The 59,191-nt window shown below is 51.8% G+C and overlaps 3 protein-coding genes and 1 pseudogene across 4 annotated transcripts in view; 2 read left to right on the top strand and 2 right to left on the bottom strand.

Annotated features, from left to right (window-relative positions):
- PLEKHG2 (pleckstrin homology and RhoGEF domain containing G2) overlaps nt 1–7,858 on the top strand; it is a 12,158-nt gene extending 4,300 nt beyond the window's left edge. The window contains exons 8-19 of the mRNA XM_012435695.2: nt 89–226; nt 390–590; nt 1,216–1,308; nt 1,400–1,486; nt 3,115–3,148; nt 3,240–3,341; nt 3,439–3,486; nt 3,565–3,603; nt 3,773–3,789; nt 4,728–4,901; nt 5,335–6,244; nt 6,324–7,858. Of these exons, the coding sequence (XP_012291118.2) occupies nt 89–226; nt 390–590; nt 1,216–1,308; nt 1,400–1,486; nt 3,115–3,148; nt 3,240–3,341; nt 3,439–3,486; nt 3,565–3,603; nt 3,773–3,789; nt 4,728–4,901; nt 5,335–6,244; nt 6,324–7,858 (3,378 nt within the window). The remainder of the gene's footprint in view (nt 1–88; nt 227–389; nt 591–1,215; nt 1,309–1,399; nt 1,487–3,114; nt 3,149–3,239; nt 3,342–3,438; nt 3,487–3,564; nt 3,604–3,772; nt 3,790–4,727; nt 4,902–5,334; nt 6,245–6,323) is intronic.
- Nucleotides 7,859–13,928: 6,070 nt separating this feature from the next.
- On the bottom strand, nt 13,929–15,748 carry RPS16 (ribosomal protein S16). The gene is made up of 5 exons (XM_012435737.3): nt 15,622–15,748; nt 15,381–15,482; nt 14,376–14,472; nt 14,233–14,280; nt 13,929–14,133 (listed from the first exon to the last, which is right to left on the bottom strand). Exons 1-5 carry the CDS (start codon nt 15,667–15,669, stop codon nt 13,988–13,990), a joined length of 441 nt encoding a protein of 146 aa, XP_012291160.1. The 5' UTR covers nt 15,670–15,748; the 3' UTR covers nt 13,929–13,987.
- Nucleotides 15,749–25,540: 9,792 nt separating this feature from the next.
- Nucleotides 25,541–56,535, top strand: SUPT5H (SPT5 homolog, DSIF elongation factor subunit). Of its 2 annotated transcripts, XM_012435719.2 has the most exons (30): nt 25,541–25,645; nt 25,822–25,982; nt 32,528–32,693; nt 34,261–34,326; nt 34,899–34,910; nt 35,425–35,494; nt 35,598–35,666; nt 35,764–35,829; nt 36,139–36,169; nt 36,469–36,537; nt 42,393–42,644; nt 44,064–44,153; nt 44,259–44,329; nt 46,072–46,177; nt 46,381–46,474; nt 46,566–46,702; nt 47,983–48,138; nt 48,240–48,386; nt 49,215–49,361; nt 49,463–49,588; nt 50,809–50,893; nt 51,208–51,327; nt 51,410–51,512; nt 51,601–51,728; nt 51,817–51,922; nt 52,350–52,508; nt 52,612–52,780; nt 52,892–53,095; nt 55,945–56,040; nt 56,121–56,535. In XM_012435719.2, exons 2-30 carry the CDS (start codon nt 25,908–25,910, stop codon nt 56,262–56,264), a joined length of 3,264 nt encoding a protein of 1,087 aa, XP_012291142.1. In that variant the 5' UTR covers nt 25,541–25,645; nt 25,822–25,907; the 3' UTR covers nt 56,265–56,535. The 2 variants fall into 2 exon arrangements, with proteins under 2 accessions (XP_012291142.1, XP_012291150.1); XM_012435727.2 differs by lacking the exon at nt 34,899–34,910.
- A 458-nt stretch (nt 56,536–56,993) lies between these two features.
- LOC135276905 (U4 spliceosomal RNA) lies at nt 56,994–57,124 on the bottom strand (annotated as a pseudogene).
- Nucleotides 57,125–59,191: the final 2,067 nt, after the last annotated feature.

Below are 59,191 nucleotides of genomic sequence, written 5' to 3'. Positions count from 1 at the left end.
ATAGTGCTCCATCCATGTCCCGTTACTCTCATTCTCTTTCTCCTTCTCTGTTTTTCTCATCCCTGCGTACCTGGTGGCTGCCTGGCAGGAACTAGGGAAGCACTGGGCGGAGGGCCCAGGGGCCGGGGGCCGGGAGATGGTGGAGGAAGCTATCGTGTCCATGACAGCGGTTGCCTGGTACATCAACGACATGAAGCGCAAACAGGAGCACGCGGCGCGCCTCCAGGTGGCCGTGGGGCGGGTGGGGGGGATCGGTGCCTCAAAGGTAGCCTTGGAGGGTTGGCTGGGACACAGCATGGCCCTGTTGCTAACCCCCCCTGTTTTGGTGTGTGCGTGGCACCTACCTATGCTCGTCTCTGTGCCCGGCGCACCTGGCGGGGTCCTGGCAGGAAGTGCAGCGGCGACTGGGTGGCTGGACCGGCCCGGAGCTCAGTGCTTTTGGGGAGCTGGTGCTGGAGGGCTCATTCCGAGGAGGTGGAGGGGGCGGCCCCCGGCTACGAGGGGGTGAGCGGCTGCTCTTCCTGTTCTCTCGGATGCTGCTGGTGGCCAAGCGCAGGGGGCTGGAGTACACCTACAAAGGCCACATCTTTGTGAGTTTCGGGATGGGGTGGGGCTAGAACACCACCTACAAAGTGTATCCCACATCCTTGTACCCGTGTGCCCAACAGAGTGGGCCAGGGGACCCTGCCACATTTTCTTGTGTTTGAGAATGGAATCCAAGGGAGGCTTACTTTCTAGTGTATAGAATGAAAGCTGCCCCACTTAAGAAAAAAAGAAGGCTGGGCGTGGTGGCTCACACCTGTAATCCCAGCACTTTGGGAGGCCAAGGCGGGTGGATCACTTGAGGTCAGGAGTTCAAGACCAACATAACCAACATGTTGAAACCCCATCTCTACTAAAAATACAAAAATTAGCCGAGTATGGTGGCCAGTGAGTGCCTGTAATCCCAGCTACTGGGGAGGCTGAGACAGAAGAATCGCTTGAACCTGGGAGGCGGAGGTTGCACTGAGCTGAGATCGCGCCACTGCACTCCAGCCTGGGCGACAGAGCGTGACTATGTCTCTAAAAAAAACACAAACAAACAAAAGGGAGAGGAAACCCACCACACAGCCTTACGGGACACATCTTCCCAGGGAGTATCCAAGGCCATCTCTGTACGAGGGGAATCGCTGAGCCCAAGGTCTCCGAGCTTGCTGCCCCTCTCTTTCCTTCCAGTGCTGCAATCTGAGCGTGAGCGAGAGTCCCCGAGACCCTCTGGGGTTCAAAGTGTCTGATCTGACCATTCCCAAGCACAGACACCTGCTCCAGGTGAGCACGTAGTGAGGCCGGGCTGGTAGGGATACCCCCAGCCTTAAGACCTCACACCTGGCCCCCTGACTCTACTCCAACCCGCCCCCAGGCCAAGAACCAAGAAGAGAAGAGGCTGTGGATTCACTGTCTCCAGCGCCTTTTCTTTGAGAACCACCCCGCCTCCATCCCTGCCAAGGTACAGCTCCTGCCACAGCTGGGAGCCCTCCAAGTTGCTGGAGATACCCTCCACCAATAGTGCTAGGAGACCCCCAACCCCGCCAATGCCAGAGCAGTCTCTTATAATGTGATCACTAAAAGTGCAGAATTCCAGCCAGGCACGGTGGCTCATGCCTGTAATCCAGCACTTTGGGAGGCCGAGATGGGAGGATCACCTGAGGTCAGGAGTTCGAGACCAGCCTGGTCAACATGGAGAAACCCCGTCTCTACTAAAAATGCAAAATTAGCTAGTTGTGGTGGCGCATGCCTGTAACCTTAACTACTCGGGAGGCTGAGGCAGGACAATCACTTGAACCTGGGAGGCAGAGGTTGTGGTGAACTGAGATCACGCTGCTGCACTCCAGCCTGGGCAGCAAGAGTGAAACTCCATCTCAAAAAAAAAAAAAAAGTGCAGAATTCCTGTTTCTTGGGTTTGAATCTAACCTCTACTGTGTCCCTTCTTTCTGACCGTGGGCAAGTAACTTAACCTCTCTGAGCCTTAACTTCTCACCTAGAGGAATGATAGCACGTTCCTTCTAGGGTTGTGGTGATGATTCACGGTCCCCAGCCACGTCATGGGCCTGACCAGTAGGAGCACCCATCAGTTTGGCTGTGGTGGCCCATGCCTATAATCCCAGTGCTTCGAGGGGGTGATGTGGGAGGATCACTTGAGCCCAGGAGTTCAAAACCAGCTTGGGCAACATACTGAGACCCTGTCTCTAAAAAACATTTTTAAATTAGCTGGGGCGGGGCATGGTGGCTCACACCTGTAATCTCAGCACTTCGGGAGCTGAGGCGGATGGATCACCTGAGGTCAGCAGTTCGAGACCAGCCTGGCCAACATGGTGAAACCCGACCTCTACTAAAAAACACAAAAAATTAGCCAGGGATGGTAGCCAGCACCTGTAATCCCAGCTATTCAGGAGGCTGAGGCAGGAGAATCACTTGAACCCGGGAGGCGGAGGTTCCAGTGAGCCAAGTCCCGCCTTTGCAGCCTTTGCACTCTAGCCTTGGCAACAAGAGCAAAAACTCCGTCTCAAAAAAAAAAATTAGCCGGGTGCATGCCTGTAATCCCAGCTGCTAAGGAGGCTGAGGTGGGAGGATCGCTTGAGTCCAGGAGTTCTGGGCTGTAGTGCGCTATGCCAGTCGGGTGTCCGCACTAAGTTCAGCATCAGTGTGGTGACCTCCGGGGAGCGGAGGACCACCAAGTTGCCTAAGGAGGGGTGAACTGGCCCAGGTCGGAAACAGAGCAGGTCAAAACTCTCGTGCTGATCAGTAGTGGGATCACGCCTGTGAATAGTCACTGCACTCCAGCCTGGACAGCATAGCGAGACCCCGTCTCTTAAAAAAAAAAATCAGTTGGATGTGGTGTTACACATCTGAAATCCCAGCTACTCAGGAGGGTGAGGTAGGAGGATCACTTGAACCCAGGAAGTGGAAGCTACATGAGCTATGATTGCACCACTGCACTCCAACCTGGCTGATAGAGTGAGATCTCCAAAAAAAAAAAAAAGATCTCCATTAATGGACATGATACGGTGCTTAAAGCCTCTTCCCTGTGGTGCTCCAAGACCAACCCACCTCAGCCCTCATCCTCCTGTCTTTCAGGCAAAGCAAGTTCTCCTTGAAAACAGCTTGCACTGTGAGTTGGGGCCTTGGGTTGGGAGGGTGTGGAAGTAGAGGAATTACTTGCAAGAAAAACTTGGCTGTTAGCCCCAAAACTCTCCCCACAGGTGCCCCCAAAAGTAAGCCTGCCCCAGAGCCCCTGACACCCCCACTTGGGTCTCCTCGACCTCGAGATGCTAGAAGTTTCACCCCTGGACGAAGGAATACAGGTAAAAGAGGTGGGTCCCCAAGTCCCAGCCCTCAGCCCCCACTTCCCTAGGACCTCAGAGCTGGGCTCACACAGGGCTCTGGCCCTCCCTCCCTCAGCTTCATCTCCCGGGCCCTCTGTGATTCGCCGAGGCCGCAGGCAGTCTGGTGAGCACTCACCCCTAAAGGTGATCCAGGCATCAGGGTGGGAGCTGGACTCCTGACATCACTGTGTCCTCCCCGCAGAGCCGGTGAAGGACCCTTATGTCATGTTCCCACAGAACGGTCAGTGACTGCCCCGGCTCATCCTGCTCCATCCCTGTCTGTCTCCTGGCGTGATGCCTAGGGTGGGTGGGGGAAGGGTGGTCGCTTCACCTTATCAGTTATGGGGAATCATTCTTTTTCCCTTACCGTCTCACTAATGCTTTTCTCTCTCTCATCTCTCCATCCTCAGCTAAGCCTGGATTCAAGGTAAGAGATATCTTGAAATAGGGTTTGGGCACCTTGACTTCAGGGTCTGATAGAGAAGGGAGCTTGAGTTCCAAAATCCTGGGTCTGAATGAGAAGGGGATTGGGGTCAGACAGAGTAGCTCATGCCTGTAATCTCATTACTTTGGGAGGTCAAGGCAGGAGGATTGCTTGAGCCCAGGACTTTGAGACCAGCCTGGGCAACATGGCAAAACCCCATCTCTATAAAAAGTACCAAAAAATGGCCAGGCGCAGTGGCTCACGCCTGTAATCCCAGCACTTTGGGAAGCCCCGAGGCAGGCGGATCACTTGAGGTCAGGAGTTTGCGACCAGCCTGGCCAACATGGAGAAACCCCATCTCTACTGAAAATATAAAAACTAGCTGCACACTGTAAGCAGGTGCCTGTAGTCCCAGCTACTCGGGAGGCTGAGGCAGGAGAATCGCTTGAACCCGGAAGGCAGAAGTTGCAGTGAGCAGAGATGGCGCCACTGCACTCCAGGCTGGGTGACAGAGCGAGACTTAGTCTCAACACACACACACACACACACACACACACACACACGAAGGGGATTGGGACCAGGGGTGTGGTGGGTCACCCCTGTAATCCCAGCAGTTTGGGGGTCCAAGGTGGGTGGATCACGAGGTCAGGAGTTGAAGACTAGCCTGACCAAGATGGTGAAACCCCATCTCTACTAAAAATTAGCCAGGCATGGTAGTGGGCACCTGTAATCCCAGCTACTCTGGAGGCTGAGGCAGAGAATTGCCTGAATCCAGGAGGTGGAAGTTGCAGTGAGCCGAGATTGCACCACGCACTCCAGCCTGGGCAACAGAGCGAGACTCCATCTCAAAATAAAAAAAAAAGAAGGGGATTGGGGCTTGGGTTCCTCCATGTGAGGGAGGAGTCTCGGCCCTTGCCTTCCATTGCTTTCCCCCCTCCCAGCATGCTGACAGCGAAGAGGAGCTCTACCCCCCAGAATCTAAGTCACCAGTTTCAGGCTCTGGACCCCCTGAGGACCTGGAGGATGCTGGGCCCCCAACACTGGACCCCTGTGGGACCTCAATCACTGAAGAAATCCTGGACCTGCTGAATCAGAGAGGCCTTCAAGATCCAGGGGTGAGCTGGCTGTCCCATCGTGGTGCCCTTGGGCCTCTGGGTGTGGGTGCACAGACCAGGGACCAGGTAGGCCAGCCCATGCTGATACCTATTTTTTTTTCCATTTTATTTGAGATGGAGTCTTGCTCTGTTGCCCAGGCTGGAGTGCAGTGGCATAATCTCGGCTCACTGCAACCTCCGCCTCCCAGGTTCAAGCGATTCTCTTGCCTCAGCCTCCCGAGTAGTTGGGACTACAGGCGTCCGCCACTACACCCAGATAATATTTGTATTTTTAGTAGAGACCAGGTTTCTCCCTGTTGGTCAGGCTGGTCTTGAACTCCTGACCTCAGGTGATCTGCCTGCTTCAGCCTCCCAAAGTGCTAAGATTATAGGCATGAGCCACCATGCTTGGCCACCATGCTGATATATTTGGCCTCTTCTGTGCCCACTATAGCCATCAGCCCATGATATTCCCAAGTTCCCTGGAGACTCCCAGGTGCCTGGTGACAGCGAAAGCCTCACATTCCAAGCCCTGCCCAGCCGGGACTCTTCAGAAGAGGAGGAGGAGGAAGGGCTGGAGATGGATGAACGGGGGACTTCCCCACTCCATGTCCTGGAGGGGCTCGAAAGTTCCAGTGCAGCCGAAATGCCCAACATTCCCAGCCTTACCAAAATTCCTGACGTGCCCAACCTCCCTGAAATCCCCAGCCGCTGTGAAATTCCCGAAGGTCCATGCCTTCCTAGTCTGTCTGACATTCCCAGTGTTTTTGAGATGCCCTGCCTTCCAGCCATACCTAGTGTCCCCGGCAGCCCCAGTCTTTCCAGCACTCCCGCCCCACCCTGTGACTCCTGGCTCCAGGGGCCTCTGCAGGAACCAACGGAGGCTCCAGCCACCCGAAGAGGACTGTTCCCTGGAAGCAGTCCTGGGAAACTGGGAGAGCCCCCCTCAGGATGCAAGGCAGGGCCGGAGGAGGATGAAGAAGGGGTATCATTCCCAGACTTCCAGCCCCAGGATGTCACCCAACATCAGGGATTCCCAGATGAGCTGGCATTCCGCTCTTGCTCAGAAATCCGGAGCGCCTGGCAGGCATTGGAGCAGGGGCAGCTGGCCCGGCCAGTCTTCCCAGAGCCACTGCTGATCCTGGAAGATTCGGATCTGGGTGGAGACAGCGGGAAGGCAGGAGCCCCGAGTTCGGAAAGGACGGCGTCGCGAGTGCGAGAGCTGGCCAGGCTTTACAGCGAACGGATCCAGCAGATGCAGCGGGCAGAGACGCGGGCATCAGCCAACGCCCCCCGCCGCCGGCCTCGGGTTCTGGCCCAACCCCAGCCATCCCCACGCCTGCCCCAGGAGCAGGTGGAGCCAGGTGAGGTTCGGGTACATGGTCGGCAGAGGTGGTCCCGGCTGGGGTAGTGGTCCTGACTCGATCCTCTTCTTGCATTCAGGGCCCCTGCCTGCCTTTGGACACGTGCTGGTGTGTGAGCTTGCCTTCCCGCTGACATGTGCCCAGGAGTCTGTCCCGCTGGGCCCTGCTGCCTGGGTTCAAGCTGCCACGCCTTTGTCGAAGCAGGGAGGCAGCCCGCATGGCCAGGTTCTACAGGCTTCCAGTTCACCTAAGCAAGACCATCTGGGCATCCGCATTTCAGCCGCTACCCTTTTGCCTGAGCAAGGAGGTTCCCGGCACGTCCAGGCTCCAGCTGCCACACCTTTACCCAAACACGAAGTCCCTCCACACCTCCAGGTGCCGGCTCTTACAGCTTTCCCTGATCAAGGCCACCCAGAAATCCAAGTTCCAGCCACCACTCCTTTTTCTGAGCATAGAAGCCACGTGGATATACCAGCTCCATCCACCGCCTTTTGTCCTGAGCAGGGACACCATGTGGACATCCATGTCCCCACTCCAGCTTTGCCCAAGGAGATTTGTTCTGATTTCACAGTTTCAGCCACCACTCCTGTGCCCAAGCAAGAAGGCCACCTAGACAGTGGGAACCCAACCAATATCCCACTAACGACGCAAGGAGGTTCCAGGGAAGTTCAGGGTCCAGACCCTGACTGCAGTCAAGACATCCAGACTTTGCATTTGTGTGGAAGCAGCCTGGACCACTGGGGCCAAGGGAACACCCCACCACCCTTGCCGTGTGACCCCCCAGACATTCAGACTCCAGGTACCTCACCTTTGCCTGCACGTGGAAGCCATCTGGACCATCAGATCCCAGCCAATGCCCCTTCATCTTTGTCCCAGGACCTCCCAGACACTCGGCTTCCAGCTTCCCCACCTTTGCCCCTGCCACAAGGCCTCACAGATAGCTGGGTTCCAGGTGTCCCGACTTTGCCCAAGCAGGGAGGCCTCCCAGACAGCCAGGCTCCAGCGGCTACACCTCCACCTGAGGAGCCAAGCCTTACAGACACACAGGTCCAAAAACTCACACCTTTGTTGGAGCAGAAGAGCCTCACAGATGCCCATGTTCCAGCTGCCACCCCTATACCTGAGAGAGGAGGCTCTCAAGACATTCAGGGGCTATTACCCACCCCAGTTCAGACCACCATGGTTTTGACCAAACCAGGAGGCCCCTCAGCCTCTCATGTTGCCAGGTTGGAGTCTTCAGACTTGACCCCACCTCATAGTCCCCCACCGTCCAACCGTCGGCTCCTGGGCCCCAGCGCAGCTGCCCTCTCCAGATACCTGGCAGCCTCATATATCAGTCAGAGCCTGGCTCGGCGGCAGGGACCTGGGGGAGAGGCCCCCGCAACCTCCCGGGGCTCCTGGTCCTCCTCTGCCCCCACGTCACGGGCATCTTCACCGCCTCCCCAGCCCCAGCCACCACCTCCCCCAGCCAGGCGGCTCAGCTATGCCACGACGGTCAGCATCCACGTGGGCGGGGGTGGGCGGCTGCGGCCAGCCAAGGCCCAGGTCCGTTTGAACCACCCCGCTCTCTTGACCTCCACACAGGAGGCTCCTGATGCCCCCTTCCACCTGTGAACCAGGATATGAGGCTTCCCCAAAAGCAAGGACTTCAGCCAAATGCCATAGACTCTCAGAACTTGACCCAGAAGTCCAGACGCTGAACGCAGACCTCAAAACTGCTGCGGCTTTTCAGCTCCTGGTATCTGTGTCAGAGAATGGCCCTTCTTGCCTTGATCCACAGGGATGGGAAGGGGATGTCATTAATGTTTTGTTAATTAATACTGATTATTTCATGCCACGATGTGTATTTTCCCGTTCTGGAGGTGGTGCGGGATGACAAGACAATGAATGGGAAGGTCTGACACAGAACAAATCTGATTCTGAACATTTGGGGAATCTCAGACTCCTTTGAGAATTATTAGAAAATTGTCCCAACATAATTTGGTGTGTGATTTCAGTGAGTGTATACACTGCTTGATACCCATCCAGGAAAGCCAAGTTATGAAGCTTTGCTCCGAGTAGACCCCTAGAAACCCACTCCCTTGGCAATTTATGCAGTTCACATGTCCCACCATCATCCATTCATCTCACCCACCCTGCCGTCTCCCCACCTGTCCATCCAGCCATCTTTCCACCTGTGCATCCAGCTATTTATCTAGCTTTCCTCCATCTACCCATCTTCCAATCCATCATCTCACCTGTCTGCCTTGCTTATCCTACCGTCTGCCCTATTCACCCAACCATCCCTTTATCATCCTTCCTCCATTTGGCATTTCATCCCTCCATCCATTCATCCATCATCCCACTTAACCATCTTCTCCGTCCAGCACTCTCCATTAATCCGTCCATCTCTCCCTCCATATTTCCATCTTTGCCCATTCATCCACTCATTTTGTCATCCATACATACCAGCCATCTCTCAGTCTATCAACGCACCCATCCCTCCCTCACTGGATTCTTCTGGGACTTGGTATCATGATACTTAAGAGACAATTCCATCCTGACAGGGGAGATCAATTTTGGGGCTCTGGGATAAGTCTGTCCCACATCTGTCTGATTTCCCTTGGCACCCTCCCCACCAATTCCTCATGAATATCCCAATTCTTGTGCCCACTCACATACATCAGATCCCTTCACTCCTCCTCCAAGTTTGCAGCCTCTACAATTCATCCACATGCTCCCTCCCCCAGCAAAATAATTCAGGTCATGGAGACAAAAGGCTTTTATGTGACACTCTGTCTGCCCCTTGTTCCAGCAGTGGTATGCCCAGTGAGTGGCACAATTTAAGCTGTTTCTTTGGTGATGATATTAGCTGCTTTCATCAAATATCAAATACTTAACCTCTTGTGCTTCTTTGTTTCTTTCTTTTTTTTGAAACAGAGTCTTACTCTGTCTCCCAGGCTGGAGTGCAGTGGCACAATCTCCGCTCACCAAAACTTGCACCTCCTGGGTTCAGGGTTCAAGTGATTCTCCTGTCTCAGCCCCCCGAGTAACTGGGATTACAGGTGCCTGCCACCATGCCCAGCTAATTTTTATACTTTTAGTAGAGATGGGGTTTCACCATGTTGGCCAGGCTGATCTCGAACTCCTGACCTCGGGATCCGCCTGCCTTGGCCTCCCAAAGTGTTGGGATTACAGGCGTGAGCCACCACACCCAGCCACCTCTTGTGCTTTAGCACATTATTTAAACTCCCTTGGGATTCTCTGAAGCACCCTGGTGTCCTGGCTATGAATTCAAGTCCCATCTTTACTTATTTGGTGTGCGCCCTCCCTCTGAGCCAGTTTTCTCATTTACGAAATGAAGACAACAGTACCTGCCTCCTGGGATCATTGAGAAGATTTAGGGAGCATATCCTCCCACTTTCCAAATAGATTTGAAACCCTGACTTGCTAAGGAGCATCAGTCAAAATGACAGGATCTAGTCCCAACCTATTAAATCTGGACCCCCAGGGCAGGAGGAGCCTGAGAATCTGATTTTTTTTTTTGAAACAAGAGTTTCACTCTTTTTTTTTTTTTTTTTTTTTTTTTAAGGAGATGGGGTCTCCCTATGTTGCCCAGGCTGGAGTGCAGTGGCTATTCACAGGCACAATCCCACTACTGATCAGCAAGGGAGTTTTGACCTGTTCCGTTTCCGACCTGGGCTACTTCACCCCTCCTGAGGCAACCTGGTGGTCCCCCAGTCTCGAGAGGTCACCATATTGATGCTGAACATAGTGCAGACACCCGGTTGGCATAGCGCACTACAGCCCAGAACTCCTGGGCTCAAGAGATCCTCCCACCTCAGCCTCCCGAGTGGCTGGGACTACAGGCACACGCCACCATGCCCGGCAACAGAGTTTCACTCTTTCGCCCAGGCTGAGTGCAGTGGTGTGATCTTGGCTCATTGTAACCTCCACCTCCTGGGTTCAAGCAATTCTCATGCCTCAGCCTCCAGACGTAGCTGGGATTACAGGCGTGCACCACCATGCCCAGCTAATTTTTGTGATTTTAGTAAAGATGAGATTTTGCCATGTGGGTCAGGCTAGTCTCAGACTCCTGACCTCAAGTGATCTGGCCACCTTGGCCTCCCGAAGTGCTGGGATTACAGGTGTGAGTCATCATTCCTGGCTGGGAATCTGAATTTTTTTTTTTTTTGGATACAGAGTTTAGCTCTTGTCACCCAGGCTGGAGTGCAATGGCGTGATCTTGGCTCACTACAACCTCCACCTCCCAGGTTCAAGCAATTCTCCTGCTCAGCTTCCTTACAGGTGCCCACCCCCACGCCCAGCTAATTTTTGTATTTTTAGTAAAGACGAGGTTTCACCATGTTAGCCAGGCTGGTCTTGAACTCCTGACCTCAGGCGATCCACCCACCTTGGCCTCCCAAAGTGCTGGGATTACAGATGTGAGCCACCGCGCCCGGCCGAACATGTTTTTTAATCCTCAGTCTAAAGGTGAGGAAACTGAGGCAGGCACAGAGAGGCTAAGGGATTTGCCTAGTCACACAGCTAGGAAGGTACAGCACTAAGACTCAAATCCACACAGCCTGGCTCAAGTCTACTATTAAATTTGCCTGTCCCGGTCAGGCACAGTGGCTCTACCTGTAATCCCAACAATCTGGGAGGCTGAGGCAGGTGGATCACTTGAGATGAGGAATTTGAGACCAGCCTGGCCAACATGGTGAAAACCTATCTCTACTAAAAATACAGAATATAAGCCAGGCATGGTGGCAGGCACCTGTAATCCCAGCTACTCAGGAGGCTGAGGCAGGAGAAGCACTTGAACCTGAAAGGTGGAGGTTGCAGTGAGTGGAGATCGCCCAGTGCATTCCAGCCTGGGAGATGAGCAAAACTCCATCTCAAAAAAATAAAATAAAATACATAAATAAAAGTGCTTGTCCTGTGCCAGGTGCTGTTCTTGCCAGTGGGGATACAAGAGAGAACAATGCCTTGCCCGCATGAGGTTTGTGGCCTGGTGCTGTGCACGCCCCAGGGATTCTGATAATTAGCTGAGTACAGTCGCCAGCACAGGACCTGGCTCAATAAATGCTAGCTGCTGGCTTCTGCTCACTTACTGTTTATTGACTGGCTACTGTCTTCCAGGGCCGGGGCTGCGTCCCGGGGGCCCCGTGGTGGCGGAAGTGAACTCCTCAGCCTAGAGTGATCCACTCCACTGCAGCCTCCCTAAGGTCAGGACCGCAGCCGGTGCTCCCCTCCTCCGCCCCAGCTGCACATTCCCGGCTGAAGGAAAGTTCTCAGCCTGGCCTGGGCTCCCAGCGGCGTCGGAATTCCCGGTATTCGAGGAGGCAGGAGGGAGAAGGGGCCTGTCTATTCCAAGGCCTGGAGCTGGGAAGGAGAGGTAAGCCCCCTTTCCAGTCCAATTGTGTCCCAGCTGTGCCTCTGGGAAAGAGCCAGGAGCCTCAATAAGGGGGTCTCTGGACCCCCTGAGAAAACCATGGGCTCCGGGCCTGCCTCCGCACCTCCTCCTGGTGTCTGTGAATTCCATTCCTCCCTCCCACCCAACTCTTACTGCTGCTTTGCTGCCCCAGCTCTGTCGCCCCCTCAGGAATACCTTTCCTGCCGGCCTACCTTGGTTCGGAGCCCAGTCCTCTTCAGAGCTGCAGCTAAATCGGGCTCCGAAAGGATAAGGGTGGTGCCCAGTGCCCTCTCCGGGACATTTAGGTTAATACCAGCTAAATCCAGTTAACCTGAGTTAACTCTGGCTGCAATGCAAAACTTGGCCAGCTGCAGAACATTATTTTGCCACTAGGGTAGCTTTCCTATTCTGTGTCACCAACTTCACAAGGATGTGGATACCCCCAACAACCACCCACTAGATGCTCAGTGAACCCCACTCTTTTTTTTTTTTTTGGAGGAGGAGTCTTGCTCTGTCACCCAGGCTGGAGTTCAGTGGTGCGATCTCAGCTCAGTGAAACCTCTGCCTCTGGGGTTTGAGCAATTCTGCTGTCTCAGCCTCCTGAGTAGCTGGCACTATAGGCACACACTGCCACACTCGGCTAATTTTTGTATTTTTGATAGAAATGGGGTTTCACCATATTGGTCAGGCTGGTCTCTCCTGATCTCAGGTGATCCACCCACCTTGGCCTCCCAAAGTGCTGGGATTACAAGTCTGAGCCACTGGGACCGGCCCCACCCTCAGCATTTAAGAGCAGGACTTCCCTACTGGCTGTAGAGAACTAGGAACTAGGAACTAGGAACTAGGAAGCAGAGATCACTGCATTCCCCAATTAAGTTCACTAGCTTCATATGAGTCATTAGCCACTCAACAAGCCCTCACTTAACGTCAATAGGTTCTTGGAAACCGTGACCTTAAGGGAAAGGACGCATAAGGAAACCAATTTTTAAACAATGTTAAGGACTGTTATTCCAGGATCTGCTTGTTTTGCTTAAGACCGTTTCCAAGCATCTATACAAGACGCTGAAGATGCACTGTGCTTGGAAGCCCGACTCCTCCTCTAGCATGGGCAGCAACCCTTGCCTCATCTGTTAACTCCTTGGGAGGGGGAAGAGGGCTGTGGTCACCCAGGGCCCCAAGATGAGCACATGGCCCAGCACAGGTGTTCAAGGGAAGCAAATGAGCCAGTTGAGGCAATAGGCACCCGAAAACTCACTACAGACGTGGCCTCCCTGGCTACTCTTCTACCAGCCAGCAGACTTTGGTTCCCATGGTGAAAGCCCATCTCTAAAAATACAATATTAGCCTGGCATGGTGGCGGGCACCTATAATCCCAGCTACTTAGGAGACTGAGGCAGGAGAATCATTTGAACCAGGAAGGTGGAGGTAGCAGTGAGCAGAGATCGCACCATTGCACTCCAGTGTGGGCCACAGTGCAAGACTGTCTCCAAAAAAACAAAAACCAAACCTGGAGTCACAGCTGAGGCAGGAAGATCCTTTGAGCCCAGGAATTCAAGGCCAGTTAGTGATTGTACCTCTGTACTGTAGCCTGGGGTAAAGAATGAGACCCTGTTTCATCATAAAGATTGATCTTGGGCTGGGCGCGGTGGCTCACGCCTGTAATCCCAGCACTTTGGGAGGCCGAGGCGGGTGGATCACAAGGTCAAGAGATCGAGACCATCCTGGTCAACATGGTGAAACCCCATCTCTACTAAAAATACAAAAAATCTAGCTGGGCATGGTGGCGCATGCCTGTAATCCCAGCTACTTAGGAGGCTGAGGCAGGAGAATTGCCTGAACCCAGGAGGCGGAGGTTGTGGTGAGCCGAGATCGCGCCATTGCACACCAGCCTGGGTAGCAGGAGCGAAACTCCGTCTCAAAAAAAAAAAAAAAAAAAAGATTGACTTTACATATTTTCTCTGTTCTTTCCCAATATGCCATTATAACGCAGTAAATGGATTGAAAAAATAGACACCCACAAGGATGACCCATATATCCACCAAGGTCTATAACCACCAGTGGCCCCAAACCACTGCCACCTCAGCTGTGTCTGCACACTGGACTCTCTACTGGAGGTGTAGAGACAGACACCCCCTACCTTCTGTCTCACCCATCCACACCAAGCCAAGCCCAGTGTGACCACTTCTGGGTAGGGTTAAAATCCAGACTGGCATTAAGTCGAGAGTGTTTTCCGCATTCCGTCTGGTTAAACATGCACTAACAACACATACAACCACACACAGTTCTTGAAACAGTAAAATCCCTCAAAAACTTTATTATACAGGTGAACTTTGATCATCAGGATGCGCTTATCGGTAGGATTTCTGGTAGCGAGCACGGGCACCAGGGCCTCCAAACTTTTTGGATTCACAGCGCCGGGGATCAGCTACCAGCAGGGTCCGGTCGTACTGGATGAGGATGTCTTTGATCTCCTTCTTGGAAGCCTCATCCACATCTAGTGAGAAGAGTAGGGATGAAGGTTTAGATGAGCAGAGTCCTTGACTTGATCCCTACATACCCACCCACCTCATGGGAAGGACCAATGCTCACTCACATTTCTGGTAATAGGCCACCAGGGCTTTGGAGATGGACTGACGGATAGCTGTGAGGAAGACACAAAATTAAAGGTTACAGGAGCTTTGTGAAGGCCTCCCTCCCAGAGCCACCTCCCTCATGTGCCCAGTTCCTAGGACTCACCATAAATCTGGGCCACATGACCACCACCCTTCACACGGACCCGGATATCCACACCAGCAAATCGCTCCTTGCCGAGAAGCAGAACTGGCTCCAGCAGCTAAAGGAACAGGAGGAATGAATGTTAAGTTACACGCTGCGCAGCTCAGCCATCTCACTGGGCTTCCCCTTGCCTCTGTGGCTTCTGCCACCACTGGCCTCAAAGTACTCCTAAAGGATGGGGATCAGGCTGTCACTGCAAGCCCCTCTACAGAGTGAGAGAAGGGAAAAGTAGAAGAACCCCTTTCACAAGCAAGCATTTAGACACACCCAAATTTGGCCGGGCGCAGTAACTCACGCCTGTAATCCCAGCACTTTGGGAGGCTGAGGCGGGTGGATAACCTGAGGCCAAGAGCTCTAGACCAGCCTGGCCAACATAGTGAAACCCCGTCTCTACTAAAAACACAAAAATTAGCCGGGTGTGGTGGTGTGCACCCATACTTCCAGCTACCAGGGAGGTTGAGGCAGGAGAATTGCTTGAACCCAGGAGATGGAAGTTACAGTGAGCCGAGCGCGCGGCACTGCACTCCAGCCACTGCACTCCAGCCTGGGCGACAGCGCGAGACTCCGTCTCAAAAAAATAAATAAAATTCAAGCTATTCTAATACATACTGAGCACTTACAATGTCTAAACCCTGCTTTAGACACTTGGGATTTATCAGAATCAAAACATTGATCCTTGTGAAAATAAAACTAAGAAGCCAATGTCCCCCCACCCTTTGGGTCCACCCCAGTTCGGTGATCTTCCAAACATCCCAGTTTTCAAGGCAAACCCTTTATCTTCAACATCCCCCTCTCAGCTTTTACATCTTCTGAACCAAAGCCCAGCTCTATTGCCAAATACCCCACTTTTCTACACCCAACACAGCTTCAACATCCCATTGTTGATACCAGCCCTCAGTTTTCAACAGCTACATCTCATCTCCAAGACTCCTGCCTCTACTCAACGCCCGTGCCTGATCCCAGCACCTTGTATTGGAGGGTACGCGGCTCGATCATCTCCAGGGGCCGCCCGTTCACCTTGATGAGGCCATTGCCGCGTTTGCAGTGCGCCACAGCTGTAGCTGTCTTCTGTGGAACACAAGAGAAAGCGGGGCCGCGTGAGCTCGGACTCCAGCTTCCATGTTCCCCCTTAGCTTCCTGCCCACCGGCCTCTCCCAGACCCCGGCCTTCTCCTTTCCCTCCCCTTCCCATCCGACGTCTGGCTCACCTTGCGTCCGAAGACCTGCACGGACTGCAGCGGACCCTTGGACGGCATGGCTGTGAACGTGGACTAGAAAACCTCACCGCGCGGCGCCGCAACCGGAAAAGGAAAGATCGGGGCCACCCTGGCCGGTTTTCAGGGTCTGCGCAGGCGCCTGGAGCGCTGTGTCGCGACGGGAGAGAGCTTTACGGCTTCTGTTGCGGCTAAGGGGCGAGGCGTCTAATCTGCGGCCGGAAGGCCCTTAGGAGCTGACGGGGCGGGCCCTGTGAGGCGGAAGGGACGAGTACTGTGGGCGAAAGAGGCGGGGCTTGGGAGTGTAGTGTGTGGACTGAGGGGAATGCCGAGGGAATACACTTTGCGTCGTCTGCAGTCGGCGAGTGCCGCAGCTCTCCTTTGCGTTCTGGTCCTTTAATAATCTCCCTTCGCCCCTTCTCTAAATCAGTTCCCACCCTCCCACCACCTGTAATCTTTCTCTCTTCTGGACTCCCTCCTCCCCGAATCCCCCACCATCAGAATCTTCCCTCTGGAATCTACTGCAAGGAATCTGGCTGGATTCTCAGACTTAGGATTCCCAGAATCCTGTCCTCCCTAGAATCCCCCTCCTTCGGGATCCTCTTCCAGAATCCTTTCCCCCTCAGGGCCCCCTCCCCCCAGAATCTCCCTTTCACCAGAATTTCCTTCCTTTCACTCTTCTTCCCAGAATGTTTTCCATAATCCTCTCAGAAGGTCACCCCCAAATGCCCCTCTTCAGAGCCCTCAACTTAGACCCCCCTTTTTCCTTGAATCTCCCTCCACTCGGTCTTGGTCCCCTCAGTCACCCTTCCCAGAATCTTCCTCTTGTCAGGACCCAGTACCTCTGGAATCTCCCTCCTCCAGAATCTCCCTTCCCGGCAAATGCCCCTTTCCCAGAACACCCCGCCCCGCAAATCCACAAAATCTTCTCTCTCAGAGACCCATCCCTCAAAATATGCCTTTCTCCTGAATTTATTTCCCTTCCGAGACTCCTCTCCCCAGCAACTGCCTCCCCTGGAGTTTTCCTCCCCTTAGAATTCCCCTCTCCTCATAGACCCTCCCCCAAGAATTCACCTCTTCCAGGTCCCCACCCTAGAATCTCTTTTTTTCTTGAGATGGAGTCCCCCTCCGTCTCCCAGGCTGGAGTGCAGTGGCATGATCTCTGCTCACTGCAACCTCTGCCTCCTGGGTTCAAGCAATTCTCCTGCCTCAGCCTCCCGAGTAGGTGGGATTACAGGCATGCACCACCACACCCAGCTAATTTTTGTATTTATTTTTAATTTTTTTAATTTTTGTATTTTTAGTAGAGACAAGCTTTCATCATGTTGGCCAGCCTGGTCCCGAACTCCTGACCTCAAGTGATCCACTTGCCTCAGCCTCTCAAAGGGCCTCTCCCAGTCATCTCTTTCTGCTTCCCCAAGTCACCCTCCACTAGGCCTCCTCCCCACAGAATTCTCCATTCCCAGCCCCACAACCCCATCTGAGGAACCCCAGGATTGGGATGTCCCCAGGCTCCCCAGCAGATATCTCTGCCTCTTTCTTCACCAGAAGTCTCCCCAGCCAAGAGGGTCCTCTCTCAGGGCCAGAGGGAGCCCACAGTTGCCTCAGTTTCTCTGGCAGTACAGGGTCACCTTGCCAAAGAGGGTGGAGACAGGGAGACACTGGAGGGCAGGTCTGGGGCCAGAAGGAACATCCAGCCCAGAGTCCCACTCTAAAAGGGTGAGAGGGAGAGGCTGTGGGGAGGGAGGGAGGAAGAGAGGCTGACCCGGAGGGACACAGAGACGTAGCCCAGAGAAATGTAGGCACATGTGGAGGAGAGAGAGATGAAGGGGCCAAGGGAGAAGAGGAGGAGAAAAGGAAGAGACTGGGACAGTCAAGAGATGGACCCCATAAACAAGGCCAGTGACAGATTTAGAGGGAGAGAGACCAACACTCAGACAAAAAGAGATAAACGCAGGCATGAAGTTTCCAAAATACTTGAGACAGAGGCCAGGTGCAGTGGCTCATGCCTGTAATCCCAGCACTTTGGAAGGCCAAGGTGAGAGGATCACTTTAACCCAGGATTTGAGACCAGCCTGGCCAACATGGTGAAACCCTGTCACTAGTAAAAATACAAAAATTAGCTGGGCATGGTGGCGGGTACCTGTAATCCCAGCTACACGGGAGGCTGAGGCAGGAGAATTGCTTGATCCCGGGAGGATTACAGGTGTGAGCCACCATGCCCAGCCTAACCTGTACTGTCTTTGGGCCTGTTGGGCAGGGGAGTTCAGCTTCTCCAGTCTCTCCAGGTTGAGCTTCACACACTTGCTTAGTCTCCTATCTTCCCTACGTTTGGGAGTCAGGAAGCCCTCTGACCTAAGCCCTCCTGACTCTGGGGTCACCATCTTTCCCCAGCCTTTATGGGCACATTCCCTGAATTATCTGTGGCTTGAGTGGAGCAAGCAGGGGATGGGATGGGGGTGGAGGAGAGTTCCCCTTATCCACTTCAGCCTCCCAGTCTGCTCCCCCTTCCTGTACCTCTCTTTTCCAGAACCCCAGGCCAAGCACCAGAGAAGGCCTGGGAATAAGTAAGGTGTCCATGTTGCCTCTGTGGATCATCCTCCTGCTTGTGCAGCCCTGGGAGGGCCTAGGAATGCCCCTCTGCTGGAGGGAGCCTTTTTACTTCTTTGTGGCCCTCGTGAACATACTAGTGAGTGGAGAGTGCAGCCAGCAGACAGGGGTGGGCCAACTGATGGGGCATGATAGGGGATGTGTTTGAGGAAGGGTCAGCCTCTTTCCCTTCAAGATCTGATTCTCCTCCTTACCCCTGATTTGTAGGGAAACAAAAATTATGGCACTTGCTACACCCCAAATTATCTCTTGGTGAGTATTGAATTTGCTTCTTTCTGCAGCTGGAGGTTTAGAGAGAATTCACTGGTCTCCATGTATGTGGGTAGCTGTGTGACCATATGAATATGTTGCAGGAAAGAGGTAGTGGGACTGGCTCCTGACCCAGCCCCCAGCCCTTGACAGATATATTATGCTCACTGCTGTCTCTAACACCTTAAGAATAAGGACAGGCACGCCAGGCGCGGTGGCTCACGCCTGTAATCCCAGCACTTTGGGAGGCCGAGGCGGGTGGATCACGAGGTCAAGAGATCGAGACCATCCTGGTCAACATGGTGAAACCCCGTCTCTACTAAAAATACAAAAAATTAGCTGGGCACGGTGGTGCGTGCCTGTAATCCCAGCTACTCAGGAGGCTTAGGCAGGAGAATTGCCTGAACCCAGGAGGCGGAGGTTGCGGTGAGCCGAGATCACGCCATTGCACTCCAGCCTGGGTAACAACAGCAAAACTCCGTCTCAAAAAAAAAAAAAAAAAAAAGAATAAGGACAGGTATATAATAACAACAAATGATGATGATGACTACAGCTACATGTAAATAATACTTACTCCGTGCCAGGTATTGGTTTAAATGCTTATTTACTCTTCACACCAATCATATAAGATAGACAGGACCTCCATGTATGGATGTGAACGTTGTACACTGCACAAGGATCTCACATCTACAAAGACAGTACTGTATTCACATCCTGGACATTGGAGATTTGCATATTTGTCAGTTTCCAGCAGATGGCAGTAAAGTATTATGTTCTAATAAAATCAAGACTTAGAGGGAACTTCAGAAAGGAAGGTCTTTTTCTTTTCTTTTTTTTTTGAGACAGGGTCTTGCTCTGTCACCCAGGCTGTAGTGCAGTGACCAGTGACATAATCACTGCTCACTGCAGTCTCAACCTTTTAGGCTTAAGCAATCCTCCCACCTCAGCCTCCAGAGTAGCTGGGACCATGTACACATGACACCAAGAATGGTTAATATATATATATTTGAGACGGAGTCTCACTCTGTTGCCAGGTTGGAGTGCAGTGGCAAGATCTCAGCTCACTGCAACCTCTGCCTCCCATGTTCAAGGGATTCTCCTGCCTCAGCCTCCTGAGTAGCTGGGACTACAGGTATGTACCACCACACCCGGCTAATTTTTCTATTTTTTTTTCCTTTTTTTTTTTTTTAATGAGACAGGGTTTCACCATGTTGGCCAGGATGGTCTTGATCTCCTGACCTCATGATCCACCTGCCTCAGCCTCCCAAAGTGCTGATATTACAGGCGTGAGCCACCGAATTTTTAATTTTTAATTTATTTATTTTTCTTTTTTTAAATTTATTTATTTTATTTTTTATTTTAAAGACGGGGTTTCACCATGTTGGTCACATTGACCTTGAACTTCCGATCTCAGGTGATCCACCTGCCTTGGCCTCCAAAGTGCTCGGATTACAGGCGTGAGCCACCACGCCTGGCCGAATTTTTTATTTTTTATTTTTATTTTTATTTTTTTTGAGATGGAGTTTCACTCTTGTTACCCAGGCTGGAGTGCAATGGCGTGATCTCAGCTCACCACAACCTCCGCCTCCTGGGTTCAGGCAATTCTCCTATCTCAGCCTCCCGAGTAGCTGGTATTACAGGCACGCGCCACCATACCCAGCTAATTTTTTGTATTTTTAGTAGAGACGGGGTTTCACCATGTTGACCAGGATGGTCTGGATCTCTTGACCTTGTGATCCACCCGCCTCGGCCTCCCAAAGTGCTGGGATTACAGGCATGAGCCACCGCACCCGGCAATCGAATTTTTTATTTTTGTTTTTTTTTTTTTTTTTTTTTTTTTTTTTTTGAGACGGAGTTTTTGCTCGTTACCCAGGCTGGAGTGCAATGGCGCGATCTCGGCTCACTGCAACCTCCGCCTCCCGGGTTCAGGCAATTCTCCTGCCTCAGCCTCCTGAGTAGCTGGGATTACAGGCACGCGCCACCATGCCCAGCTAATTTTTTGTATTAGTAGAGACGGGGTTTCACCATGTTGACCAGGATGGTCTCGATCTCTTGACCTCGTGATCCACCCACCTCGGCCTCCCAAAGTGCTGGGATTACAGGCTTGAGCCACCGCACCCGGCCTGAATTTTTTATTTTTAATAGAGATGGGGTTTCACTGCATTGGCCAGGATGGTCTCGATCTCTTGACCCGTCATCTGCCCACCTCAGCCTCCTGAAGTGCTGGGATTACAGGCGTGAGCTACCGTGCCCGGCCAAGTGTCTTTTTCTAACTTGCACATAAGTACAGTATGGGATAGTGTCAGCCCTTAAGGCAGGGATTATCCAGAGCCCTATTTACAAATGAGGAAACTGAGACCCAGAGAAGTGAAGGGGTTTGTGCCAGGCCACAAGAAAGAAACTTGGGAGTGGGGACTTGGGTTCATGCCCTTGCTCATAGATACCAGGTCACTTGTCCCCACTGTGTGTCTTGCTGAGATTCTAGGCTGCTTCAGGCTGGAGCTGTCTGTGATTGGGTTTGAGGAGGGACCATCTGTGGAAACTGCTGTGTTCCAGCTACAGCACCTGCTAGATGCTCTGGGGCTCCAGCTGTGGGTGGCCAGCCAGGGCCTTTGCTTGCCCTGTAAATGACATCCCTAGATTGTCCCCCTCTTTCTGGGCAAATTAGTTACTACAGGGAGCTTGTGATTGGCACCCTACCACAGCATGAGCCTTGGAAGACATGGGCTCCCAGGTACACCCAGAGAGGCTGGGTAGAGAGAGAGGAAACGGTCTCCAGCTCCAACTGCCAAACCCCAAGACTTCTCTTCCCTCTAGTCCAGAGGACTCCCCTGCCCCTTGAGCCCTAGGAGCCAAGGGGAAGAGGAAAGGAGGAAAGTAAGGTGAAATCTGCAGTCTCTGACTTCTTGGGCAGGGAGTTGGATAAACTGCCCCTCCTGCTCCATTTTCACTCTCTTTTAGATACTCCCTCTTCTCTTTCTTCCAGGAAGGGACAGAGAAGTGCACAGGTGTTCTTTAACCTCATCCCTATCCCTTGAGGACAGGGAGGGTCCTGTGGCTCACATCCCTGTTTACAAATAATTACCACTTGAAGAACTTTCAAGTAATACTATGGCCAGACCCCAGCCCAGATAATTTTATAATTGGTCTCTGGTGGAATCTGAGCATCTATTATTATTATTTAGTGACAAGGTTTCGCTATGCCGTACAGGCTGGACTTGGCATCTGTCCATATATATTAGCCTTTAAATCAAATCTGTCACCCAGGCTGGAGGGCAGTGGCGCGATCACAGCTCGTTGCAGACTTGATTTCTCAGGCTCAAGTGACTCTCCCACCTCAGTCTCCCAAGTAGCTAGGGCTATACGTGCATGCCACCACGCTCAGCTAATTTTTGTACTTTTTTGTAGAGATGGGATTACCTTTTATTGCCCAGGCTAATCTTGAACACCTGGACTCAAGCGATCCTCCCACCTCAGCCTCCCAAAGTGCTGGGATTACAGACATGAGCCACCTCACCTGATTATTTTTTTTGGTTGAGACGGAGTCTTCCTTTGTCTCCCAGGCTGGCGTGCACTGGATGACCACATTTCCATCACTCCAAAGCATTCCTTATCTCCCTTCCCAGTCAATTTCCATCTCCATCGCCAGCCCCAGACATCCACTAATCTGCACTGTGTGCATAGGTTGGTTTTGCTTGCTCTGGAGTTTCATATGAATGGAATCATGCTGTACATCTCCTGATGTCTGGCTTCTTTCACTCAGCATAATGTTTTGGAGATTTATTCATGTGTGTATCAGTAGTTGTTACTATTCCGTTGCATGGATGGATGCACTGCAATTTGGTTTTTGTTTTGTTTTTGAGAGGGAGTCTCGCTTTGTCACCCAGGCTGAAATGCAGTGGCGTGATCTCCGCTCACTGCAACCTTTGCCTCCCAGGTTCATTTTTTTTTAAGACAGGGTTTCACCATATTGGTCAGGCTGATCTCGAACTCCTGACCTCAGGTGATCCACCCACCTCAGCCTCCCAAAAAGCTGGGATTACAGGCGTGAGCCACCACGCCCAGCTCACCTCCCAGGTTCAAGCAATTCTCCTGCCTCAGCCTCCCAAGTAGCTGGGATTATAGGCGTGTGCCACCATGGCTGGCTAATTTTTGTATTTTTAGTAGAGATAGGGTTTCACCATGTTGGCCAGGCTAGTCTTGAACTCCTGACCTCAGGCTATCTGCTTGCCTCAGCCTCTCCAAATGCTGAGATTACAGGCATGGGCCACGCCTGGCCCAAAATGTATCTGTTCTCCTCATGATAGACATTGGGTTGTTTCCAGTTTAGGGCTGTTATGCAGCTGTCTTTCTAAAAGCTTCTCAAGTATTCTGATGTGCTACTGAGAGTTCAGAACCATGGATCCACCAAGGAAGAAACTTCCATGGTGGGGGAAAATAACTGTGCCCTCTCTTTTCTGGAGTGAATGCCTTTCTGCAGCAGTATCCGTAGTGATTTTATATGTAGAATCCTATTTTCAAGAGCTGGTATTTAAAGGAACCAAGCTTATGGAAGGGGAAATGGGGAAACACCTTTTTTCTTTCTTTCTTTTTTTTTTTTTTTTTTTTTTGAGACGGAGTTTCGCTCTTGTTACCCAGGCTGGAGTGCAATGGCGCGATCTCGGCTCACCGCAACCTCCGCCTCCTGGGTTCAGGCAATTCTCCTGCCTCAGCTTCCTGAGTAGCTGGGATTACAGGCACGCGCCACCATGCCCAGCTAATTTTTTTGTATTAGTAGAGACGGGGTTTCACAATGTTGACCAGGATGGTCTCGATCTCTTGACCTCGTGATCCACCCGCCTCGGCCTCCCAAAGTGCTGGGATTACAGGCTTGAGCCACCGCGCCCGGCCCTCTTTCTTTTTTTTATTTGAGATGGAGTTTCACTCTTATTACCCAGGCTGGAATGCAATGGCGCAATCTCGGCTCATTGCAACCTCTGCTTCTCAGGTTCAAGCGATTCTCCTGCTTCAGCCTCCCAAGTAGCTGGGATTACAGGCATGCACAACCACGCCCAGCTAATTTTGTATTTCTAGTAGATGGGGTTTCTCAATGTTGGTCAGGCTGGTCTCGAACTCCCAACCTCAGGTGATCCGCCTGCCTTGGCCTCCCAAAGTGCTGGGATTACAAGTGTGAGCCACTGGGGAAACATCTTTTTATTGAGTGCCTAGCCCCTCCCCAATCCATCTTGGACTCAATTTGGGATTGCTGGATTGGGGAAGTGTGTGTTTTTGGGGAGACACACACACCTGTAGGTATATTCACTGCCTGCTTCCATCATAACTGCACCCTATTCCCCAGTAACTAAGTAGGCATAGGTAAACTGAATCCAGAGTGTCATACCTATGTGAGAAATTTTAGCAATATGTCCTGAAGGCTTCTGAGGTTATTTTATTTTTTTATTTTTTATTTTATTTTATTTTTTTTTGAGACGGAGTTTCGCTCTTGTTACCCAGGGTGGAGTGCAATGGCGCAATCTCGGTTCACAGCAACCTCCGCCTCCTGGGTTCAGGCAATTCTCCTGCCTCAGCCTCCTGAGTAGCTGGGATTACAGGCACGCGCCACTATGCCCAGCTAATTTTTTGTATTTTTAGTAGAGACGGGGTTTCACCATGTTGACCAGGATGGTCTTGATCTCTTGACCTCGTGATCCACTCGCCTCAGCCTCCCAAAGTGCTGGGATTACAGGCTTGAGCCACCGCGCCTGGCCAGGTTATTTTATCTTAGAGACGGAGTCTCACTCTGCCCAGGCTGGAGTGCAGTGGTGCGACTTCAGCTCACGGCAACCTCTGTCTTCCGGGTTCAAGCAATTCTCTGCCTCACCTCCCCAGTAGCTGGGATTACAGGTGTCCACCACCACACCTGGCTAACTTTTGTATTTATAGTAGAGACGGGGTTTCACCGTCTTGGCCAGGCTGGTCTTGAACTCCTGACCTTGTGATCCTCCTGCCTCAGCCTCCCAAAGCGCTGGGTTTACAGGCGAAGGTTCATTTTTCTTTTTTTGTTAAAAATTCTTCCTGTTGAGGGCCGGGCGCGGTGGCTCACGCCTGTAATCCCAGCACTTTGGGAGGCTGAGGTGGGCGGATCACGAGGTCAAAAGATCGAGACCATCCTGGTCAATATGGTGAAACCCCATCTCTACTAAAAATACAAAAAATTAGCTGAGCACGGTGGTGCGTGCCTGTAATCCCAGCTATTCAGGAGGCTGAGAGAGAATTGCCTGAACCCGGGAGGCGGAGGTTGTGGTGAGCCGAGATCGCGCCATTGCACTCCAGCCTGGGTAATAAGAGCGAAACTCCGTCTCAAAAAAAAAAAAAAAAAAAAAAAAATCTTCCTGTTGATTTTCAGGTTCATTTTTCATCTCTCCCTTACACCTGTCCTTTCTGCCACCACTCGTCAGCCGTCATTACTAATAAATAAATTCTCCTTTAACTGAACGTAGGGAGCCTGGAAAGAAAAATAGGGCTTGGGTCGGCGCGGCAGGTCACGCCTGTGATCTCAGCACTTTAGAAAGCCGAGGCCAGAGGATGGCTTGAGCCTAGGAGTTTGAGACCAGCCCGGGCAACACAGTGAGACCCCAACTCTACAAAAAAATAAGAAACAAGAAAGAAAAAGAAAACAAGGGCTTCACGGTCACTCAGACTTGGCGAGGAGGCTTGAGTCTACCGCTTTCCACTGAGCTTCAGCATTCTCTGCAAAATAGGGATACATATCTCCTGGGGATGCTTTAGAGGGCCTAGGATATAAGCCTGGTTTCTTTTCTAATTTGCTATTCGCTGATTCCCCGCCTCCTCGCGGCTTGGCATATCGCGCTAGTGGCCTGGACTAACGAACAAACGGCTCACTCAATTCAAACACGAGTTCCAGCCTGGAAAAGACCGAGTCGGCAGGGTAAAAATACCTTTCCTTGCCTGACCCTCCGCAGATGTCGGCCCCGCACTCTGCCTAAGCCAGCCCTGCCTCTCTCAAGATGGAGACCCGAAAGTGAGTCGCCCAGGCCAGCCCCGGAAATCTCGCGTTAGGCGAGGCCAATGGGTGGGTTCTCGCGAGAGGACCCGTCAGCCCCAGCCAGGCGTCTTGCGAACTGCAGCTGGTACCGAAATCGGAGGTGGAGCGCGAGCGGTAAGTGTAGGTGCAGAGGTGGCAGTTCCGGGGGCAGCCGGGGGCCGGGTAGGTGTAGGGAGCGGATTCGGAAACTGGGAAGGTCTAACATGTGTCGTAGGAGGGAGTCCGCACTCCAGTTCGCGATTGCCAAAACGTGGCTGCCGGAAGTGCGCTAAGGGGTTTTCTTCTCCCAGGGAACCAGCGGGGAACTGAAGCTCGAGGTGGCACTCAGGATTGTGGGACACGCTGAGGCTGCCGTCTTTTCCCGCAGCAGCGGAAGATGTCGGACAGCGAGGACAGCAACTTCTCCGAGGAGGAGGACAGCGAGCGCAGTAGTGACGGCGAGGAGGCCGAGGTCTGTGGCAGGGGCGCTGGGGGAAGACACTGCGCCTGGGAACAGGACTCCTGGCAGAAAGGCCCCTGTGCGAGGCTCGAGGGGTTCACAGCGAGCTCTGGCTTCTGGGAGCTCCCAGATTGTTGCAAGAGGCTGTGAAGTAGGCAAGTTGAAGTCAAGCAAAGGGACAGGTTCTGGAGGCCAGAGATGAGCCAGGTCCAGTGAGATGACAGGTGATGTTTTTAAAGTTTACTCTGTGTGTATATAGTAAGCACGTAGCATTAGTTATTTTTTTTAGTTACCTCTAGTCATTGCAGAAATACATTTGTAGTGCCTACTATATACCAGGTGCAATTCTTTGCCCTTGGGGTACACCAGTGAACAAAACAGATTTAAAAAATTTCTGCCTTCTAGAATGTAAATAAACATAGCCAATAAATACACCATATAGTAAGCTGGAAGGTACTCTGGAGAAAAGGAGAATAGAGAAGGAGAGTGGAGAGTCCTGGTTACACTTGAAATAGGATCATCAACCTGAGTCTGAGGGGTGACGTTTGAACAATGATTGAGGGAGTGGGTTGTGGTTAGCTGGAAGTGGAGTGTTCCAGTGAGGGGGACCAGCAGGTGGAAAGATGGCAGTGTGTTTGCTGTGTTCAGGGATTAACGAGGATTTGAGAGACCTAGATGGGAGGATCACTTGAGCCTAGAGTTTCGAGGGCAATCTGGGCAACATAGTGGGACCCTGTCTCTACAAAAATATAAAAAAATTAGCTGATAGCCAACCACTGAAGATAAAAAAAAAAAAAAAAAGAAAAAAAAATAGCTGAGACTGGGCGTGGTGGCTCATGCCTGTAATCTCAGCAGTTTGGGAGGCCAAGGCAGCGGATCACCTGAGGTCAGGAGTTCAAGACCAGCCTGGCCAATGTGGTGGAACCCCGTCTCTACTAAAAATACAAAAAAATTAGCTGGGCGTGGTGGCGCCCACCTATAATCCCACCTACTTGAGAGGCTGAGGCAGGAGAATCGTTTGAATCAGGGAGGCAGAGGTTGTGGTAAGCTGAGATTGCACCACTGCACTCCAGCCTGGATGACAGAGCAAGACTCCATTTTATAAAAAAATTAGCTGAGCATGGTGGCACGTTCCTGTAGTCCCAGCTACTCTGGAAGCTGAGATGGGAAGATCGCTTGAGCCAGAAGGTGAAGGTGCAGTGAGCTGTGATGGTGCCACTGCACTGCAGCCTAGGTGACAGGGTGAGACTCTGTCTCCCCATCCCGCCCCAAAAACGGGGTTCCAGTTTGATTGGAACAGAGTGAGTGCAACAAAGAATTTATGGGAGCCAGGTCATATAGGATCTTGAAGGCTGTGGTAAGGAATTTGGCCTTAACTGAGCAAAATGCAACCATGAAAACGTGAGCAGGTAGAAGATGAGATCTAATGTTTTGAAAGGATCACTCTGGCTTTGGATCTGTTGAGTTCGTCAGTTTCAGGAACCAAAAAACGATCCTTTCCTGGGGTGTTTCTGATTTCAAATGTTCTTTTATTTCTCATTATCCTTTTTTTTTTTTTTTTAAGACGGGGTTTCACCATGTTGATCAGGCTGGTCTTGAACTCCCAACCTCAGGTGATCCGCCCGCCTTGGCTTCCAAAGTGCTTGGATTACAGGCATGAGCCACCATGCCCGGCCCCCATTATCCTTTTTTTGAGACAGCGTCTTGCTCTGTTGCACAGGCTGGAGTGCAGTGACATGATCTCGGCTCACTGCAACCTCAGTCTCCTGAGTAGCTGGGATTACAGGTGCGCGCCACCATGTTAGGCTCATTTTTGTATTTTTGGTAGAGACGGGGTTTTGCCATGTTGGCCAGTCGGGTCTTGAACTCCTTACCTCAGGTGATCTACCCTCCTGAGCCTCCCAACTGCTGAAATTACAGGCGTGAGCCACTGTGCCAGGCCCATTATCCTCCTTTTAAACTTACTTTTGTTTTATTCATTTGTTGAACAAATCAGCGTTTGCATCTGCTACTGTGTTCCATTTACTTCCCCGGTGTCTGGCAGGAAATCTTTGCTTTTTTGGAATTGACGTTTAGTAGGTAGCAGTCAGAAACTAGTAAACAGATGACAGGGTGTTTATAGATCTCTTATTTGATGTATAGAAACTTAAGTTGGCTTTTTAAATTAGTTGCCAATGCTTGTGAGGGAGATTTCACATAAAGATTAAGATTTCTTGCTTTTTCTGGGAAAATGGAAGGAGCTAGCAACCTGGGACCCAGGGTTGTTCTGCAGAGCAACCCTTTGCTCCATGAGTGGCTGTGCCACTTACAACTGGGAATTTTCTCTAGTTCCCAGGATATATAAGTTGCCATTTATCATCTTGCTTGCCTTGTGGCAGAGTGAAGAAAAGGAAAAGGTTGCACATGGCTGTGTTCTGGAAAACGTTCGGTAGACGGAGAGTGCCATGTGTTTTGGGTGACTTGTCCCACTCATTTATGTTGCCTGCTTATCCTGTGTGGACATTTGATTGCTAGTCTTTGTGGTGCCCTTTGGGGAATGCCTTGTTTCCAGGCTTCCAGTTAAGAGTTGGAGAAATTGGGATGCTGTGGTGGGGGAGGGATGAGTGGGAGAGTGACAGGGAGGGCCTTTCCTCCAAGCTGCAGCCCTGGGTTCTTGGTCTCTGACTCATGGCTTGGAGACACTGCTTGGTGGTTAAAGTCTGGTGGTAATGAGACCAAGATCCCCAGTTCTATTTCCTGTCTGGGACATTCTGGTTTGCACTGTCCTAGTCTCACTTCCCCAACACTGCAGCATACTTGACCCCCCAGCTGGCTCCTCTTCAGTTATCAGATGAGGCAGGAGGTCAGTGTGAAGCCTGTCCCCACAGCCGGAGATAGTACTAGATGGTCTTTTTAGACAGCCAAATGGTGATATGATCCTTGAAGGACAGAGTTCTGTGGCTAGACAAGTAGTGATGGCAAATAATGAGCTACTCTGTGTGTGTGTGTGTGTGTGTGTGTGTGTGTGTGTGTGTTTTGAGTTGAAGTCTCGCTGTGTCGTCCAGGCCCTAGTGCAGTGGCAGCATATTGGCTCATTGCAACCTCTGCCTCCTAGGTTTAAGTGATTCTCCTGCCTCAGCCTCCCGAGTACCTGGGATTACAGGTGCCTGCCACCATGCCCAGCTGATTTTTTGTATTTTTAGTAGAGATGGGGTTTCTCTATGTTGGCCAGGCTGGTCTCAATCTCCTGACCTCAGGCAGTCTACCCTCCTCGGCCTCCCAAAGTGCTGGATTACAGGCGTGAGCCACAGTGCCTGGCCCGGAGGGGACTCTTTATGCAGAGAACCAGCATGGATGATGAGCAGCACTGAGAGAGCATGGTCCAAGTAGTTCAGTGCAGCTGAGACCTACTGTTTGGGGGAGGCAGTCCTGAAGGATGGGAAACGAGGAAAGGCAGTGGGCAGAGCATGTGCTTCTAGTCCGGGCTGGCTGAGGAGCTGGGCAGGGGACCAAATGGTCAGGTTCATGTTTTAGGTCACAGTTTTGCAAGACTGTAGCATATATTCTAGGTTGGGGATGATGAGAGGTGCTTTTAGATAGAATGAGGACAAGACCTTAAGCTACATTGAATCATTTAGTGAAAATATTTTCTTTTCAGTTGTGTGTCTTGTCTTGACTAGGTCATGAGAAAGTTTCATTTTAGTGCTACTGTGTCTTGAACGGGAGAACAGGCCTTAGGCTGAGAGTCTACAACAGGCAGCAGTATCTTGCTGAGTCTTTTTTTTTTTTTTTGAGACCGAGTTTCGCTCTTGTTACCCAGGCTGGAGTGCAATGGTGCAATCTCGGCTCACCGCAACCTCCGCCTCCTGGGTTCAGGCAATTCTTCTGCCTCAGCCTCCTGAGTAGCTGGGATTACAGGCACGCGCCACCATGCCCAGCTAATTTTTTGTATTTTTAGTAGAGACGGGGTTTCACCATGTTGACCGGGATGGTCTCCATCTCTTGACCTCGTGATCCACCCACCTCGGTCTCCCAAAGTGCTGGGATTACAGGCGTGAGCCACCGCGCCCGGCGAGTCTTAATAACATTGTTTTGCTTTTATCTTTATAGTTACCTTGTGTTTATGACAAACAAACCTTCAAAAAGTTTTAAATTTTGAGACGTTGCAAAACATAGAAATGTTTCTCTTTAAAGTGAAAACATGAATGAATTTGAAGAAAATACATAATGAATATTATCCAAAATGCTTGAGACCAGAAGTGTTTTCGAAATTTTTTTTTTTTTTTGTAATGTTTGCATTGGAGCATTCCCTAATCTTCCAATGAAGATTTACTTTAAGCATGACTTTTTTTTTTTGAGACAGAGTCTCGCTGTGTCACCCAGGCTGGAGTGCAATGGCACGATCTCAGCTCATTACAACCTCCACCTCCCAGGTTCAGGCAATTCTCCTAACTCAGCCTCTGAAGTAGCTGGGACTACAGGTGACTGCTACCACCTCCAGCTAATGTTTTTTTGTATTTTTAGTGGAGATGAGGTTTTACTATGTTGGCCAGGCCGGTCTTGAACTCCTGACCTCATGATCTGTCCTCCTCGGCCTCCCAAAGTGCTGGGATTATAGGCATGAGCCACTGCGCCCAGCGTCAGCATGACCTTTTAGCATCATGTCTGTGCTGAAAAAGTTTCAGATTTTGAAAGCTTTCAGATTTCAGATTTTTTTTTTTTTTTTGAGACAGCATCTTGCTCCATTGGGCAGGCTGGAGTGCAGTGATGCAGTCTCAGCTCAGTGCAACCTTTGCCTCCCAGGTTAAAGCAATTCTCTTGCCTCAGCCTCCCTGGTAGATGGGATTACAGGTGCCCACCACCATGCTGAGGTAGCTTTTGTATTTTTAGTGTAGACGGGGTTTCACCATGTTGGCTAGGCTGGTCTTGAACTCCTGACCTCAGGTGATCCTCCCGCCTCGGACTCCCATAGTGTTGTGATTACAGAAGTGAGCCACTGTGCCTAGCCAGATTTCAGACTTTTGGATTAGGAATGCTCAACCTGTATTAGGTAAATGGATTGTAGTAATGACATGGAAGACGTTGTGAGGTCAGTGAGTTAAAGATTGAAGTTTGGTGTGGTTCCATTAATGTTGTTGCTGGTATGGAAAGAGGGATTAGAGGCCAGGAGAGTAGGGAGGAGGCTGGGGTAAGGATCCAGGTGTAAGAGGGTAGTGTCGTGGCCTAGGCTCTGATGTATGGGGCTGGGGGAGAGCATGGCTTGCAGAAATGATGTTCACAGGCAGAAAGGACGAGGATTTGGTGCCTGTTGGTAATTGGAGGAGGCCAGCACAGGTCTAGGGGAATACACTGAGGTCAGTTTGGGACACAGTGGGTATGAAAGGGCTCAGAGGACATCATGGGGAGGCATCCAGGATGCTGCTGGTGCATGATGGTCTTGAGTTCTGGAAAAAAGTGGGAGTCTAGAGACAGATGAGGGTGTTGCCTGCAGATACAGGAACTGAAGTCATGGAAGGTAAAATGGCTAGGGAGAGAATGCATGGAGGGAGAAGCAAAGTGGCGTGGACTGAGTCCTGGTAATTGATGTCAGCCTTGAAGGGGTGAACAGAGTAAGAGGAGCTTGAAGAGGAGTGCTGAGAAAATCCAGGAGAGCATGATAGGCAGAAGCCAAGGGAGGAGCATTTCTACAGGGAAGGCGTGATTGGGGTGCCAGATGCTGCTGGGATGGTAGGGAATACAGAATGGTGACAGAATTAGCAACAGGGGTGGCCAGTGATCTTGGTGAGCAGTGTGGACTAGAAACAGAGATGGGAGTCACTGTCACAGAGATGTCCACCACTGCCAAGGGAGAGAACGAGATGGCCTTGGGGATTTGTAGAATGGAAAGAGATGGGCCCAGTACTGTGCCTCACACCTGTAATCCCAGCACTTTGAGAGACCAAGGCGGGCGGATCACATGAGATCAGGAGTTCGAGATCAGTCTGGTCAACATGGTGAAACCCCGTCTCCACTAAAAAAATACAAAAATTAGCCAGTTGTGGTGGTGCACATCTGTAATCCCAGCTAATCAAGAGGCTGAGGCAGGAGAATTGCTTGAATCCAAGAGGTAGAAGTTGCAGTGAGCTGAGATTGTGCCATGGCACTCTAGCCTGGGCGACAAAGTAGGACTTCTGAAAAAAAAAAAAAAAGGGAAAGAGATGAGGCCCAAGGACCAAGTTTCATTGACCTATTATACTTAAAAGACCCTGTGGATTTCACGATAGTGAGTTCTTATGAAAAATAAAGAAAATAAATAAATAAAAATTAAAAGACCTGGTGGAAGGTGAGCAGGAGGTCTAGTGCAGGGAGAAGCCTAGGCCAACTCCCAGGGTTGATTGGGCAGCTGGGGAGATGGCAGTGCTGTCGCTCAGATGGGATGGTAACCAGAGAGGCGAGGGTAGAATGAAAGGGGTATATGCAGAGCCAGGGAAACTGTGATTGGCCAGGCCGATCTGAGGTCAGATTTGAGGTGGGGAACATGGTATTTAGATTTTGGGGTAGTAGAATTCTGGTGCCACAACCCTGCCTGACCCCTGTAGGTAGAGGAAGAGCGGCACAGTGCAGCAGGCAGTGAGAAGGAAGAAGAGCCTGAGGAAGAAGAGGAGGAGGAAGAGGAGGAGGAATACGATGAGGAAGAGGAGGAGGAAGATGATGACCGGCCCCCCAAGAAACCCCGCCATGGAGGCTTCATTCTGGATGAGGCTGGTATGTCACAGTGCTGGGCAAGTGCAGACCAGAGGCTGAGGACTGAGCTTCCACTTTCAGTTCCATTTCTTTTTTTCTTACTTTTTTTTTTTTTGAGACGGAGTCTAGCTCTGTTGCCCAGGCTGGAGTACAGTGATGCGATGTCGGCTCACTGCAACCTCCGCCTCCCAGGTTCAAGCGATTGTCCTGCCTCAGCCTCCTGAGTAGCTGGGATTATAGGTGCGCACCACTGCACCTAGCTAATTTTTTTGAATTTTTAGTAAAGACAGCGTTTCACCATGTTTGCCAGGCTGGTCTCGAACTCCTGACCTCAGGTGGTCTGCTCGCCTCAGCCTCCCAAAGTGCTGGGATTACAGGCATGAGCCACTGCACCTGGCCCTTTTCTTTTTTAAGGCAGGATCTCACTCTGTTTCCCAGGCTGGAGTGCAGTGGCATGATCATGGCTCACTGCAGCCTCTACCTCCCAGGTTCAAGTGATCCTCCCACCTCAGCTTCCTGAGTAGCTGGGACCACAGGTGTGTACCACCAGACCCTACTAGACTAATTTAAAATTTTTTTGTAGAGAGGAGGTCTCACTATGTTGCCCAGGCTGGTTTCAAACTTTTGGCTCAAGTGATCTTCCCACTTCAGCCTCCCGTAGTATTGAGATTACAGGTGTGAGCCACCACTTGCAGCCTTACATGCATTTCATATACGTACACAGATCATCTCTAGGCAAGAAAGTAGTCATGGAGTTGCCTTTGGGAAAGGTGACTGAGATACTGGGGGTTAGAAAAGAGAGAGAGACTTAATTGATGCTTACATTCTCTATAGACGTTGAAGTCTTTAATTGATGCTTACATTCTCTTTTTTTAAATTTTTAAATTTTTTTGATGCTTATGTTCTCTATAGACGTTGGAGTCTTTCATTGTGTGCATGTATTACGTTTTAGTGTAATGTTTGATACATACAAAACAGTACATGCAGCATAGTGAAGAGGTTAAGTACATGGACCATGGAGCCAGACTGGCTCTCAGATCCCAGCTGAGTCTCTGGGCAAGTTACTTAACCTCTCTGGGTCTCAGAGTCTTTGCTGTAAAATAGATAACAGCAATAATGCCTCCCTGAGGGTTGCCAGGAAGATGAATGAGGAATCTGTGTTAGGTACTCAGAACAGGGCAGGGTGCATAGTATGCTCTCAGTGTTAGCTGTCATAAATGTACGAGAATCATAAAACCAACTGACCACAAACCATCTTTTAAAAAACTGTCTAGTGATCATGTTTTGATAGTTGGAAGGGAACTTTTCTTCTTGCTTACTTTGATCTTAGTTTTCTTAAGGGATTTGGGGGTGGAGTAAGGAGAGGGGATGACTTACAGAGCTAGGTGGAGCTGCAGGTGCCCCCGACCCTGCTGCACACACCAGCTCTGTGGTATGACCTCGGATGAGTGCCTCCCTGTCGGAGCCTCAGTGTCCTGCTCTGTGCAGTGAGGATTTGCAGTGCCTGTCTCCCAGAGGAGATGCTTGGTGTCCTGGTATCTGTTAGGAGGTCACCTTTGCCCCTTACCACTTGACCTTTCCATTTCAGATGTCGATGATGAGTATGAGGATGAGGACCAGTGGGAGGATGGAGCAGAGGACATCCTAGAGAAAGGTGTGTGTGGGCCCTGCCTCCACAAGACTTCTGGAAAGGGGGTGGTCGAGAGGGTCTTCAGAGCCCATTCCCCCTACCCCCCATCCCCTGTACACCCCAATTCCCACCGTCCTCACCTCGCTTCTTTCTGTCCTTCCCAGAGAGACCAGTTCCCCGCTTTTTCCTTTTAGGCCCATGAGTGGGGGGTGGGGCTGTGGGATGGGGATGTTGTGGGGAGAGGACTCTGGGATCCCAGGGCCCAGCGAATCCCTTCTGGGGTTGTAGGGTGGGCGAGCTCTGTCCCAAGATACCCCCCACTTCCTGGGCCAGTGCCCCCCTTTCCCCGTTATTTTCCGTTCTGTGCGCCTCATACATTTCGGCTTCTCCCCAACCACCTGGTGCCTGGCCTTTACTTTTGATTTTCAACCTTTCCGTGTCCCTCCCTTCCCCTCCCGCAACCCATTGGTTGATTTGCTGCTATAATTTGGCTCATACTTTGTCTGCCCTCGCCCACCACCACCACCACAACCACAACCACCACCACCACCACCACCACCACCACCACCACCACCACCTCCTCTTCCTCCAAGTAGAAGAGATTGAAGGTAAGAATCTGAAAAGTGTGATTCCCTGACCTTCCTCCCATATCCTGACATTTCCTCCTTCCTGCAGCACCTGCCCTCACCTCCTGCCCAACAGCCCCGATCTGGCCCTGGGGACTCTGACCCACGTAGGGTCCAGAGTCAGGGAGTTCTGGGGCCAGGTCTGCCCCAGTTGTTGGCCTGGGAAAGCATGGATGTGTCTATCTGGGACTGAACATTTGTGGGTGGTAGCAATGGGTGCGGTGGGGTGGAGTCCAGGGTGCACCTGGACAGTGACTGTGAGATGGGAACAGCTGGAAGCCCCCCCAACTGCTGGGCCCCATTCCCAGTGTTTTTGACAAGAAGTAGGATGCTGAGTAGGACAGAGTAGGGGATGAGGGGTTGGGATGTTCTCTGTGAGATGTTATCTTCCTGCCCCAGGGCCAAACCCTGGCCCTTTTAGCTGCACGCCCCTACTTTCTCCAGGCCCCTGCCCTCCACCTGCCATTGCTCACGCCCTCTGTCCATTTTTTTTCAGCCTCCAATATCGATAATGTTGTCCTGGATGAAGATCGTTCTGGGGCTCGCCGCCTACAAAACCTCTGGAGGTGGGCAAGGAAGGACACGTGGTGGAATTGGCCCTGTGGGAGATTTGGGGGCGGACAGCCCACCCACTCTCCTCAACTTTCAATTCCTGTTTGCTTCCCCCAGGGACCAGCGAGAAGAAGAACTGGGAGAGTATTACATGAAGAAATATGCCAAGTCATCTGTGGGAGAGACGTAAGGGCATGGCGGGGGCAGGTGGGGGGGGGAGCAGTGGGAAGGGGAGGGGGTCTGAGCTTCACCCCTTCCTTCCTGAATGCCCTCCTCCCTTCAGGGTGTATGGAGGATCTGATGAGCTCTCAGATGACATCACCCAGCAGCAGCTGCTCCCAGGAGTCAAGTAAGGGGGTTGGGATGGTGGGGGCGGTGCTGGGGTGCGAATCTCATATGAGCTGATGGTACCCAAACAGGTGGCTCCCTGAAGTAAGTCAGGGCAGAGTCACACAGACAGTGTGGTGGATGGTGGGGGTAGGGAGGGCAAGGTGGCACTTTCTCTTTCCTCCCGCTCATGGGTAGAAAGGTGGGGAAGCCAGCAAGTATGGGGGATCCTGGGTGTGGAGACAGAGGAAGGGGGTGGCCCTGGGGGTTTATCTGTTTGTTGCTGAAGATTCAGCTTCACTGAAGGGCTTCCTTTTCCTCTGCTGCCCAGGGATCCCAATCTGTGGACCGTCAAATGTAAGGTGTGTGCTCTGACCTTGGGGCTTGGAGGAGGTAGGAGAATAAGGGAGCTGGTTTGTCGGGGAGAACTGTCCATCTGTCTGTCCCAGGTCTCTGATCTGCCAGTCACTTGGTCCTTCTGTCTCTGTCTGCTGCTCCTTGTTACTCACTGGCTATCTCCCACCTCCATCTTTCTGGCTGTCCATCCTTTCTCTCTCCTCTTTTGGTCCTACTTTATCTTTCCTGATGCTGTCTCCTGCCCCCTTCCTGTGTCCTTTCCTGCATTCTGTCACCTCTCTCAAATCTGCGTCTCATCTTCCAGATTGGGGAGGAACGGGCCACAGCCATTTCCTTGATGCGCAAGTTCATTGCCTACCAGTTCACAGACACGGTAAGTTGGGTAGGCAGGTGGCTTGGTGGGGAGACATGGGCAACACCCAGAGGGAAGGACGTTGTCAACTTCAAGGGCACCAGGTGCCCTTGTGCTGAGCAGAGCTGCCTGCTGAGTGAGCTACTTCAGCTAGAACAAGACCACTGCCTAGATGGAGGGGCTCCTCTGGGCCCTGACAGATATGTTTTCTTTGTTCTCTGCATTTCTGGCAGGGTCCTGCCACCCCTCTGGCCCTCTGGAAGTCAGCCAGCTAGCTTCCTCTACCTTTTCTTCGTTAGAGTGGGTTTGCCTGTTAACCAGCCCTGTTGGTCCGGGGTCACCCTCTTCACCACATGCCAGGAAGCAAATGCTGCATCCAAGGTCCAGGTCTTTCTTTCTTTTTTATTTTTTTTATTATTTAAGATAGGGTTTAACCATGTTGGCCAGGCTGGTCTTGAACTCCTGACCTCAGGTGATGCACCCGCCTCGGCCTCCCAAAGTGCTGAGATTACAGGCGTGAGCCACCACGCCCGGCCCAGGTCTTTCTTTAGATTGACAGTTTGAGTCCTGCCCTTGCTACTTAGCTGTGACTCTGATGCACCTATTTCCCCTCTCTGGGCCCCTTGCCTGCCTCTCAGTATCATACATGACTTTGGCCGACTCAGTGGCTTACTCCTGTTATCCTAGCTCTCTGGGAGGCTGAGGCGGGTGGGTCACTTGAGGTCAGGAGTTGGATACCAGCCTGGCCAACATGGTGAAACCCCATCTTTACTAAAAATACAAAAGTTAACTGGGTGTGGCAGTGCACATCTATAGTCCCAGCTACTCAGGAGGCTGAGGCAGGAGAATTGCTCGAAGGAGGCAGAGGTTGCAGTGAGCTGAGATTGCGCCACTGCACTCCAGCCTGGATGACAAAGTGAAACTCCATCTCCAAAAAAAAAAAAAAAAAGGATTTTATGTCCAGCTCTCAGCCAGGACTTGTTCTGCAGCTTGCATTTACTTAGCAGAGCTGTTGTCAAAGGAACCAGGGCAAATGCTATGAAGGGTGTTCTCAAAATTTGTGAAACTAATCACCGTGCTGGTTGGTAGCTTTCTCACTTAACATGATCTCAGCTAGGGATCATGGTTTAACCTGTTGAGCCACTGGATGTGAGCCAGTGGGACCAAGTAGGCAGTTGCGGGGTTTGCAAACTGTGGTTTTAAATGTGCTCAAATGTCTTCCTCAAAGGCTAGGCACGGTGGCTCGCCTATAATCCCAGCACTTTGGGAGGCCAAGGTGGGTGGATCATGAGGTCAGGAGTTTGAGACCAGCTAGTCTGAGACCAGCATGGTGAACCCCCATCTCTACTAAAAATACAAAAATTAGCCGAGCATGGTGGCACACACCTGTAATCTCAGCTACTTGGGAGGCTGAGGCAAGAGAATCACTTGAACCTGGGAGGTGGAGGCTGCAGTGAGCCAAGATCATGCCACTGCACTCCAGCCTGGGCGACAGAGCAAGACTCTCTGGGGGTGGGGGAAGTTTTCCTCATTATTATAGTGGTAAGTATCCCTGCCTGTCATGGGGAGACTGGGGTTTGTGGGGTGCAATTCCCCAATGGGGAGGATGAAAAGGTACCTTTTGGCCAGGTGTGGTGGCTTATGTCTGTAATACCCGTGCTTTGGGAGGCTGAGGCAAAAGGATAGCTTGAGCCCAAGAGTGCGAGGCCAGCCTGGACAACATAGTGACATGGTGATACCTGATCTCTACAAAAAAAAAAAACACAACAAAAATAAGTGTGCTCAAATCTTCCTACATGGCGCCCTGGAGTAAAATTCTAGTCATTTGAGTTATGACTCTGATTATTTTTTTTTTGAGATGGAGTTTTACTCTTGTTGCCCAGGCTGGAGTGCAATGGTGTAATCTTGGCTCACTGCAACCTCTGCCTCCCAGGTAGCTGGGATTACAGGCACCCGCCACCATGCCCAGCTGATTTTTTGTATTTTTAGTAGGGATGGGGTTTCACCTTGTCGACCAGCCTGGTCATGAAGTCCTGGCTCAAGTGATTCGCTTGCCTTGGCCTCCTGAAGTGCTGGGATTGCAGTTCTGAGCCACTGTCGCCAGCCTAAAATTTAATTTTTTAAAGTGTAAACCATGGTGGATTTTGATATATTTTAGTATATTCGTAACCATCATTGCCATCTAATTCCCAAATGATGTTTTCATTATCCCAAAAAGAAACTGATACCCAGTAGCCGTTGCTCCCCACTCCTCCCTTCCCACAGCTCCTGGTAACCATGAATCTACTTTCTGGACAGACTTCCTTCACTTAATGTTTTCAAGACTCATCCATGTTGTAGCATATATCAGGACTTCATTTTTTTGTGTGTTTTTTGAGACGGAGTTTCACTCATCTTGCCCAGGCTGGAGTGAAATGGTGTGGTCCCGGCTCACTGCAACTGCTGCCTCCCAGGTTCAACTGATTCTTTTGTTTCAGTCTCCCAAGTAGTTGGGATTACAGGTGCCTGCCACCACGCCTGGCTAATTTTTGTGTTTTTAGTAGAGACAGGGTTTTACCTTGTAGGCCAGGCTGGTCTTGAACTCCTTACCTCAGGTGATCCACCCACCTTGGCCTCCCAGAGTGCTGGGATTACAGGTGTGAGCCACTGTGCCAGGCCAGGACTTCATTTTTATGGCTGTATAATACTCCATTTTATAGATAATACTAAATTTTGTTTAGTCATTTATTTTTGAACATTTGTGTTTTCACTTTTTTGAAAATTATGAAATAAGGTGCTATGAAGATGTCTTTTTTTTTTTTTTTTTTTTTGAGATGGAGTTTCGCTCTTGTTACCCAGGCTGGAGTGTGCAATGGCACGATCTCGGCTCACTGTCACCTCCGCCTCCTGGGTTCGGGCAATTCTCCTGCCTCAGCCTCCTGAGTAGCTGGGATTACAGGCACGTGCCACTATGCCCAGCTAATTTTTTGTATTTTTAGTAGAGACGGGGTTTTACCATGTTGACCAGGATGGTCTCGATCTCTTGACCTCGTGATCCACCCGCCTCGGCCTCCCAAAGTGCTGGGATTACAGGCTTGAGCCACCACGCCGGCTTCTTTTTTTTTTTTGAGACGGAGTCTTGCTCTGTTGCCTAGGCTAGAGTGCAGTGGCATGATCTCGGCTCGCTGCAACCTCCGGCTCCCAGGTTCAGGTGATCTTCCTGCCTCAGCCCCCTAGGAGCTGGGATTACAGGCATGCGCCACCATGCCTGGCTATTTTTTGTGTATTTTTTAGTAGAGACGGGGTTTTGCCATGTTGGCCAGGCTGGTCTCAAACTCCTGACCTCAGGTGATCCACCTGCCTCATCCTCCCAAGGTGCTGGGATTATAGGTGTGAACCACCGTGCCTGGTCTGCTATGAAAATTTCTATACACATTTTGGTGTGGACATGTATTTTCAATTTTCCTGGATCAGTACCTCAGTGGGAAATTGCTAGGTCATAGGATAACTGTTTTAAGTTTTTGAAGCATTGCCAAACTGTTTCCCAAAGCAGCTGTACCATTTTACATTCCCACTAGCCATGTATGAGGGTTCCAGTTTCTCTATATCCTTCCCAACACTTATTTTTCTCTTTTTGATTACAGGCATCCTAGTGGGTTTGAAGTGTTATCTCTTTATTATTATTTTTTGAGACAGGTCTTACTCCATCACCCAGACTGGAATACAGTGGTGTGATTTTAGCTCACTGCAACCTTCACCTCCCAGGTTCAAGTGATTCTTGAGCCTCAGCCTCCCGAATAGTTAGCTGGGATTATAGGCACACACCACCATGCCTAGCTAATTTTTTTTTTTTGAGACAGGGTTTCACTTTTGTTGCCCAAGCTGAAGTGCAATGGTGCAATTTCAGCTCACTGCAACCTCCACCTCCTGTGTTCAAGCTATTTTCCTGTCTCAGCCTCCCAGGTAGCTAGGATTATAGGCATGTGCCACCATGCTCAGCTAATTTTTGTATTTTTGTTTTTATTTATTTGTTTATTTTGAGACCGAGTCTTGCTCTGTTGCCCAGGCTGGAGTGCAGTGGCATGATCTTGTCTCACTGCAACCTCTGCCTCCTGGGTTTAAGTGATTCTCCTGACTCAGCCTCCTGAGTAGCTGGGATTACAGGCGCACACCACCACACCCAGCTAGTTTTTTGTATTTTTAGTAGAGACGGGGTTTTACCATATTGGTTAGGCTGGTCTCGAACTCCTGACCTCAGGTGATCCGCCTACCTTGGTCTTCCAAAGTGCTGGGATTACAGGTGTGAGCCACCATGCCTGGCCTTCGTTGCTTTGTTTTTGAGAAGTAGTTTCACTTTTGTTGCCCAGGCTGGAATGTGACAGCGTGATCTCTGCTCACCGCAGCTTCCGCCTCCGGGGTTCAAGTGATTCTTTTGCCTCAGCCTCCTGAGTAGCTGGGACTTCAGGTGCACGCCACCATGCCCAGCTAATTTTGTATTTTTAATAGAGATGGAGTTTCTCCGTGTTGATCAGGATGGTCTTGAACTCCTGACCTCAAGTGATCTGCCCATCTCAGCCTCCCAAAGTGCTGGGATTATAAACGTGAGCCACCGCACCAGGCTCTAGTTGCTTTTTTTTTTTTTTTTGAGATGGAGTCTTGCTCTGTTGCCCAGGCTGGAGTGCAGTGGTGCAGTCTCAGCTCACTGCAGCCTCTGTCTCCCGGGTTCAAGCAGGTCTCCTGCCTCAGCCTCCTGAGTAATTGGGACTACAGATGCGTGCTGCACAACGGCTAATTTTTTGTGTTTTTAGTAAAGACAGGGTTTCACCATGTTGGCCAGGCTGGTCTTGAACTCCCGACCTATCATCTGCCCTTCTCAGCCTCCCAAAGTGCTGGGATTGCAGGCAGGAGCCACTACACCTGGCTCTAGTTGATTTTGAACAGAACACTGGATATCTTTCTATATTAGTACCTGCAGGTTAATCTAATTTTATTTATTTATTTATTTATTTTTCGAGACAGGGTTTCACTCTGTTGCCTAGGCTAGAGTGCAGTGGTGCGATCTCAGCTCACTGCAGCCTCAACCTCCCAGGCTCAAGCAGTCATCCTCCCTCAGCCTCCTGCATAGTGGGACTGCAGGCATGTGCCATCATAGCTGGCTAGTTTTCGTTTTTGTTTTTTGAGATGGAGTCTTGCTCTGTTGCCTAAGCTGGAGTGCAGTGGCGCGATTTCAGCTCACTGCAGCCTCTCCCTCCTGGGTTCAAGCGATTCTCCTGCCTCAGCCTCCCAAATAGCTGGGATTATAGGCACGTGCTACCATGCCCAGATAATTTGTGTGTGTGTGTGTGTGTGTAGTTTTAGTAGAGACAAGATTTCACCATGTTAGCCAGGATGGTCTTGATCTCCTGACCTCGTGATCCACCCACCTTGGCCTCCTAAAGTGCTGGGATTACAGGTGTGAGCCACTGCGCCTGGCCTAGTTTTTGCATTTTTTGTAGAGATGGGGTTTCACCGTTTTGCCCAGGCTTATCTCAAGCTCCTGGGCTCAAATGATTTGCCCATCTTGGCCTCCCAAAGTTCTGTGATTATAGGCATGAGCCACCACATAGAGCCTCATCTCATCTTTTTGTTTGTTTCTTTGTTTTTTTAACTGCAACATTGTGTTTCATGGCACAGTTAAGCCATAAATTAACTAGTTACTATATTTGGATGTTAAATTTCCAGTCTGGTTTGTTTGCTGTAATAAATAATTCTGCAGGGAATACCCTTGTGTCCATGTCATTGTGCCAGTGTATTTCTCTGGGATGAATTCTAGCAGAGGGACTGCTGATCAGTGGCAGTCATTTCTGTTATTAGCAGTCATGTCTCACTGTTTCCTCCTTCCACCTGCTCACCTGCAGCCCCTGCAGATCAAGTCAGTAGTGGCACCAGAGCATGTGAAGGGCTACATTTACGTAGAGGCCTACAAGCAGACCCATGTGAAGCAGGCCATCGAGGGGGTGGGCAACCTGCGGCTTGGCTACTGGAACCAGCAGATGGTGCCCATCAAGGAGATGACAGACGTGCTCAAAGTGGTGAAAGAGGTGGCCAACCTGAAACCAAAGTCGTGGGTCCGCCTCAAGCGGGGCATCTACAAGGATGACATTGCTCAGGTGCCAGGGGGCGGTGCGGCACGGGAGTCAGGGTTTCTCCATTCTGTTCTCCCTTCTTTTCCTTTTGTCCTTCCCACCCTCTTTCTGCTGCAGAGAATAGAACCCCACCTAGATGAGCTGAAGCAGACCCTGGGTTTTGTGAGCACACAGAAAACGGATGGCCGTCTTCTGTGCACATTCTCAGGCATGTTGAGTAAAGATCTGAAAGAGTGGACGCCGTGAGGCATGTGGAGCTCTTGGGGAGGGGTGTTGTAGGCAGCAGGAGCAGCAGTAGCGGCCCGTGAGATAGGATGGGACGGTCACTGGCTGCAGCAGGGACGGTGGGAGATGAGTCAGGGAGCTCACAAGGCCTTGTGACCCATCGGAGGGCTTTGGTGTTTACTGGAGTAGGATGGGAGGGCTCTAAGGGGCACAGGCTGACTTGAGTGTTAATAAGATTTATCTGGTGACTCTGTTGAGACTAGACCACTGGTTCTCAAGTCAGGGCGATGTTTCCCCAGGGTAATGTCTGGAGACATTTTTGGTTATGTCAGCTGGGGAGGGGGTTGATACTTATGGGGTCTAGCAGGTTAAACCCAGAAATGCTAGACACATGGATGGGATGGCTGCCCACAGCAAAGAATTACCTGGCCCAGAAAGTCAATAGTGCCAAGGCTGAGAAACCCTGGAATAGCCTGGAGGGGGCCACCGGCAGGAGCACAGAGACCAGGGAGGAGGCTGCTGCTATAGCGCAGGTGGCAGTGCTGGGGGGACGGGACCAAGACCCTGATACAAATTGAGTGTCTCTTACCTAAATGCTTGAGACCAGAGGTGTTTTTCAGATTTCAGATGTTTTCAACTCTTGGAATATTTGCATTATGCTTACCGATTCAGCATTCCAAATCTGAAAATCTGAGAGTGAGCATTTCCTTTGAGCATCATGTTGGTGCTCAGAAGGTTTCCTATTTTTGAGCATTCTGGGTTTTGGATTTGGACTGCTGAGACTGCAGTGGAGGAGGGGAAGAGGTCAGGTATTTTGAAGGCAGAGCTGCAGGAATTTGCTGACAGATCAGGTGTAGGTGTAGGAGAAAGAAAGGAGTCAAGCATGGCTCCTAGCTCGTGTGCCTGAGCAGAGGGAAGAATGGAGTGGGAGGAGGCCAGAAGGGGCAGGTGTAGGGGAATCAGCGCTTTGGCTGCAATTGTCCTGGATTTGAGGGACCTTTAGACATCCAGGTGGAGATACCAAGTAGGCAGTGGCTCCTCAGTGCCAGAGTTGAGGGGAAAGACAGGCTAGAGCGGGACTTTTGGAAGTTGTCAGCAGCCTGGTTTTTCCCCCACCATCCTGTGTCCCTTCTCCTTCCTAGCATCTCATGGCCCTTCTTGTGTCTGAAGTCAGGGAGGAGGGTGGGGCCCTGCTGACGCCCTGCCCGCTTTGCTCAGGTGGACTACGTGGAGCCCAGCCAGAACACCATCTCCCTGAAGATGGTCCCGCGCATTGACTACGATCGCATCAAGGCCCGCATGAGCTTGGTACTCAGGGGAATCTGTGGCCTTGGGAGAAGGGGTGCACTCCATCCCACTGGTGGCCAAGCCCTGCTCCCTCACCCTTCCCACCCATGCCCCTTTCCTCCATAGAAAGACTGGTTTGCCAAAAGGAAGAAGTTTAAGCGGCCTCCACAGAGGCTGTTTGATGCTGAGAAGATCAGGTGGGTGTCCTTGGGGACTGGCTGGGCTGGGTCCCCAGGGCTGGTGTGCAGAATGTGCCTTTTGCAGGTTCTTCCACAGGGATGACCCCGCCACAGGTTAGCCTATGAATTGGTTAGCCTGACATGTAGCCCCAGGCAAGTCACTCCACATCGCTGTGCTTCAGTTTACTCTGCTATAAAGATTGATGAGCTGGGCGCGGTGGCTCACGCCTGTAATCCCAGCACTTTGGGAGGCCGAGGCGGGTGGATCACGAGGTCAAGAGATCGAGACCATCCTGGTCAACATGGTGAAACCCCGTCTCTACTAAAATACAAAAAATTAGCTGGGCATGGTGGCGCGTGCCTGTAATCCCAGCTACTCAGGAGGCTGAGGCAGGAGAATTGCCTGAACCCAGGAGGCGGAGGTTGCGGTGAGCCGAGATTGCGCCATTGCACTCCAGCCTGGGTAACAAGAGCGAAACTCCGTCTCAAAAAAAAAAAAAAAAAAAAAAGATTGATGAGCCGGGCACGGTGGCTCACACCTATAATCGCAGCACTTTGGGAGGCCGAGGTGGGCGGATCACCTGAGGTTAGGAGTTCAAGACCAGTCTGAGCAACATGGAGAAACCCTGTTTCTACTAAAAATACAAAATTAGCTGGTGTGGTGGTGCATGCCTATAATCCCAGCTATTTGGGAGGCCGAGGCAGGAGAATCACTTGAACCTGGGGGGCAGAGGTTGCAGTGAGCCAAGATCGTGCCATTGCACTCCAGACAGGGCAACAAAAGCAAAACTCCGTCTCAAAAAAGAAGAGCTGTGGAATGCACCTTTCAGTCTGCACCAAGGGCCTTGCTAATACTTCACCTGCCTGAGTTTGGACCCATTTATACCACTAGTCTTGACTCAACTGCACCTCTCTGCAAAGAGCAAACCATAATGCTCCCCTCCCCACCCCGCAGCAAGCCAGCTGACCAACTACCCCAACATGCCCAGCAGAGCATGCTGACCCCCCTCCCAGATTCACCATGGGAGAGCGATTGCGTGAGTGTAGGAGGAACTTGACCTGCTCCTCCCATATGTTTCCCTTTCGGAGAGTGGAGGAGGCTCCTTCCCCACCGCGGAGACATGGAATAGACATGAAGTGTGCCCCACTCCACATTCAGGGCCAGGGGCCACAGGTTTGGGAGTCCCACCTGCCTGCTTTTGAATCCTGTCAAGACTCTGGCTTGGCAACCTTGGGTATGTGGTGTGACCTTCCTGAGCCTGCATTCCTTCACCTGGAAATGAACAGTTACTGATGTCACGGATTTAGGGAGGAGTCTGTGAGGTCCTGAATGTGCAGGTCAGGCTTGAGTGCTCTATGAATATTAACTGGTGTCATTGTCTGATACTGTTACTTTGTTCTGCTAATATTTACTGCACACCTCCTGCATACTAGGCACTGTTGTTGGTGAAATTTAGTGACTGTTACATCCCTAACCTTCTGGAGCTGACATGCTAGTTAGGGGGACAGGTCAAACACTAGCTTGTCAGATGGTGATCAGTGCTCTGGTGAAAGATAAATCAGGGAATGAGTGGAGGAGTACAGGGAGGTGGGCCTTTGAGGTTTGTGAGAAGTCACTGCTGCCAAGAGGGTGTGTGCTGGGATGGGATGGGTCAGTCTGCCTGTGGTCCTCTCCCCCGTTGCCAGCTGAGAAGACTGAGGTACAGTAAGATTCTCTTCTTGACCTTCCTTCTAATCTTCTCTCCCCCATAAAATCCCAGGTCCCTGGGGGGCGATGTTGCCTCTGATGGTGACTTCCTCATCTTTGAGGGGAACCGTTACAGCCGGAAAGGCTTTCTCTTCAAGAGCTTCGCCATGTCTGCTGTGGTGAGGGTCCCAGACAGGAGGGGCACTGGTAATGAGGGTGGGGTGAGCGTTCAGCAGGCCAGGCCCTGGGCTGTGGGTTATCTGGGTCTGTCCCACTCCTCAAGTTAGGAGTGTTCCCTAACCATCTTTGCAGCCCACTCAGCTGGGCTGTTGCACTGACCTTGGGCCATTTCCTTCTCTTCCTCTCTCCCCTGGGGGCTTAGATCACGGAGGGTGTTAAGCCCACACTCTCTGAACTGGAGAAGTTTGAGGACCAGCCAGAGGGCATCGACCTAGAGGTTGTGACTGAGAGCACAGGTATTTGACTCCTTCTGTAACCTGGGCCAAGGGGTGGGTGGGGGGGGCCATGGCAGCAGCCCCTGAATCAGCTGTATTGCTGCCCCTGCAGGGAAGGAGCGGGAGCACAACTTCCAACCTGGGGACAATGTAGAGGTCTGTGAGGGTGAGCTCATCAACCTGCAGGGCAAGATCCTCAGTGTGGATGGCAACAAGATCACCATCATGCCCAAGCACGAAGACCTCAAGGTGGGTGCCTGGTGTTCAGGGACGTCTGACTGTATGTGGCTGTCCAGGTGGCGGTGTGCCTGGTGACACCTGGTTTCCAGGAGGGTAAGTTGAGGCCCTTCTAGTGTTCTCAGGTGCCTGAGAGACTCTGTCTGAGTGCAACTTGAGGTCGGTGGGCAGCAGGCCTGCTTTTGTGATTTGGGGAAAGGGATGTCTGGTTACATTTTGGGGGGCCTGGCATGTAGGTCCTTTCTGTCCCCAGGGGACTGCTAGGGTGTGTATCTTTGGGGTTGAATGGGCTGCACATATATGGGGTGTGTGTTCAACATTTCTATCTTGAGTGTGAGGGAGGACGGTGTGTGTCAACGCCTGCTTGTGGACATTTAAAGGAGGAAGAGACCAGGCGCAGTGGCTCATGCCTGTAATCCCAGCACTTCGGGAGGCCAAGGTGGGCGGATTGCCGGAGATCAGGAGTTCGAGACCAGTCTGGTCAACATGGTGAAACCCTGTCTCTACAGAAAATAAAAAATTAGCTGAGTGTGGTGGTGTGCACCTGTAATTTCAGCTACTTGGGAGGCTGCGGTAGGGGAATTGCTTGAACTAGGGAGGTGGAAGGTTGCAGTGAGCCGAGATTGCGCCACTGCGCTTCAGCCTGGGCGACAGAGCGAGACTTTGTCAAATAAATAAATAAGGAAGAAATGGACATCCAAGAGGTGTGTCCTGATTTGTGGCCACATCACCGGCAGGCCTAGCTGGTTGTGTGTGTCTCTGGAGAGTGACTTGGTCTATCTTGTGTCTGAAAAGCAAGATATCTCGGTAGTACTGGGTTGAGAGTGTAATGGAGTAATCTGAGGTGGGTGCTTAGTTTTGTTTGCTTAGTCGGGTGTGTGTGTGTTATGTCTGAGGGGTTGTGCAGGCACATGTGATGTGTGGGGTGAGGCTGTCTCTGGGTGGGGCTGAGAAGCTGTCCAGTCGGGGGTCCTGTGTCTGAAGGGCAGGCTCTCTCTGTGTGGGTCCAGGCAGGCATCATGTGTCTCGAGGGCAGGCTGTCTCTTTGTGGGTAAAGAGCTGTCTCTTTGTGGGGTAAAGGTTGTCCAGGTTGGTGTCCTGTGTCTGGGGTCGGCTGTTTCTGGTGCAGTCTGAGGGATCATCCAGGTGGCCTAAGGTTGTCTGGGGTGGGTGGTGTGAGCCTGGAGTGGTTGTTTGAGAACATGAGTGGATTCTGAAGACAGGAGTGGCAGTCGGGTTGTGGTGGTCTCCCCTCACTCACCTGCTCATTGTCCTTTCACCCAATCCCCCAGGACATGCTGGAGTTCCCAGCCCAGGAACTTCGGAAATACTTCAAGATGGGGGACCACGTGAAGGTAATTGCCGGCCGATTCGAGGGCGACACAGGCCTCATCGTGCGGGTTGAGGAGAATTTTGTTATCCTGTTCTCTGACCTCACCATGCATGAGGTAGGTGGATGGAAGGGTCGGGGCAAGGCGACGTGCCAAGAGGAGACCCAGGTACGCGAGCTACCTGGACCAGGCCTCACCCCTTTCTCCATCCCCGGCAGCTGAAGGTGCTGCCCCGCGACCTGCAGCTCTGCTCGGAGACAGCATCGGGTGTGGATGTTGGGGGCCAGCATGAATGGGGCGAGCTGGTGCAGCTGGACCCCCAGACTGTGGGCGTCATCGTGCGACTAGAGCGGGAGACCTTCCAGGTGTGTGTGTTGTGCTCTGTGGCGGGGACTTGCTTTTAGGAGGCTTCCTGTCCCTCAGCTCCTCATCCTGGGAGGTGGCAGAGCCCCCAGACTCCTCTGGGTTGCAGACCTGGCTCTGTCACTCACATCTGACTGGCTGATAGTGGGCACATTGCAAGTCATTGATCCTCCCTGTGCCTGTTTCACAGCCTACAAAATGGAAATGAGAGCAGCGTCTACTCTGTTCATAGTGAATGATTCCCTGAGGTTAGATATGTACCCTGGTGGCTGGCCTCACTCAACGATGGAGTGCCACATGTGCCCTACTGCTTTTGCCCCATCCTCACGGATGTGGGAGTCATGGAGCACAGTAACTTAGGACCCTGGACTCCACGTTCACTTTGGCTCTGTTGCTTCTATGCTATGTGACCCTGGGCTAGTGACTCACCCTCTCTGAGCCTGAGTTTCCCTTTGTAAGATGGAAATCATGATAGAATCCATCTCAGAGGAAGTTTTGGCCTCACACAGAGTAATGGGTGAACAATTAGCTATTATTTTGCTATCAGCCCCTTCCTCCATCTGTCAGGTCCCTATTGCCCAATCAGGGGATGGAGTCTCCTTGCAAAGGGTATTTTAGAATGACTGGGAACATTTTTGGTTGACCTAGTACCTAAAGGGTGGCACCCTGCCTGCCTGCCTGCCTGCCCTTCCTGCAGCCAGGGAGTTGAGATGCCCTGTGGAGCTTGGGATCGTCTCCCACAAAGAAGGATCATCTCACTTTAGGGAACCCCTGTCCCGTGTCTCCCCTTCCCATTCTCACCCCACAGTCTCCCTGGTCTCCCTTCATAGGTGCTGAACATGTACGGGAAGGTGGTGACTGTCAGGCATCAGGCTGTGACCCGTAAGAAGGACAACCGCTTTGCTGTGGCCTTGGACTCAGAGCAGAACAACATCCACGTGAAAGACATCGTCAAGGTCATTGATGGCCCCCACTCAGTGAGTACAAGTTCCTGCCTTTGAGCTGTATCTGAAAGAATTTGGTTGGTTGAGGGTGAGAGGGACATGGTCAAAAGAGTGACCCTTCTCTCCCTGGCTAGGGCCGAGAGGGGGAGATTCGCCATCTCTTCCGCAGCTTTGCCTTCCTACATTGCAAGAAACTGGTGGAGAATGGGGGCATGTTTGTCTGCAAGACCCGCCACCTGGTGCTGGCTGGGGGCTCGAAGGTGAGGTGGGCATGGCGGGATCCTGTGCACTGGGTACCTGGCTCGGCTCTCCAGCCTCCCTTGGCCCCAGAAGTAACGAGATTGGGCTTGTGAGGGATTAGGAGAGCAGGTGTCATTGTCAGGTCCTTGGCAAAGAGTGAGAAGGTTTATTTGGGACTCTGAGCTGTTCACCAAGTTATTCATTTCATTTTACTGAGCACCTGTAAGATGCCAGACACTGGAGAACCAGTGGTGAACAAGACTAAAAACAACTCTGCTAGGCTGGGTGTGATGGTTCATGCCTATAATCCCAGCACTTTGGGAGGCCACGACGGGCGGATCACAAGGTCAGGAGTTCGAGACCAGCCTGGCCAACATAGTGAGACCCTGTCTCTACTAAAAATACAAAAATTATCCAGGCATGGTGGTGCGCACCTATAATCCCATCTACTCAGGAGACTGAGGCAGGAGAATTGCTTGAACCCAGGAAACAGAGCTTGCAGTGAGCTGAGATGGCACCACTGCACTACATCCTGGGCAACAGAGCTGGAGTCTCAAAAAAAAAAAAGAAAAAACTCTGCTATCCCAGAGCTGGTACTCCAGAGATGGATGGACAGATAAACCGTCCAGTGTAAGGTGATGGCAAGCACTGTTAAGAAAACAGAATGGGCTCAGGAGACAGGGAGCGATCAGGGCTGCTGCTTAGACAGAGGAGGGTAAAGAAAGGCCTCTGGGAGTCGACACTAGAGGAGAGACCTGAATGAAGGGATGGAGAGTGAGCATTTTGGCGGAATAGCAAGTGCAAAGGCCCTGAGGTGGGCTCGTAGGAAAGTTGTGCAGGACCAGGTGTCACAGAGGAACTCAGGCCTGGGGTGTGGGCGGCTGGGTGGTCTCCTCAGGGCCCTGCAGATGGGATGCTGAGTTCCTGTGGTTTGTGGTTTTTGTGTCTCTAAGGGCTTAAATTCCTAACTAGCCACATTTTAGTCTTGCTCCTTGGCCAGTGGAAGCCCAGGCCTCTTGATTGACAGGCTTACAATGGCAGAGGAGTGGCAGTTTCCCCAAAGCAAATTGAGGCATTGCCACCAGAAGGAGGCAGGGGTGGTGACAGGGCAGATCCTTGCAGGAGCTGTTCCCACGTTGAGGCATTCAGTGTGATGTGGGGACTGGGGACTGGGGGCTGTCACCCAGGCTCTCCCACCCCCATCCCCTGCACAACAGTTTACTCCTTGCCTTTCTGCTAGCCACGTGATGTGACCAACTTCACCGTGGGTGGCTTTGCGCCTATGAGTCCCCGGATCAGCAGCCCCATGCACCCCAGTGCTGGAGGTGAGAGGGGTTCAGGGTACGGAGATGTGGAGGGTAGAGAGGGCTGGGAGAAACTTGGTTGTTCAGCCTACAGTGAGTGCCTTCGCTGGGCTGGGCCTTGCTATTAGGGGATTCACCGCCCTCAGGAGGGTAGACCCTGCAGTGACGGCCCAGAATGGTCAGGGCTTCCATAGGAAAGGTGAGGGGCAGGGGGTGGGCAGGGGAGGCTCCTAACCCAAGTAGGGAGGAATCAAGCAAGTGAAGGGGTCATTCTGATGCTGTCCTGGCTGTGGGCACAGCCATGGGGAACCAGTGACATTCTCCCCCATCCCCAGGTCAGCGTGGCGGCTTTGGTAGCCCAGGTGGCAGCAGTGGCGGCATGAGCAGGGGCCGGGGCCGGAGGGACAACGAGCTCATCGGCCAGACTGTGCGCATCTCCCAGGGGCCCTACAAAGGTGACCTGCGAGGCCTGTGGAGGCCTAGGGAGGGGCGTGGTGAAGGAGAACCTCCCCGGCCTGACCTCCTGCCCCCTACCAGGCTACATTGGTGTGGTGAAGGATGCCACGGAGTCCACAGCCCGTGTGGAGCTGCACTCCACCTGCCAGACCATCTCTGTGGACCGTCAGCGGCTCACCACAGTGTACGGGCGGGGCCTAGGGAGGGCAAGGGTGGGGCTTGTTGGGCAGTGACAGGGTCCTGCTCACCGCGTTTGTTCTCTGTGTCCACAGGGGCTCACGGCGCCCGGGCGGCATGACCTCGACCTATGGGCGGACGCCCATGTATGGCTCCCAGACGCCCATGTATGGCTCTGGCTCCCGAACGCCCATGTATGGTTCACAGACACCTCTCCAGGATGGTGAGTGCCTGCAGAGGACAGGGAGGAGGGGCTGGGGTGTCTAGAGAAGGGACAGGACTGATAGACACACTCATTTCCCACATTCCAGGCAGCCGCACCCCACACTACGGCTCGCAGACGCCCCTGCATGATGGCAGCCGCACTCCTGCGCAGAGCGGGGCCTGGGACCCCAACAACCCCAACACGCCGTCACGGTGAGTCCAGGGTTCTGGTGTGTGCTGGTGTGTGTGAGGGGTCACGCTGGGTGTCTGGGGGATGGAGGGGTTTGTGGGGCCCATGCAGCATTCTCTGCTCGCAGCCCCAGGCTGGTGCCTTTGAAGGAGGAGGCATAGCATGGCAGGGTGGGGGCAAAGCGGCCTCCTCCAGCCCCAGCCTCAGTAGTGATTGTGGGTACCCCTGGGCTTAGAGAAAGATCCTGGGTGGGGTGCCCTTGGGTGGGCACCCTCATCTCTCCATGCCACAGTTTCGGCTGTGGAAGGGAAATAACATCAGGAGCTCCTCTGAATAGGGCTCTCGTGAGAATGAAATTGCCTCCGTTCGGGGTCTGGCGTAGGGTGCTATTCTGGAAGCATCCATCACATTATCACCACAGTTGCTGTCAACAGACCTTTCTCTCAACAGGGCCGAAGAAGAATATGAGTATGCCTTCGATGACGAGCCTACCCCGTCCCCGCAGGCCTATGGGGGAACCCCCAATCCCCAAACACCTGGCTACCCCGACCCCTCATCCCCACAGGTCAACCCACAATACAACCCACAGACGCCAGGGACGCCGGCCATGTGAGTCCACTGGGGCCTGCCCTCATCTACCCCTGCCCAAACCCTCCCACTGCCTCCTTTCCCCTCCCTGCTCCAACAAATGTCCCTTCTCTCCTGTCTGCAGGTATAACACAGACCAGTTCTCTCCCTACGCTGCCCCCTCCCCACAAGGCTCCTACCAGCCCAGCCCCAGCCCCCAGAGCTACCACCAGGTGGCGCCAAGCCCAGCAGGCTACCAGAACACCCACTCCCCAGCCAGCTACCACCCTACACCCTCACCCATGGCCTATCAGGTAATGATCTGCCTGCCTGCCCTTGAGGGTGGTGGGCTGGGGTGGCCTCAGGCTTATAGGGTCGGCCAGGCCAGGTGACCATTCCCAGCGATACTCCTCTTTTCCCTGCAGGCTAGCCCCAGCCCGAGCCCTGTTGGCTACAGTCCTATGACACCTGGAGCTCCCTCCCCTGGTGGCTACAATCCTCACACGCCAGGCTCAGGCATCGAGCAGAACTCCAGCGACTGGGTAACCACTGACATTCAGGTGAAGGTGCGGGACACCTACCTGGACACACAGGTGGTGGGACAGACAGGTGTCATCCGCAGTGTCACGGTACGTGGGGCCCAGGGTGCTGGGTGGGCAGGCATCCTCGCCTCGGTGCCCCCTAAACTCTGTGATTACTTTCTTTTTTAACTGTCTAACTGCATGTTCAAGTCTCCTTTTTTTTTTGAGATGGACTCGCTTTCTGTTGCCCAGGTGGAGTACAGTGGTGTGATGTTGGCTCACTGCAACCTCCGCCTTCCAGGTTCAAGCAATTCTCCTGCCTCAGTCTCCTGGGTAGCTAGGATTACAGGCGCCTGCCACCACACCTGGCTGAGTTTTGTATTTTTAGTAGAGACGGGATTTTACCATGTTGGTCAGGCTGGTCTCAAACTCCTGACCTCAGGTGATCCACCCACATTGGCCTTCCAAAGTGCTGGCATTACAGACTTGAGCAAGTCTCCATTTATAGCTGAAAAAACAGATGTAGAAAACATTGGAATGTATTTACTAACTCCACAAGGGCAGGGACTTGTTTTGTTTGTTTTGTTCTGAGACAGAGTCTCACTTTGTTACCCAGGCTGTAATGCAGTGGTGTGATCACAGCTCACTGCGGCCTCCATTTCCCAGGCTCAAGTGATCCTTCCACTTCGGCCTCCCAAGTAGATGGGACTACAGGTGCATGCCACCACACCCAGCTAATTTTCTGTATTTTTGTAGAGATCGGGCTTCCCTGTGTTATCCACATTGGAGGGCAGGGATTTTTAGCCGGCTCTGCTCCGTCCTGCCTTTTTTGCTCACAGTTGGGGCCCATTTGCCTGGAGAAGTGTGTGGCACACAGAAGTGTCGTTACTTTTTGACATACTCCTTTGAGACAGCAACTCAGTAAAATGTACTGAATGCTGCTTCTGTGTGAGGCTCGGGCTTAGCACCGGGCAGCCACACCCCTGGGCTCCCTTCCACAAACACCGATTTTCCTCCAGCCTCAGGGCCTTTGCAAATATACTTTCCTATGTCTTTCTTTCATTCTGTTTTTTTTTTTTTTTGAGACAGAGTCTCCCTCTGTCACCCAGGCTGGAGTGCAGTGGTGTGACCTCTGCTCATTGCAACCTCCGCCTCCCGGGTTCAAGCAGTTCTCCTGCCTGAGCTTCCTGAGTAGCTGGGACTACAGGTGCATGCCACCATGCCCGGCTGATTTTCTTTTTGTATTTTAGTAGAGATGGGGTTTCACCATATTGGCCAGGCTGGTCTCGAACTCCTGACCTCGTGATCCATCTGTCTCAGCCTCCCAAAGTGCTGGGATTACAGGTGTGAGCCACCGCGCCTGGTCCCGTTGTTTGTCTAGAGACAGACCCCCTTGAGGGAAGTACCTAGGCTGTCTTGGGTCTGTCTCTGGCAGGTCCGTGTAATTCTTCATGTTAACCTCCCTGTTGCCTGAAAGCTTAAAGCTTGCCCTGGTGCAGTTCTTTGATGACAAAGCCTGTATTTGATTCCTCTGAAGCCCCACTTCCTAGGTGAAGGACTGGCACCTTGTTGGCTCTTTAATAACTATTAATCAAATTAAACACCAGAGACCAGTGCAGTTCCAGGCCCTGTCTTCAAAGACCTCACATTCCACTGGGGGAGACAGATGTGTCCCCAGACGGTGACAGCCCAGAGTGGGCAGAGCTGGGATGGAGGAAGCTCAGAGGGCAAGGGGAGCTATGTGAACCTGGAGGAGGCACCTTACACAATTTAGTGGGGAATCGGGGAGGGCTGCCTGGGGAAGGAGACATCTGAGTTGAGACCTGAAGAATGAATAGGAGTAAGCTAAGAAAAATGACTGGGTTGAGAATGTTCCAAATGGAGAGAACCACGTGTGCAGAGGCCTGGAGGTGAGGGGAACCTGGGCACATTCCGGGAGCTGAAGTGTTTGTTGTGGCTGTAACATAAAGAGCCGAAGGGGCTGGGCGGTAGCTCATGCCTGTAACCTCAGCACTCTGGGAGGCCGAGGTGAGCAGATCACCTGAGGTCAGGAGTTCGAGACCAGCCTGGTCAAAATGGTGAGAACCTGTCTCTACTGAAAATACACACAAAAAAAAATTTAGCCAAGCGTGGTGGCACATGCCTGTGATCCCAGCTACTCAAAGCAGGAGAATCACTTGAAACTGGGAGGTGGAGGTTGTGGTGAGCTGAGATGGCACTACTGCACTCCAGCCTGGGCAACGGAGCAAGACCTCTCAAGAAAAAAAAAAGCTGAAGGGAAGGTGAATGAGGCCAGAGAGCTGTCTGGGGCCCTGTCATGTGCCAGCCTGGAGGACCTGGCCTCTCCAGAGGGCGCCAGAGAGCCATGGAGGAATCTAAGGAGGAGAGTGGTGGGAGCGGATCTGTGGTGTGGACTGAATTCTCTGTGTTGCCATATCAGTGATCCATTGGGGGTTGGGAGACTGGGCCAGGAGCCCAGGAGGAGGTTGGGCTGTACTAGGGCAGGGCTGTGGGGAGGCAGGTAGGAGAGATCCTCACAGGCTGAATGGCCAGGCCTCAAAGCCTGGGACATGTTGGTGAGGGAGGTGACCAAGATGAAGTCCAGTGCTCTGGTGGGGCCTGCAGACCGTGGGGTGGGTCCTGAGACCAGGTCCAGGAAGAGGAGCAGGTGCGGGGAAGATGCTGAGGCCAGTTTGGGACACAAAGAGTCAAGAAGCAATCTTTTTTTTGCCTGTTAGCTTCATTCTGAGGCTTCTCTTGCTGATTGGGTCACCCGTCTCCCGACGCTGACATGCACCACAGGCCCCAGGCCTTGGAACCAGGCCCAGCCGTGGCCTTTCCTGCCCCATTTCACCTTGAGTTTTCAGAATGAGCCCTGAGCCTTTGTCCCCTGGAGTGTGGGCCTCAGTCCTGTGTTGGGAGCAGGACAGGCTGACCAGGCTGTCCCCATCCTCCAGGGGGGCATGTGCTCTGTGTACCTGAAGGACAGTGAGAAGGTCGTCAGCATTTCCAGTGAGCACCTGGAGCCCATCACCCCCACCAAGAACAACAAGGTAGGGGTAGGGGGCAAGGAGATGAAATGAGGGATGTTGGGCACTGCCACGGACCCTGACCACATTACCCCCACCCCCAGGTCAAAGTGATCCTGGGCGAGGATCGGGAAGCCACAGGCGTCCTGCTGAGCATCGATGGTGAGGATGGCATTGTCCGTATGGACCTGGATGAGCAGCTCAAGATCCTCAACCTCCGCTTCCTGGGGAAGCTCCTGGAAGCCTGAAGCAGGCAGGGCAGGTGGACTTCAGCAGATGAAGAGTGATCCTCCTTCCTTCCCTGGCCCTTGGCTGTGACACCAGTTCCTGCCTCAGGGCTAGGCCGATCATTCTGGATTTCTTTTTATATCTCTTTCTGGTTTTCCATCTTCTCCCTCCCTGGTGCTCATGGGAATCTGAGTAGAGTCTGGGGGAAGGTCCCCACCTTCTTGTACCTCCTCCCCACAGCTTGCTTTTGTTGTACTGTCTTTCAATAAAAAGAAGCTGTTTGGTCTAAAAGTCTTGGGGGGAGAGAGAGAGAGAGAGAGAGAGAGAGAGAGAGAGAGAGAGTGTGTGTGTGTGTGTGTGTGTGTGTGTGTGTGTATGTGCTGTGCGAATGGGGTGTCTTCTTTTTAAGTGGGGTCATTTGCACACTCCACTTCCTTGCTTTGTGGTTGGGCAAATAACTGGGCCTTACCTAAATCTGTTTTCCCATCTAGATAATAGTGATAGTGCCTGCCCCAGAGGGCTCTTGAGAGGAATGTGTGTGAGAAGACATCCGAAGGAGATCAGAGCAGAGCTTGTCATGTGATTGCTGATATTATATCTTATTCAGACATGAATTATGCTAAGTGAAAATCACAGCATCTTCCAGGAAACCTAAATTCCTCCTGTGGTGTAGGATACAGTGCTTGATGGTCCTTTTTCTTTCTTTTTTTTTTTTTGATATGGAGTCTTTTTTCTTTTTTTTAATTCAGTCCCAGTAGAGACTGCCAAAGCTGACTATATTTTAAGTCATCATGGTGAGGTATTGGGAAAAGTTTTCAATTAGCAATAATCGTGCCTCGGATACACCTCATTGGCTACAATACTGCCACTGCGCAAAGCTGAGACGGAGTCTTGCTGTGTCACCAGGCTTGAGTGTGGTGGCACAATCTTGGCTCACTGCAACCTCTGCCTCCCGGGTTCAAGCGATTCTCCTGCCTCAGCCTCCTGAGTGGCTGGAATTATAGGTGCATGCCACCATGCCCAGCTAATTTTTTTGTATTTTTGGTAGAGACAGGGTTTCACCATGTTGGTCAGGATGGTCTCAATCTCTTGACCTTGTGATCTGTCCACCTCAGCCTTCCAAAATGCTGGGATTACAGGTGTGAGCCACTGCATCCAGCTGATGGTCCTTCTTTTCTGTTTGAGATCGGGTCTCGCTCTGTTGCCCATGCTGGAGTTACGTGGTGCAGTCATTGCTCACTGCAGCCTGAACCTCCTGAGCTCAAGCAATCCTCTTGCCTCAGCCTCCCAAGTAGCTGGGACTATAGGCATGCACCACGCCTGGATAACTTTTTTATTTTTATATTTTTTATAGAGATGTGTCTCATTGTATTGCTTAGGCTGGTCTTGAACTCCTGGCTTCAAGTGATCCTCCTGCCTTGGCCTCCCAAAGTGCTGCAGTTACACATGTGAGCCACAGTGCCCAGCGGTCCATTCTCTTGAGCCCTGACAGCAGTGATAACAGGATTGCTGTAGCTTTTCCAATGACATGGGGCAGGAGTGGGTGCAATCTTAAAGAGACTGGAGCTTAGTACCCAGAACCTGCTTCCCTTCCTCATTAGATATTCCTGTCTTTTTACAAATGTAAATGTATTACAAAACATTTCAGGCTGGGCACGATGGCTCACGCCTGTAATCTCAGCACTTTGAGAGGCCGAGGTGGGGCAGATTATTTGAGGTGAGTTTGAGACTATACTGACCAACAGGGTGAAACCCTGTCTCTACTAAAAATACAAAAAAATTAGCCGGGTGTGGTGGCGGGCGCCTGTAGTCCCAGCTACTTGGGAGGCGGAGGCAGAAGAATCGCTTGAATCTGGGAGGTGGAGATCACAGTGAGCTGAGATCGCATCACTGCACTCTAGCCAAAAAAAAAGCGGGGCGCCGTGGCTCACGCCTGTAATCCCAGCATTTTGGGAGGCCGAGGCGGGTGGATCACGAGGTCAAGAGATCGAGACCATCCTGGTCAACATGGTGAAACCCTGGCTCTACTAAAAATACAAAAAATTAGCTGGGCACCGTGGCGTGGGCCTTTAATCCCAGTTACTCAGGAAGCTGGGGCAGGAGAATTGCCTGAACCCAGGAGGCGGAGGTTGCGGTGAGCCGAGATCGCGCCATTGCACTCCAGCCTGGGTAACAAGAGCGAAACTCTGTCTCAACAACAACAACAACAACAACAACAAAACCAAAAAACATTTCAGATGTTGAAGAATATATACCAAGAACAGTCATGTCCCCACCACCCAGATGAGGAAACAGTATATACTAGATAGGACCCACTTCAGCAGCACGGTAATTTTTCTACCTTGCTATTATTTGGTTTTAAGGTTTACATAAACAGGGTCCGATTTCTCTTCCAGTCAGTTTAGGGGAGGTTCATAGTATCTATTGGTTGGAGTGCAATAATGCGATCTCAGCTCACTGTGACTTCCACCTCCGAGGTTCAGCGATTCTCCTGCTTCAGCCTCCCCAGTACCTGGGATTACAGGTGTGCGCCACCACGCCCCGGTTAATTTTTGTATTTTTAGTAGAGATGGGGTTTCACCATGTTAGCCAGGCTGGTCTGGAACTCCTGACCTCAGGTGATCCACCCGCCTCGGCCTCCTAAAGTGTTGGGATTACAGGAGTGAGCCCCTGCGCCAGCCTTAATTTTAATTTTTATTTGTTATTGTTATTTTGAGAGAGCCTCCTTCTGTTGCCCAGGCTGGAGTGCAGTGCTGCAACCTAGGCTCACTGTAACCTCTGCCTCTCCTGCCTCAGCCTCCCCAGTAGGTGGGACTACAGGCGCGCCCCATCACTCCTGGCTAATTTTTTTTTTTGTATTTTTAGTAGAGACAGGGGTTTCGCCATGTTGGCCAAGCTGGTTTTGAACTCCTGACTTCAGATGATCCGCTGCCTTGGCCTCCCAAAG

Source organism: Aotus nancymaae, unplaced genomic scaffold (genome assembly GCF_030222135.1).
Source record: "Aotus nancymaae isolate 86718 unplaced genomic scaffold, 86718_ANA_hifiasm-v0.15.2.pri h1tg000028l, whole genome shotgun sequence".
Lineage (NCBI taxonomy): Eukaryota > Metazoa > Chordata > Mammalia > Primates > Aotidae > Aotus > Aotus nancymaae.
Note: the sequence above shows the minus strand (reverse complement) of the source record. Positions and strands in the feature narration are given on the sequence as shown.

Coding starts and splice junctions, on each gene's coding strand:
- SUPT5H (XM_012435719.2), top strand. CDS start 25,908: ATGTCGGACAGCGAGGACAGCAACTTCTCCGAGGAGGAGGACAGCGAG. Junction 50,894..51,207: donor CATGCACCCCAGTGCTGGAG/GTGAGAGGGGTT, acceptor CCCCATCCCCAG/GTCAGCGTGGCGGCTTTGGT. Junction 53,096..55,944: donor GTGTCATCCGCAGTGTCACG/GTACGTGGGGCC, acceptor CCCATCCTCCAG/GGGGGCATGTGCTCTGTGTA.
- RPS16 (XM_012435737.3), bottom strand. CDS start 15,669: ATGCCGTCCAAGGGTCCGCTGCAGTCCGTGCAGGTCTTCGGACGCAAG. Junction 14,281..14,375: donor TCATGTGGCCCAGATTTATG/GTGAGTCCTAGG, acceptor TCTTCCTCACAG/CTATCCGTCAGTCCATCTCC. Junction 14,134..14,232: donor GGTGGCCTATTACCAGAAAT/GTGAGTGAGCAT, acceptor TCTTCTCACTAG/ATGTGGATGAGGCTTCCAAG.